The sequence below is a fragment of the Thamnophis elegans genome, chromosome Z (genome assembly GCF_009769535.1).
Source record: "Thamnophis elegans isolate rThaEle1 chromosome Z, rThaEle1.pri, whole genome shotgun sequence".
Lineage (NCBI taxonomy): Eukaryota > Metazoa > Chordata > Lepidosauria > Squamata > Colubridae > Thamnophis > Thamnophis elegans.
In genome coordinates this window covers 58,880,987-58,953,075 of record NC_045558.1, presented here as the reverse complement: position 1 = coordinate 58,953,075, position 72,089 = coordinate 58,880,987, and the positions used below count along the sequence as shown (strand labels likewise).

Below are 72,089 nucleotides of genomic sequence, written 5' to 3'. Positions count from 1 at the left end.
CAGCTGCTAATTCCTACACTATCTATATACTGCTAGGGCAGCATACTCCCCACCTGGAATTATAAATTCCACTAACTTTTAACTAATAATGCAAAAAATGAGGTAAACATAAAGTATGCAAAGCTTGAGGTTCAATCTTCTAGTTTTGTCTTCCTTAGCAGCAGTACCAGGTCAGTGATTAGTCAGGTGTAGAGCTTTTTGGCAAAAGTCTGCTGGTCGTGACATGACTCCAACGGTTTTGTGACCTGAACTTCCACCTGGCGAACTACTCCATCACTACTGAGTAAGACTTGGTGCACAAGTCCTATTGGCCACGAATTCCGAGGTATGTCCTTGTCTTTTAGCAAGACAAAGTTTCCTTCTTTGAGGTTAGGCTCTTTGTTCTGCCATTTGTGGCGATCTTGCAGGGTGGACAAGTATTCCTGCTTCCAGCACTTAAAGAATGTGTTGGCAAGCAATTAAACTTGTCTCCTTCGGAATGAAGTTCCCTGCTGGTGGTGGCCAGTCACCTGTCTTCTGGGTCAGCAAGGTGGCTGGGGTGAGGATAGTTGGGTTTTTAGGATCTGAAGAAACTGGACTCAAAGGTCGAGAGTTGATGATAGCTGCCACCTCTGCCATGAGGGTGGTGAGGATCTCATGTGTCAGTGTAGGTGTCTTTGTCAATATGGAATCGAAGATTTTGCAGGCTGTGGCTATCATTCGTTCCCACACTCCTCCCATATGGGATGCCTGTGGATGATTGAATGTCCATACACAGTTTTGGGCCTTCAGTTAGCCATCAATTGCTGGGTCTAGGTGAGCACTTTCACCTATCTTCAATTCTTTGCAAGCTCCTATGAAGTTTGTGCCATGGTCCAATCTAAGCACCTTGACCGGTCAACTGTGTGCCTGGAACCACCTGAAGTTGATGAAGCAGGAACTGTCCATGGATTTGATGACTTCGATGTGGACAGCTCGAATACTGAGACAAATGAAAAGTACAGCCCAGCATTTGCTGTTAGCTTGCCTACCTCTGGTCCGACAGGCAGACATGCACCAGGGGCCAAAAAACATCTAAACCTACATTGGTGAAAGGAGATTTGGGACTAAGATGTTTGGGTGGCAGGTCGGCCATCAGCTGGCATTGTGTTGCACCTCCTTGCTTGCAACACTACAGGCACTTGTGTAAGACAGTAGTGATGAGACTCTTGGTGCCTACAATCCAGAGTCTGGCAGCCCTCACAGCGCCTTCTGTGAAGTGCCTGCCTTGATGGTGGACATTTTTATGGTGGTACTAGACCAGCAGGTTTGTCGCATGTTAGCGGGCAGGAAGGATGATAGCATCCTTGAGATTTGAGATTATTTCAGCCCTATCTAAATGCCCTACTACCCAAAGTAAGCTGTGGCAGTCGAGAAATGGGCTCAGTTTTAGAAGTGAGCTGAATTTCGGGAAAGGCTTCTTACCCTTTAGGTTTACACTAACCCTTACCCTTTGAATATTGCAGGGTATGCATCTTGTTGCACACTCCACAGAATGGCTCTCTCTGCTTGGATATGATGGTCTGAGGAGCTCATCTTGTGATGCAGGAAACGGATGATCACTGCAACCCCTAATACAAGAGATCTCCATCTGGAGAAGTGTTCAAAGTGAGCTAGTTCAAGGGGGTGGTTAAGGAGCCGTTTTCCTATCTCCTTTACTGCTGTCGACAAATATGTGGACCAGACAGTCATCTTTTTGTCCTGTCTGAGAGATTTGTCTGGTACCTCAGGTCGTACATCAGTGTCACGATCTGGGTCTTGAAGCTCGTGTTCTGATCTCTGCAGCATCAGGGTGTCTGGGCAAGCCAGAAACTCTGGGCCCTTCAGTCAGGTCAATTCTGCCAACTGGGATGCAAGAATAGAGCACATGGTATGGTCTGCTGGGTTCTGATCTGTTGGTACATACCACCACTGCTCTGGTTTGAGGATTTTCTGATCCTGTCTATTTTATTCCTTATGTAGACATAGAAGTATCCGCTTTGATTGTGAATGTAGCTGAGCACCACCTTACTGTCTGTGTAGAAGATGGTGGTTTGCAGGTCAAAGTCCATCGCCTTTGTTATCAGGTCTGCAAGCTCCATGGCGAGTATGGCACCACAGAGTTCCAACCTTGGCATGGTGTGACCTTGTTGTGGTACTAGTTTCACCTTTTCCATGACAAAACTGATGTGAATGTCATTCTCCACACTATAGACCCTGATGTATCCTATGGCTGAAATTGTCTTTGTCTACGCATCTGAGAAGATATGCAATTCTTTATTCGTTGCGGTGGTGGGCAAGATGATGGGCAAGAGTACATGTGCTGCACATGAACACTTTGGAGACAACTCAGGGAGGCTTGCCATGTCTCCCATTCTTGCTTCTGCTCTGGTGGAAGCAACTGATCCCAGACTTTTGTGTTTTGGGAGAGTATGCGCAGAAGGAGCCCCCCGGGGATAGTTACAGATGCTGCAAAACCAAGGGGATTGAACAGGCTGTTCACCATTGACAGGACTCCTGTTCTTGTGAAAGCGGTCTTCTAGGCTGGGGCTTTGAAGGTGAAGATGTCCTTCTTCAAGTCCCAACAAATACCGAGACTGCATTGGATAAAGGGGGTATCTGTGCCAAAGTCAAGTACCTGCAATCCCTTAGCATAGTCTTCAGGATTGAAGGCTGCTAGTACTTTCTCACTGTTGGATGCAATTTTATGCAACTTAAGGTTGGATGTCCCTAGCATCTGGTGTGTCCTTTTTAAAAGGTCTATGGCCTCTGATGGGGTGGACACGGATTTTAGGCCATCATCCACATAGAAATCCCGTTCCACAAATCATTTGGCATCTGCACCATATTTGGCTTTGCCCACACGAGCAGTGTTTTGTAAGCCATAGTTGGCAATTGCCGGGGAAGACCAATTTCCAAAGATGTACACTTGCATTTTGTACTCCATCATCTGTTGGCCTTGCTGTTCATCACCAAACCACAGGAAACATAGGTAGTTCTGAGGATCTTCCCTGACAAGGAGTGAGTAGAATATCTGCTAGATGTTGGCCATGATGGCTGTGGCTTCCTTTCTGAAGTCGATGAGCACGCCGAGCAGACTGTTGGTGAGGTCAGATCCTGTGAGAAGGACTTTGTTCAGAAAGAGGCCTTAAAATTGCACACTGGCATCAAAGACTACTTGGATCTCACCTGGCTTCTTTGAATGATACACTCCAAAGAATGGCAGGTACTAGCATTCCTCACCATTTCTCAGAGGTGGAGCAAGTTCTGCATGTCCGTTTTGGACCATCTTGTCCATGAACTCCACTAAATGAGCTTTCATTGCAGGCTTCCTGTTCATAAGTCATCTCAGACTGAAGAGGCAAGGGAGAGTTTGCTCAGCGTTGTGTGGAAGCTGTTGCCTGGGTGTTGTGGCCCAGCAGGAGCCATTGGAGCTGCAAACAGACTCTGACAGCAAGGGACTTTATGAGTCAGTTCTGGAAGAGGTGGAGGACTCTGGACAGGGTTCTGACTCTGAGCAAGGTGCAGAGAGACTGGTTGGCCACCAGGAGGCGCCTGAGGCATGGAGCAGCGGTGAAAGCCGAAGAGAGTGTGCTCCTGACATCAGGCCTTGGAGAAGTGATGAGGAGACAAGGGAGGTGGTCCTGGATGCCCAGCAATGCCGGGCAGATTGACAGAGAGAACAGCTATGCAGATACAAAAGATAATTGGACCCAGGTGGTTGTAATTAGGCTCCTCTCAAGATAGTATTTAAGGAGAGGCTTTGTCAGGAGTCTGGTTACAGGATTCAACTTAATTCTCAATGCTGGAGAAGCTGTTATCTGTATCTGTCGAAGTCTGAGTTGCTGCCAAGGTTCTTATCTGTTCGTTGGTTTGGGCTTTCAGCTACCGAGATTTATGTTTCCTGCTAATAAAGAGTTGTGGCATTCCAGCTAAGCTTGTCTTGGCATTCGTTACTGGATGGAGGAGGGGGTCAGAACACCTGGATATGTGAAAAGATAGTGGAGCCACCCAACTATTGGTAGCATCCTGTTGAAGTTCCTTGTTCATAAACCTCAGAAGTTCTTTGTCCTCTAGCAACAAGGCCAAGTCATTGTCTTCTTTGCTGGTCTGGAACACTGTCGCTCCTAAAATTGGTTTGATTGATGAAGTCGTGAAGTGTTCTTGGCATGGTTTCAAGTGGGATGTTCTCCCGTTATTGAGAGTGGAAGTCATGAAGACATTCACCTGGATTGGGGCCTGCAGCCGATCAACACAAACCATTCCTGAGATGACCCATCTGAATTCTGTTTTGAGGGTGAGTGGAGAGCCTTTTGGGCCTCTGACCATTCCATGACAAGTGAAAGGGGCATCCACTCCCAACAAGAGCAGGATTTCGGCTTCAGGGTCTAGGGCATAAAAGTGATTAGCCATGTGCCTCAGGTGAGGTATGATGGCGCATGGTTAGGGTGCAGTACTGCAGGCCACTTCAGCTGACTGTTATCTGCAGTTCAGCGGTTCTAATCTCACCGACTCAAGGTTGACTCAGCCTTCCATCCTTCCGAGATGGGTGAAATGAGGACCCAGACTGTGGGGGTGATATGCTGACTCTGTAAACCGCTTAGAGAGGGCTGAAAGCTCTATGAAGTAGTATATAAGTCTAACTGCTATTGCTATTGCTATTGTTTGCTAACTCTGGTGTCACAATCTGATTGCAATCATCTGGTAGGTCGTCCCATTCTAGTAATGGCAGCAGTGGGAACTGTGCACTTCCACCTAACACTTCTATGCAGAATCCATTGACTTTCCTCCCCACCGTGCACTGGGACCCAGTGCACGTTGATATTGTGAATTCTGTCTCTTTGCTTTGGACGTCGAAGAAATCGAAGAATGCTGACCTTGCTAATGATTTATTGCTTTGTGTGTCTATGATTACATAAATCTTCACGGCTTCTTCTGGGCATGTAGCAGGGTAGATTTTGGATAGGCAGATCTGGTGGCATGTGCAAGGTATGGAGAACTACCACATACTGTGGTGCAGTAAGGGTCATCTGACGCTTACATTTGTGGTAGCTTCTGGGTGCACTTTGGCATCATGTGGAGACTTCTTGTTTGGAGGAGGGTCAGGAGTCAGACATTGCATTATCTCAGAATTTGGATGTAGGGCACTTGGGTATCTGTCATTCTTTCACAGGTGACATTGCACCTTAACAGATTTTGGCCATGTGTTCTGTAGATTCACCACATTTATAGCAGACTTTGTACTCCCTAATCAGAGCTTTCCTTTCCTCCATGGGCTTCTTTCCAAATTCTCTGCACTTGTTGAAAGTATATGAAGACTTGAGTGGACATAATGGGTCTTTATTCATTGTGATCAGAACTGTTACTGGGGTTTTAATTGAAATTATCCTTGATAGTTGTACATCTGAGTTGTTCCTGGTGGAGTTGTAGACTTGTGTTTTGTGTACAGGTTTATTCTCTTGCATTTTGCACTGGACTGTTAGTCGATCCATAGTTTTGAACATACTTTTTGGCAGCTGGGGACCTTTGTCCTCTAAGGCCTTAAATTTGAGGATCATTGCATGTTTTTGTTGGTTCAGCAACAAAATCTGCAAAGGCAGCAAAGGGAGGATCTTTCTCTTGATTGTTGCCCTGTAAACCACATATATTTTGATCCATTCTTCGACTAACTGTTCTGATAGCTTTTGAATGATATGCTGCTGCATTGTGTACTGGTTGAGGCATGTCAGTCCCTCTAGGTTGGGATCCTGTTGAGCTATCCATAGTTGCTTAAGGAGGATAGAGAATGACCATAATTGTTCAGGGTTGTGCAGACTGTTGTCAGGGAAATTGTTGACATGCTTCAAGAGTGCAGTCTCCATCAGCATTGATGTGCCATACTGTTGATCAAGTTCTTCCCAAACTTCTTTGCAGGCTGTGACTAGATCACTCAGATAAGTGTGGTAGATTTCTGATACTACTTGTGCAGACTTTGGGCCTACCTAAGCCTTCATATGTATGATCTCCAAACAGCATGTAAGAAGATATGCTTCCATATCTGATATTCTCGGCCTGGCTTGTCAGAGAACTCCTCTGTCCCTCTAGATGCGAAGTCCAACTTCCTCTGGCAAGGTTGCCATTCTGCCCCAGTGTTGTATGCTGGGGGAAATGGTAAGGTGTGCCCCACAGCTTTGGTGGGATCAGGATCAGTGCCCCCCCCACGTTGGTTCAGACCAGTATGGTCTGTAGGAGAAGGCATGGTTGCCGATGACCGCTGGTATTTTTCTACAGAAAAGTTCTATGCAATTTCATCTTGACATGGCGTGGACAAAGGTTACTTTCATTGCTGCTCTGCAGGATGATTGTGTTTATTACCCTGTTTGTTCGTGTCTGAGTTGTCTTGAAGTATTGGCATCCTTTGCCTCGATGTTGAGGTTATTACTTGTGGCTATTCGTGTTCCTGCTGGCTAAGGATTATTTGCAATCTCTGGTGGATTGCAGTGATTACCCTGTGTATCTGGGTTTCCAATTTCAAGGGAGGGAGTCTAGTGATCCAAATTCTATGACGTTAACTGTCTCATTAGCTTGTGGGTTTGGTGATTGTCTCTATTGTATAGCATGTTGGCCATCTACGTAGGTTTTGACACGTGTTTCCGGGTTCTCTTCTTCCAACTTTATAGGAGTGAAGTTGCCCTGTAGAACATTGGCCTGTATTGCTTTTTCCATCGCTTCCCGCTTGTGCTGAAGAAATTCAGGTTGAGCCCGAGCTTTGGCATTATGTAGGTTCGTAGCGGCCTCTGCAGCTGCCCTCTCTTTCTGAGTCTGTGTCGGTTTCAGCCATGGGGTTTGGCATGTCTGACCCTTCTGCCAGAGAAGATTCTATAACTAGGATTAGCACAGGAAATTTCCTGAATGTATTATGAATTCTTTGAGTTCAATCACTTTTGAATGCTATTAGAATGCATTACAAGACTGTAGATGCAGGCGTAGTCCACTTGTTGTCCACTAGGATATGTTGCAAGACTTTATAGATGCAGGTGCAGTCCACCTGTCAGCCACTAGGGTGTGGTTGCATGCATTGGCTTGATATACTGGATTGTAGTTGTAGAGGAGCCACCAGAGGACACTGTTTGTGACTAATGTTTGAAGTAAGTGGTAATGGTGTTTTTCCTTGCTGAGGTTTGTAAAGCTAACTGTCCAGTTTTGAGCTCCCTAAGGGTCTTTAACCTGACTTAGGACTCATGTTGGACTGGAAGCCTGGGAGAAGCTAGTTTTTACCTTAATCGCTGGGTCTCCAAGGGAATCTCTCTCTTGCTTGCACTGTTTCAAAGACCGCTGGGTTCCATTGAACTTCAACTGGAGTTTTCCTCCTGCTATCTCTTCCCCCTCCTCTTTTTCCTCACTTTCTTCCTCTCCCCTTCCTGGCACTCCAACAAACCTCACGCTTTGCAAGCTCTTCAGGTTTGCAAGCCAAACCAAGCGTGCTCCAACTTGGTTTGGAATGGGGGAAGTGGGAGGGGAGAAGCTACCTTTCCTCTCTTAAGCAAGTGCTGTGTCTCCAAGGGAATCCCTCTCCTTTGCACTTTTTCCAAGACCGCTGGGTTTCCATTTGTTTTGCTGGAAGGCTTAGAATTGTCTCTTCTCCCCCATCTTCCTTCCCACTTTTTTAGAAGCAGAAAGTCACAGGTGTAATCTGGAAGGCAAACACTGTGCTGAACCATTGAAAAGTGCAGGTAGTGGTCATTCACTGGGTCTTTGATTGGGGGATTTCTTCTGGAGCAGAAACAAAGAGCCTCTTCCACTGAAGATTTCTCTATGCAGAACAAAAAAGCCTTTTGCTGTGAAGGCTTTTCCATGTCCTTATTCTGATTTTCCCCTGGAACAAAAGAAAGCCCTTTCTAATGAAGTTTTCCCCGTTTGTTCATTCTGATTTTCCTCTGGAGTGGAGCAAAATTATCTGGTGGCAGGCCTTAAGTAACAATCCCACACTTATTTTACTCATTATGTGGCTCACACACTTTTTAATTTACCACTTCTATCTGTGCCTCTTTTCCAAACTGTACACTTGTCTCTGCCACAGTCTCCCTCCCTCCATGCCCCCCCCTCTCTCTCACGCACAGATGGGTTGATGGAAAAATTGTCTTCCAATTGTTAGAAGAAATGTCCATCTGGATTCAGTTCCAAGCAAGGAGAAAGACACTGGAAACATGGAAGCTATTTGGAAAGATGGTTTAATGGTGGACAGGATCACATGGTTTGAAGTCCTGGGCAAAATGAGTACATGGGAGAGGGGGGGAGGGAGGGAGACTCCCATGTGGCCATGCAGAGATAACTTTGTAGATTGCCTTGAGTCCCAGCCGGTTGAATCTTGCTAAGTGATGCAATCTCCCTAGGTGCCATATGGTGAGTTCAGTTGCTAGATGGGTAGAGGTCCTGAGGGTCATGTCTTAATCCCATCACCCTGGAGCTGAAAGGGGAGCAGGGAGCTGCAGGGAGCTGCTTTGTCTTTAAAACATGTTTCTTCTTTTCTCATCCAAGGAAATATAATATTCTGCCTTTTTAATATTTCCTAAAACATTTCATTCTTCTAGGAGAGAGGTGGGTACTAACTTTCTTCAATCCCCCTTTTGGGCAATAAAAGTGTGGGTTGAACATTTTTTCTAGACCAAGATTAGGAATTGATCTGATCAAAGAGACTTGATGCATGCTTTTAATTTTTCTGATGCAAAGGGTAAGGCATTGATAGAGGCAGCAGAAGAAGATTTCCTTCAGTGGCTCCCAAAAGGAGAGCTTTCAACCATGAAAGTCTAGCAGCCAGAGGAAAAGTTCTGAAAAGAAATTTACAGTATCCAATTTTCTTTTCCAAATATTTTCAGGTTAGATATCACTTTTTGTGAGCTTACAGTCAGGTTTCAAGCAAGCACAAGCCCCAAAATTCTTCACAGCTTTAGTTTTCCTTTAAATTACAGGCTGCCCATTTCCAAGGGATGGTTACTAAACCTGCCCTAGCTCTTAGTTTCGAGGGTTTGTGAGGCCAAATTGGGATTAGCCAGTGTGCAATCCAAGATTTTTAGTATTTTTAAAATTACATACTGTGAGCCTTGGGACTCCTACTCATGAGACCATCAGTGCAACATATCCTGATTTATTGGTCAACTGGACAGCATCATTTGTGAGTCACAGTCAAGGCTTGGGTTTTGGGGATCTCTTTTCTGCTATTTCTTCAAGTGAGGGAATTACCTAAAGTCTCCTCTGGAGAAAGTATCTGATTCAGCTTCCACAGGTTGCAGAGTCATCTGCGTAGAGCTGAAACAAATCATCTCCCCACTTTGTAGATAATTCTCCCAGAAAAGGCATGGTTGAAGGATAAGCAATGGAGAAGTAGAGTGGGGGGGGGGAGTACATAGCTTGCAAGCAGAGTTTGAGGGAGGGACATCAGTACTACAGTTCTTAAACAGGTAAAGCAATTCTAACAAAATTGAGACATCACAGATGAGGAAGGAAAAAAACTGGTTTCAGGAAACTGGATTCAGGAAAAGGATGTACAGATGAAATCATTTAAACACACAATAAATGCAAGGATGAAACTAAGCCCAGCCTGCCACTCACTGATTGGCTGGACTCCAGCCAATCAGTGAGTGGGCTGGAGGTGAAGCTGCAGGCTCGCGTGCACTACACGGCCGAAGCCGGGTGGGGGGTGGTAGTGGCGGTAGCGGCAGTAGTGGCAGTAGCGGCAGTAGCGGCGGTAGCGGCTGAAGGCAGGGGGCGGTCTCCAGGCCTTCTCTTGCAAAAGCTGCGGGCTCACATGCACTACACGGCTGAAGCTGGGGGGGGCGGTGGTAGCGGCTGAAGGCGGGGCAGCGGCAGCCTAGCCTTTTCTCCTTTTTTCATACAGGGAAATATAATATTCTGCATTTTTAATATTTCCTAAAATATTTCATTCTTCTAGGAGAGGGTCGGTGCTAACTTTCTTCACATGAAACCAGTCCCTGTTGCCAAAAATTTGGGGACCTCTGAATTAGACCATGCAGGGTCCCTACCAGAGAAACCTTTTAAGGATTATGTATTAGCAACTAACTTAGCTCTGTTCCTAAATGCTAAATATGTTGCATATAAAAAACAGAGGAGCTCTGATCAACTATCACAGCCTCCATTTTGACAGTTTTGCTATAGTGTTGTCTGTGGATGCCCCCATTAAATGCAAGCATGAGATAAACTGAGCCTGATTTGTTTTCAGTCTTTTAAGTGGCCACAAACTACTAGTAAAAGTGGCATTTGATCACAAGGCAAGGAGGCATCAAGAAATGTTTCCTTTTGCATTTCAGCATCCAAGAAGGGACAGGAAAGGAGAAAGGGGAAGAGAAAAGATAAAGAAAAAGAAGGAAAGAGGGAAAGAGAACAAGGAAGGAAAAAAGGAAAGAGGGCGAGGAAGAAAGAAAGGAGAAGGACGAGGGAAGGAAAAAGAAGAAAAGGGAGAAGGAAGGAAGGGAGGGAGGGTTTTCCCCAGCCCTGCCCAGACCACCACAGACATCCCCCAACATGAGTAATGTTGAACTGGCCACTCCCACAATGGCCTGCCCCACACAAGGTCTACACAACCCTGATGTGGTCTCAATGAAATTAAGTTTGACACCCTGACGTAGACCAAATAAACAAGTTCTCTGTTATGGGAACTATTTGCCTCTATTTGATACCTGTTAAGACATCCTTGAAAAGTTTCCAGTTTCCCACAAGCCTCAGTGCAGCTGTAGTAGTTTCGTTTCTGTAGTTAACCCATTCGTAACCAACACTCCTTCCACTTTCTCTAATGACAATTTGAAAAAAGGCACATAGTTGCCATTTCACTCGTCAGCAGTATTCCAAGTGTGATATTAAAAAGGCTTTGTAAAGCCGTACCAAACCTTCATCTGATCTTGATTCTATCCCTCTATTAATGCAACCTAGGAATACATTAATAGTGCTGTACACTGTTGGCTCATATTTAATTGATTGTCCATTAGGATTCTAAAATCCCTCTCACAATTACTGGTCATTAAGCCAATGTTCACGTAGTTTGTACTACCTATGCACTTGCTTTTCTTACCTAAGTGTAAAAATCTTACATTTATCTACATGGAATAAGCTGGTAGTTAGATAGGGTCCTGGGTTCAAGTTTTTCAAGGTCTTTTTGGATCTTGAGCTTGTCTTCTGTGGTTTTGGCTATGCCTGCCAATTTAGTGTTATCTGCAGATTTGATGATTTCTCCAAGTCCCTTATCTAGATCATTTATGAAGATATTGAAGAATATTGGGCCCAAAATGGAACTTTGGGGTACCCACCCCAAGGTAGCAACTTCTAGCATTTTTTATTTATGAAGGTGTCCATGCACTCAGTTTGCCTCTTACATTGTTCTTAGACAATAAACATGGATAGAAAAAATACCTGTGATTAGTAAAGCTAGAGGGGGTTCTGAGAAATTGATGATTTGGAACGAATTATGGTTGTCATTTGGTGCATGGCAGTGTCAGATGCCACCTCAACACTCTACTACTGTGCTTTGAGAACTTCTTTCAGGACTACTGTGCCTTGAACTCAGGGGGGCAGATGGGAGGGGGAATATACTTCGGGAGATATTCTTTTCCAAGTGCAGTCTCAAGCTCAGTTGCTTGGGAATGGAGCACAGCTGCATTCCTCAGGAGACAGTCTTTTAAATTTGATTGGAGATGAGGGGACCAACAATGGGAGGCACCTTCGGGAGGGAAAAGTTACACTTTGGATTTTGATTGCAGTTCTGGCTTTGCACTACTGTATTTCACTTGGTTTCTAGTAAACTGTACCTTTCTCAACCTGATGATGTTAAGGATTGTTCTTACTCAGTGACGTGCAGTCAGGGGAGGCAGGGGAGGCAGGGGAGGCAGAGCCTCACCACTGTCATCATGAAAAGAAAAAAAAAATGTAAAAAGAAAAAGGTTGAGCTAGTTGCTGCCAGAGTCACATTGGATGACTCTGCTTAGTGCTTAACTGTTTAAAAAAGCCTCTAAAAAAGTGCCCTCTACAGGAGGAGGCGGGAGAACCAAGTGCCTCATTTAGTCTGACTTTATGATCACTTAGAGCAGAGTTAAGCAAGGGTTAAAAGCCAAAAAATTCCTTATGTAGATAAGGCACGTGAGTCTCTTGCCTCCTCCAGTAGAGGGCGTTTTTTTAGAGGCTTTTTTAAACAGTTAAGCAGAGTCATCCATTGGGGATTCTGGCAGCAGCTAGCCCAGCCTGACCTCAGCAGCTCTTGCCTTTTTCCTTTTACATTTTTACATTTTCATGTTGGCAGGCAAGAGCAAAGTTGAAATCCTCTGTGATTGTGAAACAGCTGGAAAAGGTATGTGGGTTGGAGGGAGGGGGAGGAATTCAAAATTAATGTAATTTGTAAGTAATTGTAAGTAATTTGTGTGTGTGTGTGTGTTTGTGCATGTGTTTGTTTCTTCACTCAAACAAACTCTCTCTCAATTTGAGAGAGAGTTTGTTTGAGAGGGAAGAGAGGGAAGGGGGTAGGAGAGGCAGGGAGGGCAGCCCACCAGCTTTCTTTCTGTGTGTCCAGGGCAGCCTGCCAGCAGAGGCGGGTCTTTTACCCGTCTCTGCTGGCAGGCTGCTGCTTTCTTTCTTTTGCCCAGAGGTGGGCAGCTCAGGCGCGCTGCAGCCTCTGGGCAAAAGAAAGAAAGTGTCAGCTGGCCGCTGGTTTTCTTTTGCCCGCTGCTATGTCTGACATCTATGTGAGTTCTGACAGGCAGGCGAAAGAAAGCGCCATCCCGCCGCTGGCTTTCTTTTGCCCGCCGCTCTGTCGGACATAGTGGTGGGCAAAAGAAAGCCAGCGGTGGGCTGCTGCTTGCTTTCTTTTGCCCAGAGTTAGTTCATATCTCTGTGGAGATGATTTCAAGATTGCTATAAAATATAAATGATGACTAACTTTAGTTTGGAGAAACTATTATCATGGCACTGTTATGGGATGTACTAGATGTAAGTGGAGAAATGAAACCATTTAAAAAAGGATGATCATGTTAGTTGTGAGCATGTATTTGGAACTGAACTTATTGAAATGTATCTTCAAAGTGTATCACCCAAATCACTTGAATCACTGTCACACATTTTATTATGTTTCCCACTGTTTTTAGGGGTCCTGCATTTTAGGTTCAGGTAATTTATATAGTGAAATTTGGAACATCCCTGATATCCTGTGTTCCTTAACCTGCATGAAATGTTTTTTCAGGTCACTATATTGCAATTTTGCCAAGTTCTTAAAGATATGGGAGTACCAGCCATCTTATTTGTCTCTTGAGAAACCTATATGCGGGTTAAGAAGCAACAGTGAGAACTGGACATGGAAACACTGATTGGTTCAAAATTGGGAAAGGAGTTCAGCAAGGCTGTATACTGTCACCCTGCCTATTTAACTTTTAGATAGAGCCCATCATGAGAAAGGTGGGGCTAGATGAATCACAAGTTGGAATTAAGATTGCCGGGAGAAATATCAACAATCTTAGATATGCAGATGATACCACTCTAATGGCTGAAAGTGAAGAGGAACTAAAGAGCCTCTTGATGTGGGTGAAGGAGGAGAGTGCAAAAGTTGGCTTGAAACGCAACATTAAAAAAACTAAGATCATGGCATCTGGCCCTCTCAATTAGATGGCAAATAGATGAGGAAGAAATGGAGGTAATGACAGATTTTATTTTCCTGGGCTCCAAGTGTGGACTGCAGCCAAGAAATAAAAGATGCTTGCTCCTGGGGAGAAAAGCTATGGCAAATCTAGACAGCATACTAAGTAGCAGAGACATCACCCTGCCAACAAAAGTGTGTATGGTCAAGGCTGTGGTTTTCCTAGTTGCAATGTATGGCTATGAAAATTGAACCATAAGAGGGGCTGAGTGCCAAAGAATTGAGGTTTTTGAACTATAGTGCTGGAGAAGACTCCTGTGTGTCTCTTGGACTGCAAGGCGATCAAACCAGTCAGTCCTAGATATCAACCCTGACTGCTCTTAGAAGGCCAGATCCTGAGGATGAAACTCAAATACTTTGGCCACCTAATGAGAAGGAAGGACTCCCTGTAGAAGAGCCTAATGCTGGGTAAGATTGAGGGCAAAAGAAGGGGATGACAGAGAATGAGGCGAAGGGATAGAGTCACTGAAGCAGTTGGCGTGAGCTTAAATGGACTCCAGGGGATGGTAGACAGGAAGGCCTGGAGGAATGTTGTGAATGGGATCACGATGGATCAAACATGACTTCGCAACTAACAATATCATATAGCATTATCTTTATATCTTTAAATTCAACTTCAAATTGTTTGATGGACTGTTATGGGATTACTTAATCAAGTAATCAAAATGACATCTTTGGTCTTTTGTAAGACACTTTGGTCTTCTTGTAATAAAAGTTTTGTTGTGAATTATCTCTGACAACCTTCCCATGCTTCGGAACATTTTCAAATACCTAGGGTAACTCTAAACTCTTGGTAAAATTTCTTTCCAAAGACTATGTTTTGCCACAATACAAGCCACACATACATTTAAGGTTATGTCTGTTTCCTATGCCATTGTCATCCCACAAAGCTTTCCTGTCAAAGCTTTACCCTCCAAAATAGAAACTATAACTTCTTCTCAGTATAAGGTGACCAGATTTTCAGATTGGTAAAGAGGGACACCTTTGACCGGGAGGGGGGGGGGGACGGGGACTTGATTAAAAATTTTATACAGAGCAACAAACATTTTCATACAACGCAAAAATAGTATTGTAATATTTTTTTTATTTCAACATAACTTCAATTTACAAATATAAATTGTAACTGTTGCCAAACATCAAAATTTTGATCACGTGACCATGAGGATGCTGCAACGGTCACTAAGTGTGAAAATGGTCGCTAAGTGCGAAAAATGATCATCAGTCACTTTTTTCAATGCCATTGTAACTTTGGTCACTAAGCCCATTATACCACCTTTCTTGCCACAGTTCTTAAGTGGATAACTGCAGCTGATAAGTTAGTAACATAAGTGAATCTGGTTTCCCCATCTGACTTTGTCAAAAGGTGATTATATGACCCCAGGACACTGAAACCATCATAAATACGAATCTGTTGCCAAACATCAAAATTTTGATCACGTGACCATGAGGATGCTGCAATGGTCGCTAAATGTGAAAATGGTCACTAAGTGTGAAAAATGGTCATCAGTCACTTTTTTCAATGCCATTGTAACTTTGGTCACTAAATGAACTGTTTGAAAGCTAAGGCTAGCTTGCATTATAATGCCTTTTGCTAGCTTACATTTTCAAGAGAGAGAAGCTAAACTCCTTATTAGAATTGAAATAGAAATGAGTAGAGTAGAGTAGAGTAGAGTAGAGTAGAGTAGAGTAGAGTAGAGTAGAGTAGAGTAGAGTAGAGTAGAGTAGAGTAGAGTAGAGTAGAGTAGTTTATTAGCCAAATGTGATTGGACACACAAGGAATTTGTCTTTGGTGCATAGGCTCTCAGTGTACATAAAAGAAAAAAAAATACATTCATCAAGAATCATAAGCTACAACACTTAGTGATAGTCATAGGTTACTAATAAGCAATCAAATTATACTAGGAAACAAATTATTGGATTTTTAAATTATTGGATTTTTTTTTCAAAGAAACTCAGTATGTGCTTTCTGATTATTAAAAGTGCAAATTCAGTGTCAATGACTCCTGACTATTTAAAATATAGTCTAAGACAATTTAAAAAAAGAATCCACACAGAATAAAACTATTTTAAAAAATCCTATGCACAATAAATAAAATATTATTTTAAAATACATTAAAAAAGAAAAGAAAAAAACCTGGCTCACTTACCAGCGGGCAGGCACTTCAAGTCAATCCAGAATAATATAGATTTTAATATCTGCGGACCACCAAAATTTTCTCACAGACCATCAGTGGTCCACCACAGACCACTGGTTGGGGACCACTGCTCTAAAGCAGAATCTGCAGAGGGGAAGCAGGGGGACGGTTCCTAAATAGAACGCCCCCTTTAAAAAAAGTAAGGTTTTTTTTTAATGACTCAATGCAGCCAAGGTCATTATATGGCATCATGCAAGCCTTGTCACATCTTATTATGCCATCATCGCTAAATCTCTTTAGAAAGTCTACATGAATATAGTTTGTAAATCCCCCTATATTGCTCCTTTCCTATGATTCCTGATGCTGGCAGGTAGACTGCCCTTGCCCACAGAAGCTCAAGAGGAGAAAATTGGATAAAGCAACCTTAGTCATGCTGGATGAAAATTTAAATTTCTAACTTGCCTCTTTTTGGGAGGTGAGGGGGAGTGTCAAGGCTGCCCAGGAAGACCAGCAGAATAATAATTTTAAAAAAGAGATAGACTTAATACGATAAATAGAGAAATGTGTAGAGAAATGTAAAGAATGAAGAGGGATGGATGGATGAAAAGGGGGAAAGATGGATGAGTTTTTAAGAGTCTGGGGCTGCAAAACAGGGGTTATTAATCTGTATGTGTGTGTGTGTGTTTGTGTGTGTCCAGCCTTCATTCCTGCTCACTTCATACTGTATGCACAAAAAGAGAAGTCAAAATGTGTGTGTGTGTGTGTGTGTGTACGATTTTTACCATCAACAAAAGGGGAATTGCTAGCAGCTAGCAGGTTCTTTTATTTGCAGCTGTTAAGTGCTTGGTTACAGCAATTACGAGATCTCAGGAGGAATGGGGAACCTGGGGAGGGGACACGGGGAAGGGTGATCAGAGATCACAAGGTAGGAAAGGGATAGATTAAAAAATAAGAGGGGATCATACGCCCCCACCCACTCACTCCCAACCCCATCCGACAGGAGACGAGAGAAGAGCAGCGGAGAGAAGGAAATCTCCTCCATCATGAAACTAAGTAAAATTCTACTGTACTGAAAATTTGAATTAAATGGCAGCTGTGGTTACTATATGCACATCAGGCAACTTAAAGGCAGCTGTGGGTAAATTGACCTACAGTATAATATATGAATTTGCTACAGCAAAAGAGCTAGTATTTCTTATATAAAACCCAGGGTCAAATGGTTCTCTATAAGCAATAATTCTCAACAAATAAATGGCAAGATTAAGGAGATAATGAAGATAGCTACATCCAGAATGAGAGAAAATATAAAAATCCTTTTTATGTGATTAAAATGTCTGTATTTTTCAATAAATCTGCTTAAATAACTCTCCATGTTTTTTCCTTAACTTACAATAACCTTTCTCTCTCTCTCAGCATCAATGCTGATAAAGTTATTGCTTCCTTGGCTTCTGAAATCCTAAGGAAAATTTATAATTAGCAGCATGCATCTATATTTCCTTTGGACTTTTAAATAAAATTTATTTTCTTGTTTCATTTATTTCTCATGTACATTTAAAAAATAAGGTAGCAGTGCTAACTAGAATTATAAAATATAGCCCACATGCTGCCTTTCATATGTATGATTTAGATTTGTTATTCCAATTCCTTGGAAGGAACAAGAAACAAAAATGAAGTCAAGAAATTCCATAAACAGAGGGCTGAATTCATCCTAGTTTAATAGGAAATTGTTACAATGCAGCATGTGGACAACAGTCTTCATTTCTCTGCAATATTTACTGTTAGCTGAATGGCTTTTGCTTAGCACATGCAACCTGTAAAATACTAGAACCAATATTTAAACTTTGAAACATACATCATCACAATTTCAGTAACATTATGCTGAGCAGTTGGGCATAAGCTTTTTATATATTTAGGCTCAATATTACCTAGTCTTTTTTTCTTAAGAAAGGTCTTTTGATTTGAATTTGGTTTTACATTAAGCATTGGAGGTATACCTGAATAAAGATTTGACAATTTCCATTAAAATTGTAAAAATGACTTCCAAAGGATATAGCTTCTTTATCAGGAAATCTAAATCCTGCACCATTTCAATTTAGACCACTACATTTGCTCTGATTATAGCTTGGGAAATTTAGGTGGCAGAAAACCAGAAGCAGTTACTGAAACCTGATTAAGAGCTCTATGAGTCTACACATGGCAATCAAAGCAGCATCTTATTTCTCTGCACTTATGATGTTCAGCTTCCTGGCAACCCTCTACAGAGTAAAGATAACAGGACACAACCAATCCCTACATGCACACTAGATGAATTGGTAGGTTCCTAAACAGATCAAGTTACCTGTTTCATTCTGGGTTGTGTGTTTCACTGTAGTTAACTAGGCAATGACTTGTATTTGGATTCTTTTCTCCCAGTAGCATCTGAAATGTGTTATGGTCCTGTTGCTTGAATGCTGCCACTGTGAATGTTCAAAGCTAGCTGTGGGACGTAGTTAATGTATGTCAGAAACAATATGTAATACTTTTGTTTAAGGAGATAGTAATATACCATGAATCTGAATTCCCTCTAAAAAAGTTATTGTTGCCTTTCCAATTTCCACTTCCCTATAAAGCTAGGTGAGAAGATGGTTGCAAATCAACTACAGAAGCCCACAAATATAATGGACTAGCTGATAACCCAGCATTGCCCGGGTATTTACTTCTCCTAATCCTATATTAGACAGGAATGATGTCAAATGGCAAAGTAAGTTGCTGCAATTCCTGAAGTGGTGATGGCAAGAGCAACTTCTCTCTGAGCCCTGATTTCAGCGAGTTAAAATTACTATATTTTTCAGAGTATAAGACGCACCTTTTTATTCCAAAAAAGAGGATGAAAATCTTCACAAAAAAACAGGGCATGCAGATGGTTTGAGATGCCTGCAGTGTTCCTGGGAGCAGGGGGGAGCAAAAACTTAAAAAAAAAATTACTTCTCCAAAATCTTGGAGCGTCTTATACTCCAAAACATACAGTAGTTAAAAATGTTTTTGCTGTGCCTCCAGAAGCATCAAGAAAAATGATACCAGCTTGTTATTTTGCTAGCTAATACATGATCATTTGGTATGCTTTTTGCTGATCTTGAATGAGAAGTGGCTTCTTATGAACAAAGCCAGAGATGGTGAACCTTTTTTGGCTCGCGTGCCATAAGAGGGGAGTGCAGGGGGGTCATGCACGGGTATGCCACATCTATAATGCAATGCGCAACACCCCCCAGTGAGCATGCACGCATGAGAGGTGCTTCCCCCCCCCCCATTTTTTGCATGCTTTTTTCACCCTCCCCAGGCTCCAGAGGCTTTATAGGAGCCTGGGGAGGGCAAAAACAGCCCCCTTGCCCCCCCCCAGAGGTTTCAGGAATCTTCAAAAGGCTTCCCTGAAGCCTCTGGAGGACTAAAAATGACCCTACTCATAGGGTCAGTTTAAGCCCTCCGGAGGCTTCAGGGAACCTCCTGAAAGTCCCTAAAGCCTCCAGAGTGCTTAAATAACCTTACGAGCAAACCGGAAGTCTGTTCCCAAACTTCCGGTTTGCCCATAAGGCCAGTTTTTTTGTGCCCCGAAGGCTTCAGGGAAGGCCCTGAAGCCTCTGGAGAGCCTTGGGGAGAAGAGGCTCTTTTTGCCGTCCCCAGGCTCCTATAAAGCCTCTGGAGCCTGGGGAGGGCAAAAAATGGCTTTTAAAAAGGCTGAACTCAGCTGGCCAGCTAACAGGGCAATGCCTTGCGTGCCCTGACAAATGGCTCCGTGTGCCACCTGTGGCATGAGTGCCATAGGTTTGCCATCCCGGCACTAGGCTATTAGACGCTGTAGCTCTTTTCTCATATGTAATCTGAGTGAAGTATGTCATAGTGGTGCAGGCAGGCTGAGCTGCAGTAGTATTTTATTGATCATGGCCATACATTTGTCCTCAAGAATAATCAAGCTTTGTGGAAAATGTCCAGACCAAACATTTTTAATATTGGATTTTCCCCCTTCCAGAGGGAGCACCCTTGTGGAGTACTGTGAAGCTGCTACTATGGCACTGTGCTGTACAGTAGAAACCATTTTACAGCAGTAGTCATTTGAAGGCACAACAGGCTGTATCATAACAGAACACATACCTTGAGGTCTTACCACCATAGTATTTGTTTCCAGAGAGTAAGTCATCTGTGTACCAAGTTTGGTTAAAATGGCTTGAGGCATTCAAGAGTTATGCTGGAATATACACACGCACACAGCCATTTTTATACATATAGATTATCTCAACCTTTTTAGTCATGATTTAAAAGTTGGTTATGAAATGGAAATTGATCTTGCTAGTTCATAACCTCATTTGGAATGTTTCTTGAAAAAAGGAAGGAAAAAAAATCCTTCTTAATCAGCAGGTAAAAGTTATGATCAAGGAAGCCTTCGCCCATCTTCACTTAAGCAAGTTCACCCAAGCAAGATGCTCTAGCAATTCATACTTGAATCACAATTAGCCAGACTACTGGATACACTCTATATTGGGTTACTTGGACAGCTGATACAGATCTTTTCTTTATTTTTTCAACGAAGTTGCATGAACTCACATGGACTACAGTACTGGAGCCAATTTTATTAGGTCATCCCAATATCTACTGACAGCTGTCAATCTTGGAAAGGTTTAATCTGAATTTATTTTGGCCAATCCAGAACCTCATGAGCGTCAGGACTGCACAAAAGACTTTGCTAGCAGTTCCAGATTGGCCCAGAGTAGCAATGTACAATGCAGCAGCTAGATTTCTAACATAATTCCATTAGATTGAAGTAACACTGGTTTTGTTAATGCTATTGTTTACCACTAGGCTTCTGATTCCAGTTCAAAGTGCCAATTATTGTCTTTGAAATAGTTAACAGCACAGCATCTGTATCATTGTGACATGCAGTATAAAGTATTTTGTAGAACTCCAGAAAATAGTTACGTGAAACACTGGCCAAGCTATTAAAATTTAGTAATAATATAGTAAGCTACTTATTTGTATCTCGTACTATTATTACAAATAGGTCAGGGTGGTGAACGCATATGAAGTTTCTTCCTCTTTTCCCTATAACCACCATGTGAAGTGAATTGGGCTAAGAGACTTAGCCAGCTTTTATGACTAAGTAGAACTAGAACATACGATATCTTTGTCTCGTTCCCCCCTTTCCCTTGTCTTTTGTGAGCCGCCCGAAGTCCTCCGGGAGTGGGCGGCATACAAGACAAATAAATAAATAAATAAATAAATATCCCATTTCTAGCCTGGTGCCTTAACCACTCACTGGACCAAATTGGTCTGAAGATGCCTAAATATTGTTTCTAAGAAGTTATCATGATGGGACCCAAGTTTTTATACTATATTGGGATTGATGAGAGACAAGGGATACACTACAGAACAGTTTGGTACAAAAGAATCTTTGGCATTTGGAGCGATATGGAAGTTTATAGAGTTCTCAGGACAATTTTCAGACTTTACACATACAGGTGAAACTCGGAAAATTAAGAATATCGTGCAAAAGTTCATTTATTTCAGTAATGCAACTTAAAAGGTGAAGCTAATATATGAGATAGACTCATTACATGCAAAGCAAAATAGTTCAAGCCATGATTTGTCATAATTGTGATGATTATGGCTTACAGCTCATGAAAATCCCAAATCCACAATCTCAGAAAATTAGAATATTGTGAAAAGGCGCAATACTCTAGGCTCAAAGTGTCCCACTCTACTCAGCTAAATAAGCTATAACACCTGCAAAGGGTTCCTGAGACTTCAAATGGTCTCTCAATCTGGTTCAGTAGAAATCACAATCATGGGAAAGTCTGCTGACCTGACAGTTATGCAGAAAACCATCATTGACACCCTCCATAAGGAGGGAAAGCCTCAAAAGGTAATTGCAAAAGAAGTTGGATGTTCCCAAAGTGCTGTATCAAAGCACATTAATAGAAAGTTACATGGAAGGGAAAAGTGTGGAAGAAAAAGGCGCACAAGCAGCAGGGATGACTGCAGCCTGGAGAGGATTGTCAGGAAAAGGCCATTCAAAAGTGTTGGGGACTTTCACAAGGAGTGAACTGAGGCTGGAGTCAGTGCATCAAGAGCCACCACACAGACAGATCCTGGACATGGGCTTCAAATATCGTATTCCTCTTGTCACGCTGCTCCTGAACAACAAACATCAGAAGCATCTTACCTAGGCTAAAGAAAAACAGACCTGGTCTGTTGCTCAGTGGTCCAAAGTCCTCTTTTCTGATGAGAGCAACTTTTGCATCTCATTTGGAAACCAAGGACCCAGAGTATGGAGGAAGAATGGAGAGGCACACACTGCAAGATGCTTGAAGTCCAGTGTGAAGTTTCCAGTCTGTGTTGATTTGGGGAGCCATGTCATCTATTGGCAGGCTGTGCTTCATTAAGTCCATGGTCAACGCAGCCGTCTACCAGATTTTGGAGCACTTCATGCTTCCTTCCACAGACGAGCTTTATGGGGATGCTGACTTCATTTTCCAGCACCTGTCCACACTGCCAAAAGCACCAAAACCTGATTCAATGACCGTGGGATTACTGTGCTTGATTGTCCAGCAAACTCGCCTGACCTGAACCCCATAGAGAACCTATGGGGCATTGCCAAGAGAAAGATGAGACATGAAATCGAACAATGCAGAAGAGCTGAAGGCCACTATTGAAGAATCCTGGTCTTCCATAACACTTCAGCAGTGCCATAGGCTAATAGCTTCCATGCCACGCCGCATTGAGGCAGTAATTGCTGCAAAAGGGGCCCAAAACAAGTATTGAGTACATATGCATGGTTATACTTTTCAGAGGTCTGATATTGTTCTATGTACAATCCTTGTTTTATTGATTGTATGTAATATTCTATTTTTCTGAGATTGTGGATTTGGGGTTTTCATGAGCTGCAAGCCATAATCATCACAATTATGACAAATCACGGCTTGAACTGTCTTGCTTTGCATGCAATGAGTCTATCTCATATATTAGTTTCACCTTTTAAATTGCATTACTGAAATAAATGAACTTTTGCACGATATTCTAATTTTTCTGAGTTTCACCTGTACTTATTCGTAAGATATATTGCAGAACCCACTAAATTCTAATTTCAAGAACAACCCAAGTGGTAGTTCACTTGTAAACCACTTGTTAGCAAGTGGTTTACAGTAATGGCCAAAATTGTGGAAACCTTTTGGGTACAGTATTTTTGAGGCTTGATGGCTAATGCCACCACTTTTTTTTTTTTTTTTGTAGTAGTACCATAAAACTACATATCAATGGAAAGATAATTTAATCAAGAATGAATAGCAGCTTTTTTTCATGGAATTCTAGATTTTAGATTCCTGCAGTCTGCGTCAAACAGTCCTTGCACTCAACTTCACATTGCATTGTGCCATTCACTAAACATATTGGGAAAGCCACAATTAAGGCAGAATTCCTCCTCTCAAAGTTTACCTGTCAGTTTTTAGTTTCCTGGACTTACAGTTTCTGAATACAGTTGAAGTTAGCTAGTTCTTCTAACAATGAGAGATTAAAGCAGCCACACTGTGTGATGGTGAACCTATGGCACGTGTGCCACAGGTTGCACGTGGAGGCCTCTCTGAATGTGAGATGTCCCCCAGTTGAGGTCCACCACACGTGTGCGTGCCTCACACCAGCCAGCTGTTTTTCATGTCTCTGTGGCGTGTGTTGTTTAATAAAAATGCAGTTAAAACACTATATAAGCCATTGAGAATATAATTATATACATCCAACAGAAACAAGAAGTGCCTCACAGGAGCAGATAGAGGTAAATCCTAGAGATTTAAGGAAAAGCATCACTGAATAGAGATGAATGCTACAGAGGAATAAAGCTGCATATAAGGCAAACATCTGTAACAGCGTAAGCATGCACAGGGTGGGGGAAGTGATGCCCCCCCCCATTTTTTGTCCCAGGTGGCTTTAGGGAGGCCTGCTAGGCCCAAAATGGGGTGCAGGAAGGTGGGGGTGTGCATGAGCAGGGGGAGGGTATTGCACATGCATTGTATTATGGGTGTGGGCACAATGTTCACTGCATAAGACACAGACATTTCCACCCACTTTTTTTGAAATGGAAAAGTGTGTCTTATACTCTGCAAAATATAGTATCATGTTTGCTGTGAATCATATTTACTCAGCAATATTTTCAACTTCAAATAAATAGAAGACTTCACCCTCCACTTACGTAAATTAACTGATTTGATTCATAAAATTATAACAATGAATAACTGTTATAACATTAGGGCAAAAATATATGAATTTGTATTTCACCGGATCGCAGTGCACATGTCTGAAATAACTTTTTCACACGACAAAATGAATTAAAAGTTTACTTTAATTCTGAACCATCTGAATAACTGTTTTCGTGAAGTATCTCTATCACAGCAGGCTACAATATTGGATAAAAGGCAATTGGTAAATTGTCCAATACAAGGTTCCATACAATAGTTTTTATTGACCTCTATCCAGCATTTCCAGATAAAATTCTTGATTAGAAACAGGAAATAGATCCACTAGCTTATTTTAAGCATATTAAAAAGGAAACTAATTGGACCATTTCTATTTGTCTAACTGTTTTTATACAAAAGGGATACATAATGTTACACTTTTCTGAATACAATTAGAGTGATTATGAATTAGTGTTCTACACCATTACTCAATCCTTAAAAATCAGAAATTGCTATAGCATGTTCACTATAACTTAAACACAGAGACTTAAAAACCCTACAATTACTGCAAAAGATAAAACTACTTTGAAAGCAAGCAAGGTCAGTACCATTACAGTTATTTAAAAATTAAAAAAAAAGTTTTAAACAAGCAAGGCTAGAGTTTGATAAATTTCATCTTGTGATTCATTCTTGTGCATTCTTCTATTTCATGAGTTACTCCCCAAATCCATTTGTTACTCCTCGACCAAAAGGACCAGAACAAAAAGTTTACTTCAGTTGTTCCCATAGGAAACTCAGCTTGGTTAGTGTGTCAGGCACTTTCTGAGATACTCTCAGCAACTCTACAGGCCAATTACAATGCAAGATCAGAAAACACAGCTGGGTAAAAAAAAAAAAAAAACAGAAGTTAGATCAATTATGATGAATACTCATGTTAAGAATTGCATCAAACTTGCAGATAATAATTTATGTTAATCATGTTTACATCTCAAATTTGATACTTATTTCTGATTAATTTGAACCAACCCAAAGCAATTCCTCCCTGCCAGACAACTTCTCAGATTGTAGATATAGCTTCTTACCTAAAAGAATGATTTACAGATCAGTATCGAACCAGGCCAACTGATTACTGTCACCTGGGGGAAGCCCATCCATAAGGTCCTGGGCATGTCCTAGATCTGGTAGTCCATCAACCGGGTAGTCAGCACCAGGGTGATGGCCACCCATTTCATGTTCCATCATTGGGTCCATACCCAAGGTATCCTGACCATATCCTCCAGAGTGGAAAGTACGATAGGTAGGATCTAACAAAAGTTAAGGTTGCAGAGGGGAAAGGAGGGGAAAAGCTGTCAATATGTTACATGCAACAGAAATTCCAGGTATCAGTCTGTGACTTTCATAATTTAGCCACACTGGTCATTTTCTAGACCAGATTTATATGGATAAAACATCCTTTCCAGTACTATCAGAAGTATAAGCAAATTTCAGCCTAGCCATTGGTCTGTATATTGCTGTAAACCTAGTACATAAACCTTTAACACAGACAAATGTGTTCTTCACATTTGTACAACTGACATGTCTAATAATATGCTGCTGATACAAATAAATCTGTACCCTTCACATGTTAGAATACAAGCAGCTAATATTGTCTTGGTGAAGTAATCACTAAGGTTTCAATATACATTAAATAATTATCACTTAGCGGCCACTTGTTTAAAGACTGTTCAAAGATAAGACAGCAATGAAAAAGGAAACTTATGGCTAGCCCTTGCAGTTGCAATTGCCATACAATTATGGTCATAGTATCCTATGGTCAATGATTACCATCTGTACCATTACCAACTTCTGATAAGCAAAATTAATAGGGAAGCTAGCAGGATATTGCAAGTTGCAGTCATGTTGACAACCTGCTGGCCTATCCACTGACTGGAACTGGAACTGCCATCATAAGTTCGCATTTATTATTGTTACACCAAACAATACAAATAACTAAATTCATTATGTGGTCAGCCAGTTCAAATTTAATGTTTTGATTGAGTCAAGTCAGCTGCACAACTGATACGTACCATCTGGGCGATAGCCAAGAGGTTCTCCTTGTGCACCAATGTCAAGGCCCAAATCAGCACTCTGTAAAATATGAAAAATGACATCTGAACTAGGTACACAATTTCAAAAACAAGTTATTTCTATGTAGTCATAGAATGGACAATTCCAGTTACTTTTCTATATAGCTAGTCTTAGGGTTAAGCCAAATATCTCATTAAAAAAAGTTTTACATTACCTTTTCCATGCAAAATTGTTCCTGTCATATTTGCCATACACAGTTAAGGTCTAATATTGGATGCTTTGCTTTCTTATATAAAAATTTTATAGGCACATCATTTGGAAAAGTATTCCAGTGATATATTGTAACTTTGCACTGAAGATTAAGCCATACAGAACATAAAGAAATATCTGGCAAATTGGCCAAAGGCAGATGAAAATAAGCATTAGGAACTCAATCGAAACCCTGATTACTTTGTTTGCTGTTTACATGTAATATGTGATTTAAAAGTTTAATTTGAAACTTTTTATGGAATTCAAAGAGAATTATATGAACAGGAAGAAAGATAAATGGAGAAAATTTAGCACTCTAACCCACCTCATTCCAAGCCATTGGTTCAGTCCTAAAAAGAGAACTGGTCAGTTCTACTGACAGACGTTTCTTATAATCCTGTGGTTTATCTTCAGACATTCTGAACAATACCGCAGCTGCATATGTTGCTGTCCAAGGAAAAAAGAATGTTAGCAGAGGAATTTAAAATCAAAACAAAGTGAGTCCGTATCTATTTCACTTACCCACACCCTCGTTTCTAGAATGTAGTAGTTCTGTTAATGGTGCTGTAGCTCCCTCTGCTTCAATTGCCTCAGCTGCTTCTTTATCTTGAGCCAATTCACATAGTACACCTGCAGCTACTCTCTGGATGTTCTCAATCGGGGAATATAGCAACTAGCGGTAAGAAGAAAAATAATAAATTTAGGGTATTTTTAAAACTCAAATCATTAATAACTAGGATGATGTCTGGCTAATATCAGGAATCCAAGTTGTGGTAGGAACCTTCATACTGAAATTACAACTAGACTATAGTTGCAATGGAGCAAATAAATAATGAATCCCCTGCAGGTTGTCCTGACTTATAACTGGGAACCTTTAGATTTCAAGAGTATTTTCATTTTTTTTTCCAATTTTTGTATTGACTACCAATCTCTGAACTCAGATCAGGTTTTAAAAAGCATATGCAATGTATTTTCATTAGATCATTACTAGCTTTAGTAGCTGTCAAAAGACTTCACCTACCTGCACGAAGAGTGGAATGGTGTTTAGACCCCTTATTACAATCCGATTGTGGACGTCTCTAGCTAGGATATGAAGAGCTCCAGTGCAGCCCTCAACTATTTCCTCCATACGCACACCCTCCTGTACAAAAACATAATAGATTTAATATTCATAAGCCAAGAGTGGTTGATCACTATTAACATCACAATATTACCATTCTTCCCCATCAGATAAAAATTTTCATTTACTCAGCTGCTGTCATACAATTTAGTTATCATATAGATTTTCTGGTTAATCACACATTTTTGGCTTTCTGAGGGCTTCAAAGGACATACATAACACTGCAACAGCAACAGGCAGGGATAATAGTTCACAATTCCTATTTTTCATATTGGGAGGAGGACAATTAAGGGAGAAAAGTGAAGTCTCTGAGTTGAAAAGTTGAGGGGCTGATTTTTCTATTTAGAAATCTTAAGAGGAAAAATCAGCCAAATTCATTAATGGTTTTAATAATATTATTAAATTTGTAAGATCTAATAAATATTCTGTCTTTTAGCGCCTCATTCCCAGAAACAAATAAGACATCCAAATTTTTCATACCCTATTTAGAGGAAATTGGAGATGTGCACATGGATTTTGGTCTCACAGAAAGCCCATGGGTAAGAACTTCTACCTAATATAGTCTATTAAGCCAATAAACATTGATGCTCTTTTTCCCCACATTGCAATACAACTTGTGAATTCATTGGCAATGAACTTAAATCATGTGGACATACAATGCTCTGGGTACAAATCTTTGGAATACTTTCATCCTCATCATGACCATATACTTGGTTTACCCTTATTGAAATTTACTTCTAAAATGTTCTTGGTTGCCTAGAATTAAGATTAACAGTTACCAATACTTTTAACAAGTAAATATTAGTTTAACTCCTACAAGATCAAGTTCTGAAAAAGAAAACCAGATGAATTGGTTTTAATTTTTAATTTGCAATAATGATTCTAATATTCAGGAATATTACCATTTTTTTTTAAAACTGGAGATACTATCTGAACTGGGGATATCTGCTGCTATAGAGTTTACCTATGTAGGTGAAGAGTCAGAATTTGAACACTGAGATATCAAATCTCTAAGACTGTAGTTCAAGAATGAAAGAACAAAGCTTTGATAACAACCATGTTTTTAAAGGCTAGTATTTTTTGGCTGCAGTACATATCAAAATTATTCTGAGTGCACACAATTATTATAGCATGGAGATTATGAAGATCATGTCAGAACACATTCACACACTAACTCAGCATAAATCAATTGTGCAAAAGGTGTTTATGAATTTTGGTAGAATTATTGTGTAGTCTGAAAAACTATAAGACTACCCAATCACAACAAAATATTTTCTCTTTGCTGTCACCTGATGGTCAACTGGAGTTCTATAGCCTATGTACTTAAGAGCCCCCGTTTCATGTATTGTTTCCCCGAAAATAAGACAGGGTCTCATTTTCTTTTGATTCTCGAAATAAGGGATTGGCCTTATTTTCAGGGTGGTCTTATTATTTTTCAAGTGCAGGGGTCAACAAGCCCACCAGCCCCACCCTCTCCATCCCACCACCTGCTTGCCTTCAGTCCCAATAATCCAAGTTCTCCTTGCACCCTGGCCTTCATCTGCCCTGCTTGCTTGCCGCCGAACAGCTGACAATGCTGTTCTGGCCTCGCAGAGGGCTCTTCCTGGCAAAACACACACGCATACAGAGAGAGAGAGGTCCCTCACGCACACCCTTCCTCTCCAAAGCAGCCACATTCCTTCACTAACTTGTTTTCCAGCTCCATTCTCCGCTCCATGTGCAGGACAAGAAAAGTAGTCTGTGACTATGGTAAAAAAATACCAGAAGATACCTTCCAACTTCTCACAAAAAAAATAAAAAATAAATCTCACAAAGTTGGTAGTCGTCCCATAAACTACTTTTCTTGCCCTGTACGTGGCGGTGGAGAATGGAGCAGGAAAGCAGTGGAGGGATGTAGCTGCCTTGGGAGGGGTGGGGGTTAGGGCTCTCTCTCTCTCTCTCTCACACACACACACACACACACCATCCTTTCCTTGGGACCTCTGCACAGACGCAGAGAAGGCTTCGGATAGAGTATTTGGGGGATGTGCGTCTGCACTGAGATTCCAAGGAAAGAATGATTGCTAGGAAAGGGGGGAGGATTATTTCTCTTATCCTGTTCTGAGTCTGTGCTGAGCTTCAGAACAGGGTAAGAGGAAGGAAAATCTCCTCTCCCCATTTTCAAGCCATTTGCAAAAATGCCCCATTCTGAGTCTTCAATGCTGCAATCCTGGAATATGCTGAAGGCTTGGAAAGGAGCGTTTTTGCCAACCGCTTGAAAATGGGGAGGGGAGGGAGAAGCAGCCCTGCGGCCAAAGTGCAGGAACCCCCCCCCCCACCTGCAGATCGTCCTTTCAAAGAGAAGTTTCACCAGTGCAAAGAGGTGCCGTTTGTGTTTCCTTCATCCTGGTGAAACTCGTCTTTGAAAGAACGATCTGCAGGGAAGGGGGGGGGGGAGATTTCCTGCACATCAATAGCAGCATCTCCTTGCAGGGCTTCTTCCAATGTCCCAGGTGTATTGATTTCCATGACTTCCTTTCCTGTTCCGTGGATGGAATTGCCTGCTGTGACTATCACCGTAAGGTAAGGAGAGTATAAGGTATGTGGGTTGTGTTGTTTGGCCTCCAGCTTCTTTTGCAGCCACAATTGGCTGCAAAAGTGACCGCTGGAGGCAGAGGTCTGAGTGGCACCTGCAAATCAGCTGTTTTGTGAATGGAGTGGCTCAGCTGATCCGATTAAGGGACTAAGAAGCCCTGAGGTGACCGGGGAAGGGAAAGGCTGCCTCTTGTTCTGGCTAAACTCACCCCTTCACTAGGGCTTATTTTCGGGGGAGGGCTTATATTTTTGCCCACCCCAAAAATCTGGCATGGACACTTACATATAAACCCCATTCATTACTGAGATGTCAAATGTATTGAGGAGATTGTGATCTAAGGTTATCATGATCCAAATAATTTAAAAAATCTTACACAATATATGGGAATGAGTACTAAGCCTCAGGACCTTAGATATTACAGTATTTATAAAGTGCCACAATTTATTTATTTTTAATTTTATATAGCTACTCATTTCATAAAACAAGTCATTCTGACTTAGACCTCACTTAACAATAATGGGAGCCCGAATTTCTTTCATTGCAAGTGATGCAATTGCACAGAGCAATGTTACATTACCATACTGCTTAGCAATGGAAATTTCAGCATTTCCAGTTGCCAGTTAAGCAATCATAGCAGTACATTAAGCAAGGGTTTCAACTTTGCGACTTCCTGCCAGCTTCCTTATTGGTTTTGGTGGAAAGTCACAAAGAAGGGCACTAATGGCAATCAGATAATTGATTTAGCAGTTTTAAATGTAACATATATTTTTATTTATATACTAAATTTTATTTCATGAAATACTAATTTGTAACAAATAGATCAACAACTAAGGTTGAAAAAAATACTCGGCTGATTAAAGTAAATAGAACTTGAGTATCAGACCTGCAAGCCAACTTTTCTTTTGATTTGGATTTCAGCCCTGCCACACTTTCTACCGTGGGAAAATGGGAAGGGGTGGGTGGGATACGTAACCATAATAGCATTCTTCTTAGAAAGTCAGTCGCTTTTGTCTCCACACCTGGACGGATGTGGATGGGAAGAATCTTTCTTCGTGGCAGTGGAAAATTGGACCATGTGATGAACTTGTGTGTGTTGGGGCAAGATCTTGAACTTTCAACTAGGTGGGAAAATCTGGAAGCTTTCCCAGATGTGCCAACATGACATCTCTAATAAAGGGGAACTTTGAGGAAACACAAGCCTCGGAATTTTATTTTGTTTTTTGGGACTCTGACACAGATCTTTTCTACCACGAATCCCTGCAACACTAATTAATGAATCAACGCAACTAATTAATGACACTCTGCATCAAGAATCACATACCACAAACTGCTGCTGTGTACCACCCATTGAAGTTCGACGTTGTGTATCTTGATGTGCTCTAACTAGTAGTTGCACTAATCTTGGTATTGCCCCTTGTTCACGCAATGGAGCATGATTTGCTGGGCAGAGAGCAAGATTACGAATCAAGCCAACAGTTGCCTGCAAATATAAGGAAAACAATTAGAAAGAAATTGCATGTTGCACAGTATTGCAGAATTTAGCTCCACAACTCAAGTTTAATTCAAGCCCCACAAACTCAACTTTAAAATAATTTTAATTTATTGTGTTCTTGTAATATATATTTTAAAAGCCATGTAGATTTTGTGCATCCTTCCTGTTTCAAATCAAAGATAATACTGATATCCATTACCAAATCACCTTACCTTTATAAGAGGCCAGTGGGAAGGTGGATGTAAGAGTTTAACCACCACAGGTAGACCATAATGAAGGCGCACTGCATTTTGGGCCATTTCAGCTTCCTGATGTCGACTGGTGAGGTGGCGGAGGGCACAGATAGCTGGCTCAGTAATGTCTTCCCTATCACCAGCACGGAGAACTGTGCGCACAAGGGCTTCAATTCCACCAACTTGGCACACCATCATTTTATTCTTGTAGTTATTGCAAGTAAGATTAGAAAGAATGCCAGCAGCACAAGTCACAACATTGATATCATCTGATCCTAAAAGCTGCACAAGTGTTCCCAAAAGGCCTTCCATGCCTTCCTGTAAAAAGATTTAATATCAGCTTTTCTTTAAGATTGTATGCTATCATGTATGCAATTATAGATAGTCCACACAATTGAGTGTGGAATTTTGGTTCTAAGTTGTAGTGGTTGTTAAATGTATTATCACATGACTCAATTGTCATAAAGCCTTGTTGCTGTGCTTATTAAATGAATTATATGATTAATAAGTGAATCAGCATATCATTTCTTTCTACTTTCTGCTAGAAAATGGCAAAAAACATGGGAAATCACAATCATGTGTCCGCAGGATGATTCAACTGGTTGTAAATGTGAGCCAGTTGCCAAGCACCTGAAATACAATCACATACAATCACTGTGAGACTGGCAGTGGTAATGCTGTGAAGTAGCTTTTTTGAAATCTTGTCACAACAGTTGTTAATTAACTGGTAATATGGCAATACTACCTGCAGAGGTGGGTTCCTACCGGTTCGGACCAGTTCGGCCGAATAGGCAGTAACCTGGCGGCCTGGATCAGGTAGTGATTCAGGCCTGCCACATTGCCAAACTGGTTCTCCATAGGCGCCTCCATCTTGGATTTTGCTTCTGTGCATGTGCAGAGCAATTTTTATTGCACTGGCTGGCTACTCCCACCCGCTCTGACACTCGCCCTGCCTTGCCTTCGTCACGTGGATCCACAGAACTGCCTCCTCCTGCCTACACACAGTAAGCAGCATTTGTGCTAGCCTAGCCTCCCACTCCCCGCCGGCTGCAACCCAGGCCCTGCCTGGTCAGCCGGCCAGGAAAACAGCAAGTGAGTGGCTGAACTGGCCTGGCCTCCAATGCTCCTTTTGGCAGGGGTGGCAGTTGTGAGCGGTAAGGGAAGCAAGTCCCAGGCTGGCATCCCTTCTTCCTTCCTTTGAGAGCTGTGGACGCTGGGTCGCTCAGAAGCCTGTGCGCTGCTGCCATGTGATTGCTCTGGCCAGAGCAGGGGAGGCGAGAAGGGGAGGGGTCGCCTGGTGGGCGGGGGCAGTTTCTCTTTCAGCCTGCGAAACCGCGTTTACCTGGCTAAGCTGCCAGGGATGCTTTCCTGGCCGACTACCAATTTATAAACAGAAATTAACCATCTTCTTTTAAACTTTCATTTTCAATGAGAATTTAAAGTTTTAGAAAAATTCTTATTGAAATGGAAATTTTAAAAGAAGATGGTTATTTCTGTTTATAAAGGTCACGTCGTGGCGGCATGCAGGCTGCTGACCAACCCACCACTGCAGGGCTGTCCCATAGTGTTTCCCAGTCGGGAAGAGGCACAAGGAGAAATCAGGACCGCCAAAGGGGCAGCTGCTGCAGCCGGCAACAGAGCACGAAGAAGCAGCCGCCCAGTAGAGCCATGAGCGTCCCCAGGTTGGTGGGGAGATTGCACAGGGCTGGAGGGGGTGGGGATTGAGGACACCCTGGGCGCCTGCAACGGGATGCTCTTTTATGGGTCCACAGAGCCTCGACTGCAGCAGCCCAGCCCCTGCCTTCCCCCAAACCTGGACAGCGCAACTCCCCGGTGTCCGAACTGCAGCAAGCGAAATGCCACTTCAGCAGCAGTGGTCTCCAGATTGCAAAGCACGGGGAGCAGAGAGCAGCCACGCCCAAAGAAGCAGAAAGCAGCCGCAGCCACTGCCACTACTACCCCACTGTTGCCGCTGGTGGTGATAGTAATAGTAGACATGGACGTATCCTTGTTGTAGGTCCCGCCATAACCAGTCTCGTGGGAGGCACAATGGGAGGCAGCCCGCCGACAAAGGAAGGGCATATCGGTGGGAGAGGCTAGCAATGGGGGCTCGATTTCCTCCTTCCTCCAAGAGCCATAGGTGGCAGGAAAAGGGAGGCTTCTTTGCCAGCCTCCCAACTGGCAAAACAGAAATTTTCACGGTTCTGTCGGCATGGCTAGGTGGGGGGGCATATGATTGAATGCGCATGTGTGTGTGACATCAAGTTGGCCACGCCCATTCAGTAACATGCACTCCCCACCTACCCATGCCCACAGAACCTGTAGTAAAAAAAATTGAAACCCACCTACCTGACTATCTGTAATAACCCTGAAATATAATCTCTGCCACACTCCATATCTGCTTGACCCACTCTAGATTATTGGTTCTTTGGTAAAAATACCCTCACCTGTGGTTTCTATCAAGAAGATAGCTTTTTTGTATTGTTTTATCAGCAGTATTGCAATTAACAGTCCTTCAAGGAACAATAATTTCTCATAGGTGTATATCCTTGTTGTTTTCTAAATAAAGGCACTTAAGGGCATTGTTGTACTTTGAAGTTAGTATAAAGATAAGGAATTGTTGAGGAATAACTAAGAATTTACATTTGTCTTGCAATTTCAATCAAATCCATGAAATTATAATTTTGCTTTTTAATTAATTAATCTGGTTCAATATGAACACAGGAAATTATAGAAGACCTCTTAAGATTATGGTGAAAATCTTATTTAGCATTCTGTCTGAATTTATCATTAAGTTATTCCCTAGAACTATTCGTTATTTCAAACTATTTTTTTAAAAAGGTCATAATTTCAGTTTTGAGCAATACCACAATAACAGTATCAACTAAATGTAATAAAAATAATTTTCAAATATAATGGAACATTAGTAATCTTTTAAAGTGGCAAACCCTTACCTGTTTAGTTGCAGCATCTGAGAGATTTCTAAGAGTCCAGAGACAATTCTGAACAAGACGTTGGCTTGGATCTGTAAGATGGAGTCCTAAGGCTTGCATTCCACCTAAATATCAATTAGGATTTACTATCAATATTTCAACCTCTTGTTATGAAGGAAATATTGTTAATGTGGTTACTACAGTGCAAGGTCAGTTACTGTATTCATGTACCATGATGAAATTGAAGTATACCCACTATACAATGCTCAGGAAGCTGTGAAGCATGGCTGTCAAATTCACGGCCCAGATGAGTCACATGCTGGCCACACCCATACCCAGTTTAACGAAGGGGGGAAAGTCGTCATATGTCATGTGACACCCCTGGTGTAGAGCAATTCTTATCTCTGATCTAATTTTATTCACAATTCCATATGTATACTTGAAATAAGTTCTCAACATAAGACATATACTTCTGACTCTAATACATTACATGTTTGGCAAACCACTAAGCAATTAACTGGACCATGGTAAAAGTAGTTACAAAATAAAATGATGTATTATTGGCCTAATCTATCTAAAAGCCCAAATATTTGGACATATCAAGATTACTAAAAAGTGTTAAGAACAAAACTGCAATAGTAGCATCAAAAATGTACTAAATACATTTTAACAGCCATTAAAATTTCAAGAATTGGATTTTTGGAAAAATATCTGCTATATCAATAGTTTTTAGCTTACTTAGCTGATAACATTATTGATACATTCCACCCAGTTTAGAATATTTCCTATACAGTATAAGAGAGTAATTTTATTACCTACTCCCCGCAAAGGAAATTCTTAGTAATTTTTGCATAAGTCCAAAACAAAAAACAGTCCTGATTTAATGAAAACTAAAGCACTTACCAGCTTCCACAATTGCTGGTTTGTTACTAGAACAGACTGATAGCACTTTCAGGACTCTACTTGTGGTCCACAATAATTTCTCATAGGTGTAAGTCCTCATTATGTTTACTAGAGCCTGGGGTCCACCACTTGCCAAAATAATTAACTGCCAAAAAAAAGGATTTAATAAGAGTAATATAGGCTATCCAGGATAACCTTTTAAAGATAGAATTTCAATTTCTTCATGCTGTCCTGCTGTCAGCATATCTGTGCATACAGATATGGAGAAATGGCTTTTTCTCCTTGAATCTCAGAAGAGTGGGGAGTGTGCATATGTGAGAGAATGTATACGTACCTACCTACATATGGATGTATGTACATATATGTAATAAATAAGTACTTTATATTATAGACCATTGGCTAACTTGTGTTATATTATTGACATAAATTTAACTATTCTTGAAGTTCAAATCATACACACAAGAACAAAGTATGGGATTAGGTTAATAAATTGTGTGTCCCATAATTGCTTAACTTACTACTTATTCACTACATAATATAATTTCAAATATTACCTTGCTTTCTTGATTACCATATGCAAGAATCTGAAGACAATCTGTTGTAATTGCCAGAAATTTAACATTTGTCTTATTGAGCAAGGCAACCATTTTTTGTAAACCTCCAGCTAGGCGGACAGCCATTTTAGCACCTTCTTGATGCAAAAGAAGATTGTGCAGAGTAGTAATCGCATAGAAAAGCACAGAATCCACTGGAGACCTATAAAGAGAAAGTCAAATTAACAAATATCACACCCAAGATCAACATATAGTGCATAAATACATAAAATCAATTAATTTACATACCCAAGCATTTTAACCAGAGCAGGAATACCTCCTGATTTGAAGATTGCCAGTAAGCCTTCACGATGATGAGATAGGTTATGTAGTGTACCTGCAGTACAACGGGCTGTTTCTACATCATTTGTATTCTGCATAGTACGCACAATGGCAGAAACCATTTGAGGAGAACGCATGATAGCATGACGAGAAGCTTCTTTTTTGGACAACTGATGGACCATAACTGCTGCTTTGTTCACCACAACCTAATAAATGCATTGAAATTTAACGTTTTCAAAAGTTCACCAAGTGATGCCTCTAAGCAATCACAATAAATATAAGCTGAATCAATGTGCACATACCTGGTCCTCATCATTTAACAATTTGGTCAATTCTGGGATGGCACGAGTTGCTAGCTCTGCATCATCTTGGTAGTTTATCAAATTAACCACAGCATGTTTTAACATCTGGGAAGGTTCAGCAAGTCGTTGTACATTTGTTGGATGTGCAGCATCAAACTGTGTTGATGGGATTTGCATGCCTTCATCCAATGTTTCTGGGAACATGGCAGCACGTACTCTCTGTGCTCGGGTCATAGCATATTGTCCATCAATATCTGGAACAAGAGTAAGCTCTTTTTAATCTAGTGATATGCAGTTGATTAACATAATCACAGAATTCTACTTACCAGCTACCTGATCTTGAGTGAAAGACTGAGAGAATCCCTGTTCCCATTCATATAGAACTTGGGTGGTATCAACATCTTCCTCTTCAGGATTTCCCTTGCCACTCAAAGAGGGAGCTGTGGTTGTGGCACCAGAATGGATGCCAGAATCTAGGTATGACTGTTGCTGCCAATGACTGACAGCTGCTTTTCTGTCTGGCTCCATTGCCATATCCAACTCCATTAAATCAGCTGCTGGCAATAAATTGGTTAAAAACAAGTTGCTAAAGTAACAGAAAACATTTGGCAAAATTTTATTACAATTTTAATTTAGAAACACAAATTGCATGCTATATATAAATTTTCTTAAGATTGTGGAAAAATTATCTTGTAAAATTCTCTTTTAACAGTGAAATAATATATATTAAAGGTAAAGGTTCCCCCGCACGTGCATGCTAATTGTTTTCACTCTCGGGGCGGTGCTCAGCATCTCTGCAAAGGTGCAAAGCAGAACAAGTATTTGTTCTGTTCATCATTAAACATCAAATTATGGTAAGATAGCAGAATTTTATACGTACTTGCATATATAAATTCAATTTCTTGATATTTTTAAGAACTGAAAATTGGTGATTATACCCAAGTAATCACAATTTATTTAATTTTCATCTGGATTATACTAATCCATACCTTGAGTTGCCATTTTTTTAATATATTCCCAGAACTGTGGTCTGTTTCACTTCAGACCCTAAATCAGGAAGACAAAAATATAATTAAGTTAACAATGTTAAGTTTCTGATGATAAAATCAAGTAAATGTTTACTTAAAAAGCAGCATAATTTATTTAGAGAGTGTTCTTAATCGTTTTGAGCGAAAGAACCTTTAAGAATCTGGTGAAAGCTGATTCCTTAAGGGAAAAACATAAAAAATTTTGTTCTTTGGAAAAATTGCACCCAAATGAGTTATCAAAATATTTTAGATAGATAATTGAATATTATTTTTCAAATCTAGAGACAATAAATTGCTTATCGCCTATTATTGAATTAAATCCTAAATTCAGTTAGTTTAGTAAAAAAACCAAAATAGTAATTTCTTTTCCTATCCAGGTTGTCGACTATGGACCCCTTGTTAAAAAAACCCTCTGATTTAGAGGCTGTCATGTATACAAAGTTATTAGCTAGGACGGATGTCAGCAACCCGCAGTTCCAGAGCCGCATGTGGCTCTTTCCACCCTCTGCTGTGGCTCCCTGTCCCATCACTGGCTGGCCCCACCCCTTGCCTGAGAAGGTCAATGGTGGTGGATGGAGAAGCGTCTGGGGCTGATTCTCCGGTGCCTCACTCTTGTGGTGCTTCTTCCGGCCCTTGGTGCTGAGCGTGCCTTGGGAAGATGCAACCCAAGACACTGGCATGACCTGGTGCGGCCAATGTCAGCCTCGCTAAGAGAAGGGCTGGCGGGATGGGAATGGGATCTGGGAGGATGGGACTTCAGAAAGGGGGACGGGCCAGCAGTGCCCAGCCATGGCTTTAAGAGGTTAAGGACAGCAAAAAAGGGAGTTGGCCCCACTGAACCTCACACACCTACCCCTGTGTTCAGGCTAGGAGAAAGCCTTCCCCAAAGACGCTCGCCCATCAGCTGATCATCCCATTTCTCAATGTGTGGGTGTGTAACTCTCTTGTGCACTCTCTCTCTGCATCTCTTCTTTCTCTCTTTGGGAAAGTTGTGATTGGGTCAAGTTAGAAAGCTCTCCTTGGGGCGCTTTGCTACTCCTTTTATTTCTTCTTTTTGGAAATCTGGGCTGGTTGAGCAAAGGGACGTATGATGGCTGCTTGCTTGAGGGTCTCCCCGCATGTGTGAACCCTCCTGGCCCCGCCACAGCTGGCCAGGGTGTTGCAAGAGGAGGAGGGTCACTCAAAGGGAACTCTCTGCCACAGCTGGCAATCGTTCCTCAGCCAGCCCAGATTTCCCAAAAGAAGAGTGTCATGAGAGAAGGCCGGGGGGGGGGGGAGCCTTAATGCAGGAGAAGATGTGTCCTTTGAAGACCCTCCTTAAGCGAGCAGCCACTGCCCCGCCCATGCCTTTGCTGCGCTTTGGCACTCGCTTGAGGAGGGTCTCCCCATGCACTCTCCCAGCCCCGCCACAGCTGGCCAGGGCTTTCAGAGAGAGAGAGACAGAGAGACAGAGAGAGAGAGAGAGAGAGAGAGAGAGGTGAAGAGAAAGAGATATGGGGGAGAGGGAGGGAGAGAAATGAGAGAGGGACTGTCAAGGCAGCCTCCCTCAGCAACCAAGAAAGAAACCACTCAACTCCATTTTGCAGAATTAAGAGTACTTTTACTGGTCATGAGTAGATAGCAGCTAAGCAAAGCAAGGTCTGAAGCAAAAGCACGCGTAATCAAAAATATCAATATGTGACCCAACTCCCTCCCCCTGGTAACCCCATAGTCCAATCCCCACATCCCTCAGGTGTCATGTGGGTGTCATCTTCAAAAAGCATCATCAGGTTGGTATGCTGGACAGTTGGCCTTGGCGGCAAATCCACTATCTGCAGCATGCGCAGTAGTTGGTGAGAATAACTCCCTTTTTACAATCACTCCTGTACTGAAAACTTCCCCTCCCAAATACCATGCCTCCCCATCCCCGTTTCAATGGCAGCCAAAAGCAAGTAGCAAAGCAGAGGCTGACATCGACAGAGGGGGGTGGGAGAACATTATTGACATTGTAGTACCGTATATACTCGAGTATAGGCCGACCCGAATATAAGCCGAGGCACCTAATTTTACCACAAAAAACTGGAAAAGTTATTGACTCGAGTATAAGCCTAGGGTGGGAAATGCAGCAGCTACCGATAAATTTCAAAAATAAAAATAGATACCAATAATGCCATTGCCCATTGAATAACATATACAGCCTGCCTGTGCCCATTAAATATACAGTAGCCATTGTAAAAATTTGCTCTGCATAACAAATTATTATCACACAATACTGGTGTATTCAATGAAATACTTCACTCACCTCATGATGCTGATGTCCCGCTGTGATGATGATGTCCCGCCTCCTATGACACACGGCACAGTGATTCCTATCATTGGATCACTGTACCAGAGGAGGTGGGACATCGCTATGTGGCTGCTTGCCATAACAAGGAGGAGGTGGGACATCGTTGCAGAGCGGCAGGAGGGGGAGGAAGGGGAGTCGTAAGATAGCCCTGCATTACATTAGAACGTGAGGAGGGGGGATGGTGTGGTGCACGCTGCGTGGCAAACTGACACAGAGCGAGGGGAAACTCAGGGGCGCTGGGCCATTCACGAGCGTCACCCAGCGGCATGGCCCCGCCCCTTTTTCTCCTCCATTTCAGGCACATTTTTCACTGACTCGAGTATAAGCCGAGGCAGCTTTTTTCAGCTCAAAAAGTGGGCTGAAAAACTAGGCTTATACTTGAGTATATACAGTAACCCAAGCAACAACTTTAGAGTGAATAACTTTAGCATATCATGGACTTCTTAAATTGTTTTCTAATCCAGAACATGTAGTAGATTATGTATACTGGTCTACAAGATAAAATCAAGCAAGTTTAAAAATCAAGCAAGGTGACACTTAAACTCAATATACATTTAAGAGTAAAGCAACAGCAGAATAAAAACTTTATTTCTGGCAAAAAACTAGCACCAGCTGTACTCTTTACAAAATAGTATTAGGTATAGAAATACATTTTTAGGAGCTCCCTAAAATGTAATAACAAGTGGTACATAAATTTAATAAAATTTTATGGAAAAAGAAAGATTGATTTGTTAGAGATAATCCATGACTTATGACTCATTGTTTTACAACAATTTCAGAATGAAAGCATCTCCGGCCATTGTAATTGGTCATGCTGCCACCCTGGTTATGTGACCACATTTTGGGGTCTTGACAACAGGTTACCACCAGTTGCCAAGTTCTCTGCAAACATGTGAAAATCATTTGCAATTTCTCTGTTATCTGTCCCACAATCAAGGAGAAAGGAAAACACTAGTTTCCTGAAAGATTAAGAAAGATGGCAGCATTCAAAATATGGTGTGCTAGCATTTGGAAAGGGAAAAAGGCAGCAAACAACATTCTTCTGAGCTTTCCAGAACAATGGCGTTTGTTAGGGTTTTCATCAGGTAAATGCAATTTGGAGAAGAAGTCTCCAAAACCATTATGAGAATGGGCATGATGCAGGATGGAGCAGGCAAACCTGATAGTCAGCAGCTGAAGAACAATGCAAAAGTTAAGTGGACCCAGGCGTGGCAGGGTGGGGAGAAGGTGCAGAGATTCTAGAATAGCGAGAGGCCTGGGTCCTCTCCCTACCCCACCACACAAGAGGCCTTAGCTCTCTCCCCAGTACTCCACTAAACAACCTGCATGGTGAGTTAACAACCAAATTGAGAGAAATGGGGAAAGCTATTGAGCACAAACATTAAACAGCATTTCATTTAATGTCTACTGTGCAACAACTGAGATTGTGCGCCCAATTTGGCTCTTAACAGAGCATTATCTGTAATCAGTTTTTTGACTCCTGGCAACTGCTTAGAAAAGTTCCTGCAGTTTTCTTGGCAAGACTTTCAGAAGTCCTTTGTTACTGCCCCCTTCCAAAGTGGAGGGAGGGAGGGAAAGAAGGAAGGAGGCAGGTAGGAACTCAAGATCAGCCAGGTGGCTCTGTGCTGAAAGTAAGTCTTGAATTTATGATTTCCCAGTTTCTAAACTTCCTGGTTTCTAGAATAGTGCCTTAACCACTACATTAAACTGGGTCAATTTGATTTGTGGAATATTTTGACTACATTTTATGCTTCATTTGTCACTTCCAGTTATGTTTACAAGGTATTACTTTCTGATTTCTATCTCTCTCACATGCGCACGTGCACACACAGAGCTTTCAAATATTCAAACTTGAATCTTCTTCATCAGGGATGTCAAGCTCAAGACCCACGTGCTGAATAGTGCTCATGAGGTGCTTAAATCCATGGGGCCAGCCTGGAAATATCAAAGGACCGGCCTGCCCGCTAAAACGATTCACATGCAGCCTCACATGTCCCATTTGGCCAGTAAAGTGGTACAGGAGGCAGTTCAGGGCAAAAATGGGGCAGAGGAGGCCGCATGGGGGGGGGGGAGGCATGCCGTTTTGGCCAGCAAGGTGCTACAGGTGACGTCTGTCCTGTCTCCCATCCAACCATCCGGCCCATGGAGAACTACAATGCTAATCTGGCCCTCAAAGAAATCCAGTTTGACACTCCTGTTCTACATGGAGCACTCTAACAAGAAAATCCTGTGAGACAACTGAACTAAACCTGTTCACTATTTTGTTAACCAGTCAAGCTAGATTTTCAACCTAAGAACCTCAGCAGCCATATATTACTGTTGACCTATGCTAAATGAAGCTTCAATTTACAACTTTGAATATTATAAACTTACATTTATTTGGGGGGGGGGGTGTGTGAAAAAAAATTAGGAACCAGTTTGCCTAGTTTTTTCAACACAAGTGTGTTTAAAATACTCTCCTTTACTCAACAACTGTTCCTGGACTGTACATCTTACTGCTTTCTTTTCTTCAATATAAAATTATCAGCAGCACACTCTTAAAATAGTTAAACAATGTTATGTTTAATTTAACCAGTCAGGCAAAATCACCATGTCATGTTTTTAGGGGAAAAAACTGCTCAAGGCAAGAAAAAGTTTTTAAGATAAATGAACTATAATTGGGTAACTTTTCAACAACATATGCAATTTGTAAGTTTTTATTTTATACAAAGTTCTTACTGAAATGCTTGTACCTTATATCTTACATATTTCTTTTGTTTTTAGTAATATATGTATTACTGTAAGTTGCCCAATTTAAGATGGCAGCTATATAAATGCAAACATCATCATCATCATCAAATTTTACATTAAAGGGACGTTAGTCTTACCTGAGATGTCCTTTCTCATGGTGATCAACAGGAGAGTCCAGGATGGGTAGCTCTAGTCTCATAGCTCTATTGACTGAGTTGAAATTCTGAGGACATGCCTCTCTGACAACGGTCCCCAGTTGAACAATGAAGTTGAAGCGAATCTTGTACTCCGGCTCCAGTCCAAGCTTTTTCCTTCCAGGAAACTGAATCAGACAGTCAACAGGGTGGGACTGGACTCTCCTGTCGAGCACCACGAGATAGGTTGTCTCAGGTAAGACCAACACCCCTTCTCCATTGGATTCACTAGAGAGTCCACAAAATACCAAACCTTTGGCAATCCTATGGGCATGAACTGTTCTGATCCAAAGTCCTGATCTCCTCATGCACTCGCTACACAATAAGTCCTGCGCGGAAGAATACATGTCCAGTCTATAATGGCAGATGAATGACTATGGAGATGACAAATTTCTTCTACAGAAGCCTGTGTAGCCCAGGGCGCCGTTGTGGCCTCACTCCTAATGGAATGTGCAGTGATCCCTCGAGGCACCGGGAGAGCCTGGAGCTCATAGGCCCTGGCACTGCGTGCCTGTAGCTAACAACCAACCGTGGAAGGTGTCACTATGTGGCCCAGAGTTGACGGCTGAAAGGATACAAACAGGGACTCAGTCTTCTTAATGGAAGTGGCCCTTGAGATGTGAATACGGAGGGCCATCCTAACATCTAGCTTATGCCATTTCTGTTCCAAGGCATGCCAAGGACAGAAATCAGGCAATATCAACTCCTGTATTCTGTGAAACAAGGAGTTTGAAAGAAAGGCAGGATCCACCTGCAGGACCACCCTGTTTGGATAAAAAACACAGAGGTCCTTTCTCATCAATAATGCCACCAACTCTTATATCTGTCTGGCAGACATGATGGCCACTAGGAAAGCCACCTTACACGAAAAAAGAACCTCCCTTAAGGTTTCAAAGGGTACCATGGTAAGGGCCTGCAAGACCCTGGGCAAATCCCAGGTTGGGTAGTGGTGTACTGCTGGGGACTTCAAATTAGATGTGCCCCTGAGGAAGTTTGCACCCTTGGGTGGTGAGCGAGGGAACCTAAATCCCCAAACCTCAAAACTCTAGTCAGGGCTGCGACCTGTCACCATAAGGTGTTCAGAGATAGCCCCTTCTCCAGGCCTTCTTACAAAAATTCCAGCACATCCGCCATTGAGACCAAGAAGAGGTCTATATGGCCCTTAGTCACCAGTCACTGAAAATCTTCCAAGTTGTATTATAAGTGTAAGTGACAGAGGGCCATCTGGTCACCTGGATCGTCCCAATGACCCTATTTGAGAACAACTCCCATTTCAAAAGCCTCCCCTCAACTGCCAAATGGTCAACTGTAGCCACTGAGGGTCCGGATGGACGATGGAACTCTGGCTGAGGGAGACTCTACAGGAGAATCCTCCAAGGTCTGGAGATCGACAAACCACGGTCGTCTGGGCTAGTGGGGAGCTATCAACAGGACCTCAGCCCTCCCCAACACCTTCCTGATTAGGGGAAAAGGGAGCAAGGCAATATATACAATATAACGCATACACAGAAACACATTTAAGATGGTTTGAGCACATAATTTAATAAACTACACCCATTATGGTGTCCAAAACTACAGCCTTCCAAAGAACTAGGAAACAACTTTGCAATAATTGAAGTTAATATCTCATCTTGACTATCTATATACATGTTCAGTTTCTGATGCCGTGTTTCCCCAAAAATAGGGCATGTCCTGATATTAAGCCCAATCGGGCATTTCAAGACATGGGCTAAAATAAGCACCCCCAACTCGCAGGAAGGTTTTTTTACAAGTGTTTCCCTGGACACAAGGGTGAGGAATTTCATTTTCATTTTATTTGTATGCCGCCCTTTTCCCTGGGGGGACTCAGGGCGGCTCACAGTTCAAAAGGGGGGGGGAAGGACAAACAATTTACAACATGGAGACACTACATCATTTAAGAACACAACAGTCATACAATTCGAGTGGGGTTAGAATCGTTAACCCCAGGCCAGCCGGGACAGCCAGATTTTAAGGGCGGCGCGGAAGGACTGGAGGGTGGTGAGGGTCCGAATCTCCACGGGGAGTTCGTTCCAGAGGGTCGGAGCAGCCACCGAGAAGGCTCTCCTCCGGGTAGTTGCCAGTCTACACTGGCTGGCTGATGGAATTCGGAGGAGGCCTAATCTATGCGATCTTATCGGTCTAGTGGAGGTAATTGGCAGTAGGCGGTCTCTCAAGTACCCAGATCCAATACCATGGAGGGCTTTGTAGGTGACAAGTAGCACCTTGAATCGCACCCGGAGATCAACAGGTAGCCAGTGCAGCTCGCGGAGGATAGGTGTTACGTGGGTGAAACGAGGCGCACCCACGATCGCTCGCGCGGCCGCATTCTGGACTAGCTGAAGTTGCCGAATACTTTTCAAGGGCAGCCCCATGTAGAGCACATTGCAGTACTCCAGCCTAGAGGTCACAAGGGCACGAGTGACTGTTGTGAGGGCCTCCCGGTTCAGGTAGGGACGCAACTGGTGCACCAGGCGAACCTGGGCAAAGCCCCCCTGGTCACAGCTGACAAATGATGTTCGAAAGTCAGCTGTGGATCCAGGAGGACTCCCAAGTTGCGAACCCTATCTGAGGGGCGTACAATTTGACCCCTCCAGCCTGAGAGATGGAACACTTGGCCAATTCGTGGGAGGGAAGCACAGCAGCCACTCGGTCTTTTCTGGATTGAGCACAAGCTTGTTAACCCCCATCCAGTCTCTAACAGCCTCAAGACCCTGGCTCATCACATCCATTGCTTCGTTGAGTTGGCACGGGGCGGACAGATACAACTGTGTATCGTCCGCATACTGGTGGTATTTTATCCCATGCCGTCGGATGATCTCCCCCAGCGGTTTCATGTAGATATTGAAAAGAAGGGGGGACAGGACCGAACCCTGCGGCACCCCATACGTTAGGGGCCTAGGGGTCGATCTCTGCCCTCCGACTAACACCGACTGCGACCTGTCCGAGAGGTAAGAGGAGAACCACCGTAGGACAGTGCCTCCCACCCCCACCTCCCGCAGTCGTCGCAGAAGGATACCATGGTCGATGGTATCGAAAGCCGCCGAGAGGTCAAGGAGCACCAGGATGGAGGCATGGCCTCCATCCCTGGCTCTCCAGAGATCATCGGTCAACGCGACCAAAGCGGTTTCTGTGCTGTAGCCAGGTCTGAAGCCTGACTGGAATGGATCGAGATAACTGGCTTCCTCCAAGGACCGCTGGAGCTGAAAGACCACCACCTTCTCAACAACCTTCCCCACAAAGGGGAGGTTGGAGACTGGACGATAGTTGTTTAAAACGGCTGGATCCAAGGATGGTTTCTTCAGGAGGAGTCTCACCACCGCTGCCTTTAAAGCGGGGGGAAAGACCCCCTCCCGTAGGGAGGCGTTAACAACCGCCTGGATCCAGCCTCGTGTCACCTCTCTGCTGTTTACAACCAGCCAGGAGGGGCACGGGTCCAGCACGCATGTGGAGGCACCTACAGCTCTCATCGCCTTGTCCACATCCTCAGGGGTAACAGCTTGAAAATCAATCCAGCGATGGCTTACCAGATTATCCCTTAGTGCCTCGGCTGGTTCTGCAGAATTGGAGTCCAGGTCTGCCCAGAACCGAGCAACCTTGTCCGTGAGGAATTGGACGTAATCCTCAGCCCTGCCCTGCAGCGGATCGCCCGTATCCCTCCTGTTTAGGAGGGAACGGGTTATCCTAAACAGGGCGGCTGGGCGCGACTCAGCAGACGCAACCAGAGAGGCAATATGTGTTCTCTTAGACGTCCTGATTGCTCGAATGTACTCTCTGGTGCAGGTTGTTAAAAGTGCTCGGCTCGATTCGGATTTACTGGACCTCCATAAGTGCTCTAGGCGTCTCCTTCGGCGCTTCATCTCCCGGAGTTCCTCAGTAAACCAAGGAGCCCTCCGGGATCCACTGCCTCGGAGCGGCCGTAGAGGCGCAATCTGGTTAAGAGACTCCGTCACTGCCAAGTTCCAGGCAGCAACCAGGGTCTCCACCGGACTGCGGGCGAGAGTATCAGGAATGACCCCAAGCTCCGTCTGGAACCCCAAAGGGTCCATAAGTCGCCTGGGGCGGAATCACCTGGTCGGCTCCTCCTCCCTACAGTGGGGGTTTGGTCTCCGAAAGTCAAGCCTCATGTATGTGATGGGTACAATAGACCCCTGGGAAATGGGCTGTGTAGCACATCTACTACTTTTCCCCTTGGTACTGGGAACCTTGAAAAGAATCTGGGAAGGTGGGAGTTTGATGGAGAGGTGAAGAGATCTAGAATTGGGTGGATAAACTGTTCTGATAATTATGCGAACAGACCGGGATCCAGACACCATTCCGAATGTTTGACAGTGGCCCTGCTCCCACAATGTCCTCTGCCCTGATCGATACCAGGTGTGCCTCCGCCCACCGGCACAATGTCGCTGCTTCTTTCATGGACTTGGACTTTGACTGAGTCCCCCCCACCCCTTGCTGATTGACTTTGGCCTTTGCTGCCACATTGTTGACACGTCACGAAACCTCCTGCTGGAATGCCCTGAGGGCCTGGTGGGCTCCAGCCAGTTTATGATGTGTCCTATCTCCTGTGGTGTCCACTGCCCTTGGGCCACCTGTGATCCGAAGTGCCCCCCCCAACTGAAGAGCCTGACATCGGACATAATCGTCAGTCAGTCTGGTTCCTTGTAGAGACAGCCCCATTTGATGGCTCGCGACCCCCACCAGCGGAATAAATGAAGCACCCCCATTGGCACTTGTACTCTCGAGGTACTGCGACTTGCCCTCTGGTAGGGAAGTAGAAACCATTGGAGGGGCCTAACGTGGAACCGTGCCCAAGGCACTATGGCAATACACAATATCATTTTTCCCAGCAGTTGGGACAACACCACCAATGGTCCTACGCTCTCTGCACGAACCTTAGGCATAAAGCTGGCTCAATGACATTAGGCCAATAATCAGGTGACTGTGAGTTCTATTCCTGCCTTAGACATGAAGCTGGCTGGATGACATTGGAGCAATTACCAGGATACCTGGATTAGTAGATAGTAGATTAGTCTATATAGCACTGGATCTGAATGGGTAAGGATCTGCAGTATGCAGCCAGAGCTGCCATAATCTTGGTGAAAGTCCTTGTGGCTGATGCCAGGAGGGCGGGCTGCATACTGGAAACAGCACCCAGCATAACAAACCTCAGAAATCACCTATGGTTTGGACACATAGGGACATTGAGGTATGCCTTCGTCAGGTCTACAGAAGTCAAGAAGTCTCCTTCACAGTCTGAAAATTCCCTCCCCCTGAAGCTCCTCCTCTGACAGGGAAGATTAGCTTTCAGCAGAATGTCCTATGGAAGAAGGCCTTTGGTAAGATAACTCGAAGTCTCACCTGCTGGCTGCCCAAGCTCAGGTTGCATGGTCTGGCCGGCTACTGGTATGGGCAATTCCTGACTGTGATGTGTCTCAGCAATTTTCCTGTCTGATTGCCTGAGATATCCAAAATCTCAAAAAGGAAGGCATGTCCTGCTCCTCCCCACAGGCAGAGCCCCGCTGCTGTAGGGATAAATGTTTCCTCTGGAGTGTGCCTGTGCCCCCTAAAGGACTGTCTTCTTTTAGAAGCTGTCACAGGGAACTGTGATCTACAATGAGCAGCATTCAATTGTATGCCCTGACAAGCTGTCCTATACTAACTGCTCACTAAGGGCCCCTGGTGCTCTCCTTGTTGTACTGTCTGCAAGTCCCACTCATTGAACCTGCACAAGGCTGGGTTGTCGGCCGTTTTGGGATCAGAGAGTCTCTGCCGATCCAATCCGTTTCTGACCTGTTAAACTCCTTAGCTAAGGTCTTTTGCCTCTGTTTGGCTGCCTTTTCCTCTGCCCTGGAGGATTTATTATGCACACGAGCCTTAGCTTTGATTTTGGCTGCTGCTGCTAGACCAGCCAACCTGGGCTTGACTGGACCCTTACGATTCCTGTCTGTGTCATGCCGAAAAACTGTGTGGAGAATCTGGCCCAGCGCAAGGGAAAGGGCCACCGGATCGGAAAGGAAGCCAAAGTCACATTGTTTCTGCAGCGAAGGCTCGCGCTGATGATAAGGCACGTCTAGAGAAAAGTCTACCAGAGCGACGAGGGGGCTGGAGCTTCAGGGGCCGTTCGATGTCACAGGTCCCGTAAAGCACAAAGAATCCAGCTCACCACGGCTATTGAAAAGTCTCTGAACCCCTCCTGCCTTCTATCGAAGAACCAGGGAATTAAAAAAACAAAACAAAACAAATGTTTCCTCAGAAGCTCCGAGAGCTGAAAAGAGCATCTGACAGAGCTCAGACTGAGTTGAGAAACTGGGAACCGTTACCAGAGAGGCGTGTCCTCAGAATTTCAACTCAATCAATAGAGCTACAAGACTAGAGCTACCCATCTGGACTCTCCCGTTGATCCAATGGAGAATTTCAAATGTTTGAAGATTAAATTATCACTATTTAGAATGTACTGCTTAAGTTCTTCAATTACACTATGTCATAATATTTTTACTTTAGTTTGTCAGCTGAACCTGGATATCTGTAAATCATGATACATGCCTTTGTGAGATATATGAGCTGAAGTCTTGGAAATTGTTAAGTGTCATTTGAAATTTTTATTCAATAAACTTAAATTTTCTCAGAGTAATCATGTACTCTCCACATAAACCATAATTTTCTCCTGTGGCCCAAGCAGACATTGCAGTAACATTTTTAGCTTGTAACTGCAGACGTAACTATAAAAAACATTCACCACACATCGGGCTTCTGTGACACTCTAAGCACCATGGCAAACTGGTTGAGCAAGTGCCAGAGGAAACTAATGGATTACATCATCAAACTCTATTCTGTTTAATTCTCCACCCATGTAAACATTAGTAACTATGCCTTTTTTTACTCCCTTTCTTTACAAGCCATTTTCATTTAAGAAAAAATATTGTAGTTTTTCTATTTTAATTTACTTCAAATGGATTCACTAGCACTGTATTGTTTAAAGGAAGGTGAACATAACCAAAACATTTCATTGGCAGAAAAAAACTGTTCATCAGTTACAAGCATATCATTCAAAAGATATAAACAAATCTCCTACATTAGCTATAAATGTATTTTTAATTTATATACTACCTTTTATATAGGAGTTCCTCAATATAATTGTCTTAATGTTAGGCTAAAGAGTATGATAGGTCCACTTCCAGACTAGATACTGGCATAACAAACCATTTTGTCCCCAGCTCCCTCTCTTCTCTCAACTGAACAAGGGACCTTCAATTTAGGGAAGTGGACATACTGATGCTAATGAAGAAGTAGTCTTGATTAGTTCAGAGATCAGGAAACCCATATTAAGTTTTAAATGAAAATAGTTTGAATTTCAAAATAACTAACATGTCTAGATTATTGCAGTGTGCTCTACATGTAAACTCTAATTTTAAAAATTCTATATTATTTTAATCTGTTTTCTATCAGATACATTTTAGAATGGAGTTTTTAAAGTAAACATATATATATATATATATATATATATATATATATATATATGTATATGTATATGTATATGTATATGTATATGTATATGTATATGTATATGTATATGTATATGTATATGTATATGTATATGTATATGTATATGTAATGTATATGTATATAGTGGCCAATAATAAGTTAATAAAATATATTTTAATTTGGTAAGGTGGTCTTTAAAAATATGCATTTAAATAAATGGCTTGCTTAAACAAAGCATTGATTTTTTTTATGGACAAGCATGCAAAAATGTTCTGCTTTGTAGTTGTTAGAATCTGAAAAAGGCAGGCGATATAAAATTATTTATCTATACGTCCCAGAAAATTTTCTAGAACAAATATTAATATTTCCCATGACTTATGGTAAAAATGGCAACAGAAAAAATTCACCATCACCCACGTCATGACATTTACGTTTGAAATAGGACATTTTGACTTTATTTTACTTGTAAAACCAATGGAAAAACATCAAATTTTGAAAATGAAAAAGCTCAAGTGTGTGACAGAATTAAAACTTTTAATTTGCTTTTTAAACCACTTACTTCATCTTTCAGCATTCATAAATTGTACAACAGAGCATAATGTCCATGTAATGTTGATTAGATATCACCTGATTTTGGCCTGTATCTTTAAAAGTACATTAAAGAAGAGCAATAGACTAAAACAAACACAGCTTATCTTTCCACAGCTTATCTAAGACAGGTTTTATCATGAATTATTATAATAATTAATATAATCACAGAACATATTACCTATTAATATCAAGAGTAGCAGCCTAACAGGATTATTAGCCAACAGTTCCATAAACAAATCAGTATCTAAGTCCCCAGCTTTAAAGTAAAGGGAAGAATTACGGTAGATATATTAGCTTCACCCACAAAATGTCTTTTGGACTTATTCTATTAGGGATGCACTGTCACAGTAAGCAATGGACCTGCTATAAATATATGCCAAATAACTATCATGGATGACCCTATTTTTAAAATATTTAATAATATTTAACAAATACTGGAACAAAATGTTCATAATTGGCAGCAATATTTTTGAATGGCAAACAAGCTCTTTTGAGCAGGTAGTGCAGTTCATTTTGTCTGAACTTCTCACTTGATACTATCTGTAGCTACTAAAAAATACTAACATATTCCATCTCCCATCTGTTTTAAATGACACCATCTTTTTCTGGAGATTCTTTGCAAACTATCACTATCTTTTGGCAAAGATTCTTCTCACAATTATAATGAGCAACTATCTACAAGGATCTTTTAAAACCGGAACAAAACTGGAACAGTCTGACTTCATTATTAGCATATGGGACTAGCAATAGTTCTTAGATTTTATACAGCCTTCCCAAAGCAGTTTACAAAGTCAGCATATTTCCCCAAAAATCTGGGTTTTCATTTTATCAATCTCAGAAGAGTTGGAAGGCTGAGCCAACCTTGAGCTGGTGAGAATGGCAGTTGGTCTTACCTGAACTGCTATTTTAGGAGTTGGGATGGGACTCTCCAGTAGTGGTATTATCACGCCCAATTGGCAACGAGACTGCGATGAAGATGAAGCCACGCCTCTGTGCTCCACCCTTGACTTCGTTTCATTGAAGCGAGCTCTCCCAATAACTGCAAACAAGGCACAAAGGAGAAACCTCCCTGTCCAGCAAGCATAGGGTTGGAACTGGAGACTCTTATCCCAATTCCTAAAATAGCAGTTCAGGTAATACCAACTGCCATTTTCCGGAGTGAGGGACAGGAGTCTCTGTAGTGGGACCTACCCAAGTTATAGTCCCATGGGGTGGGAAACTAACAATCTGCTAGGACCTTCTGTAGGACCCAGCAACCGAATGCCACATCAGTCGATGAGAACGCATCCAGCCTGTAATACCGAATAAATGGCGACAGGGAGGCCCACATTGCTGCCCTGCAAATGCCATTTATAGGCACCTGGGAAGCCCAAACCGCCGAGGTAGCCGCACTCCTGGTAGAATGTGCTGTGATACCGACCGGCACAGGTAACTTCTGAGACTCGTATGCCAGGGCAATAGCCAAATGGATCCGACGGCTAATGGTGAAAGAAGTGACCCGTTTGCCCAGTGACGAAGGCTGAAAAGACAAAAATAACTCCTCCGATCTCCGGAAGGCAACCATCTGCTTCAAATATACACCATGGAAAGGTTCCATGTGGGGAACCTATGGGGTACAGGGGGAACGCAAATTTGAGACTTCCCTAAGGAATCTCCTAACCACTGGTAGCTGGTTGAGGGAAACTGAACCCTCACCAGGGATAACAATAGCAAGTTCAGCCAGCTGCCTCCGCACTATATACCATGGGACAGCCCTTTGTCCAACCCATCCTGAATGAAATCCAGGACCTGTGGGACTGAAGCCCTAGTAGGCATCACTTGTGCAGCTTGACATCAGGTTACAAAGGAGGCCCAGGTAGAGTCGTAGATCCTCATAGTGGACTGTCTACGCGAAGCCTCTATGGCCCTAATCACCAGGTGTTACAGATGCGCCTCCCTCAGGCGCTCCCACTCAATCTTCACGTGGCTAGTTGCAGGCCGTGTGGCTCTGGGTGCACCATCCTCCCCTGATGCAACTCTATCTCTCCCTCCGGGATCCGCCACAGGGACTGGACCGACAGGATCATGAGGTCCACAAACCAAGCTCTCCGCGGCCAGTGTGGAGCCACCAAAATGACTTCTGCCTGCTCCCTGACTAACTTCTGAATGACCCCGGAAATGAGTGGAAGGGGGGGAAGTGTACAAGAGTCCGTCTGGCCACCTTGTACGAAGGGCGTCAACCCCCTCCACTCCCCGAGCTGGGAACCGAGAGAAGAACCGGGGGAGCTGCATGTTGGATGGAGTGGCAAAGAGATCCACCACTGGTCACGCGAACCTCTGGCGGATGCTCCAGAACAGTTCTTGGGAGAGACTCCACTCCCTGTTATCCACCGTCTCTCAACTCCACCAGTCAGCCTGATGATTGTCAACGCCGGTGATGTGCTCCGCCCAGATGGACCTCAGATGCCTCTCCACCCAGTTTCCCAGTGACATTGCCTCTGTGTGCAGCGCCTTGGAGTGTGTGCCACCCTGCCAATTGATGTGGGCCTTCGCCGCCATGTTGTCGGTCAAGACCAGGATGTGACAACCCTCAAAGGAACCCTGGAAGTGCCAAAGGGCCAGATGGCTCTCCCGGAGCTCCAATCAATTGATGTTGTGAAAGAGGTCCCTCCATGACCACCGGCCCTGCGGCAACTGAGACCTCAGAGATGCCCCCTAGCCGAACAGACTGGCGTCCATACGACCAGACGCACCTGGTCTCTGAAGTCACACCCCTTGAACAAGGCTGGGGACAGCCACCACTTGAGGGAGACCAGTACCTGTGGGGTGGCCTGGACCTTGGCCGGAGAGCTGCTGGTGTTGGCCCTCTGGAATGGCAGGATTCACCACTGCAGAGTCCTGGCATGCAACTGCGCCCACGGCATTACCTCAATGCAGATGAGATTCCCCAACAAGCTGAGCCGAGGTGGCGCAGTGGTTAGAGTGCAGTACTGCAGCCACTTCAGCTGACTGCTAGTTGCAGTTCAGCGGTTCAAATCTCACCGGCTCAAGGTTGACTCAGCCTTCCATCCTTCCGAGGTGGGTAAAATGAGGACCCAGATTGTGGGGGTAATATGCTGACTCTGTAAACCACTTACAGAGGGCTGAAAGCCCTATGAAGCGGTATATAAGTCTAACTGCTAACTGCTAAGCTGGAGAGAAGGGCTATGGGAACGTAATGGTCCCTACAGACCTGCTTAACCATTTTAACTAAACTGGACCTATGGTCCAGGGAGAGGAAAACTTCCTGAACAGGAATCTGTAACAGCCACCAAATGAACGATCCTAATGGACAGGGAGAGGAAACTTCTCAAAATTAATAGAAAACTCTAAACATTGAAGGGTGTCTATGACCTGCAAAAGGTCCGCCCTTGTCTGACTGGCGACATCCCCTGGATGAGGATGTCATCCAAGTAGCAATGTAGCCTAATGGGAAAACCCTTCAAGTGTGCCACTACTACTGCAGCACCTTGGTGAAGGACCTGGGTGCTGATGACAAACCAAGCAGCAGGGCCCTGTATTGATAGTGGATTCCCATGTAAGAAAACCTGAGGAATCACCTGTGCTCTGGGAGGATGACGATATGGAGGTAAGCCTCCGTGAGATCTATAGAAGCCATGTAGTCACCCTCCTGTATGCCTGCCAATATGGACTTAAGGGAGGCCATCTTGAACTTGCGATAAACTAAATATTGGTTCAAAAGCTTCAAATCCAGAATAGCTCTCCAACCTCCCGAAGCCTTTGGCATGAGAAACAGATTTGAACAGAACTCCCGGCCCGCCGGGACCAGCTCCACCACAGCTATGTCAAGCAGGTGTTTAATAGCCTGACACATCAGCCTGCGTTTCTTTATACTTTGAGCCGGAGGAAACGTGCAGAAGAAATTCAGGGGGATAGAAAGGAATTCTAAACGAAGCCCAGATGTGACTGTGCTGAGCACCCAAACATCAGAGGAAATTTCTGCCCAGGCCTCAGAAAAGAGAGCCAGGCGACCACCAATGAGTGGGGTTGAAGATGACCTATTTCCCCCGGCAGTAAGGACAACCACCTCTCCCTTGAAAGGGGTGCTTACTCTGCTGTTGGAAGCGGGGCCTATCCCTGTTGTAACTCCTCTCGGGCTGCCTCTCCAACCTGGGGAAACGAATACCTGCTCTGCTGAGCCTCCTGCTCCTGAGGTCGATATGAGGGCTTGCTGTAGAATGACATAGACTTTTGTTCCGCCTTCTTTGTTGAAGTAGGCAGGACCTTCTTATTTTGTCCTCCACGAGGATCGGGTCAAGGGAGGCTCCAAAGAGAGCCCCCTGTGTGGTCGGCCGACGCCAATTGCCACTTCGACTTGTCCACCTGCCAACCCCGGAACCAAAGGCAGTGAGAGGTAACTGATGATGCCAGAGCCCTGGAAGCAAACTTTATTCCATTCAACATGGCATCAACCGAAAACTATGCCATCGCCACCAACTTGTTCAAGTTCTGGTGAAGGCGTACATCCTCCGGAGGGATGCACTCCTGGATCTACTCCGGTGAGTGGGCGGAGCTTCAGCAACATTCACTCTATAAGACGCACAGACATTTCCACCTACTTTGGGAGGGGGAGTGCATTTTATATACCGAAAAATATGATATTTGAGGTAACTGGGAACAATGGAAGTTCACATTTAGAAAATGTATACTGTATAAAAATGGAACAATCTTCCTTTTATAGGATCAGAGTTGGAAGTAGCCTCAGAAACTATCTAGTCCAACCCTGTTCTTGGTATAAAATTGTAAAGCATCTAATCAGAATCTGCAGGTTCAAATCATTGGTTCTGATTCTATTTTCCAGGGCAAAAGAGAACAAGCCACACCTTTCTGGATATGGCCTCGTTCAGTGCATCTCATCCTAAAATATGTCCTTTCACTAAGGTAGTGCAATAAAAGAAGCATTCTCCAAAGTTGATTTCTACAAGTCTGTGGTAATATCTCCTCTGCAAGGTTGAATTGAACTGTCTGCCCCTAGGAAAGATCTAAAAAATTATTCTGATAGGATGCTCTGTTCCAAAGATTCTAAGGTTTGGGGGATTTTTTTTTTTTTTTTGCTCCTGTCCCCTTTCTGAGTTCTTTGACCTGTTATCTGGGGAAAGGATACTTTATCACTGTTTATAATTATATTATATATTGTAAATTTTCAGTATTATTATTATTTATTCAATTTATAAGCCGCCCTATTCCCGATAGGTAACATCCTAGAAATATAGTATAGTCCTTTGATCCACTCTGAGATTGCTGTTTCACTGCCCTCCCAAACTGAGATTAGGAGCTACTAATAATGATTATTTCCAGGTTAAACATCTAACTGATAAGTTCAGACACAGTGGGTATTATATGACTCTCCATACTATATTTTGCAAGTCATATAAAAGATGTATGTGGCAGTTAGTCACCTCAAAAAATAATTCTAGCAATCAAGTCTATTTCAAAAGGAGAGTGGGAATAAATATGATGAAGATGAACAGACGAGTAATAAGAACTCCAGATGTTAAAATTCTTTGCATTAGTGAAATCTACAATGCATTAAGGTTGCAAAGATTGGATAGCCACCCTCCCCACACCGCTCATCCTCATCAAAAGCTGGCCAAAGAAATGCTTCAATTCACTTTGTACAAGATGGGACACTCTTAATCTATTTCTTTCCTTCATTATAGGGGGGGAAAGCTGACTGGCTGTTGCTCGGCTCTCCCATATGAGAAACATAGTTGCCCAACCTGTAACCACTCTCATTCATGCACTTTCCTGCACCTATCACTTTCCTTCCTTTCTCTTTCTTTGGTACATAAAAGACATTAAGCAAACACCCATTCCCCCAATCCCATCAAAAGCTCTCTGTACAGAACATTTCTACTAGATAGTACTCAACTTACAACAGTTTGTTTAGTGACTTTTTCAAGTTATGTCACTGAAAAAAGTAACTTATGACAGTTTTTCACTTACTACCATTGCAGTATCCCTCATGGTCACATGATCAAAATCCAGCCTCTGTCAACTGGGTCATATTAATAACAGTTGCAATGTCCCGGGGTCATATGATCAACTTTTGCAATCTCCTGACAAAGTCAACGGGGAAGCCAGATTCACCTGACAACCGTGTTACTAACTTAACAACTGCAATGATTCACTTAATAACTATGGCAAGAAAGGTCTTAAAATGGGGGGAAATTCACTTAACAAATGACTCACTTAGCAACAGAAATTTTGGAGTCAATTGTGGTCATAAGTCAAAGACTACCTATACTATAGTTATAAGGAAACATACTTAAAATGCTATCCAGACGCCATTTCTATTTTTGTTTAAGCTTGTTCAGATTTTCCCCTTTTGACCAGTTTCCTTTTTTCAGATTGCTCTAGGCAGGAGTGACAAGTGGCCCACAGGCCAGTGCATCACTCATAGGTCACGCCCAACTCAGCTCCACAAAGGGAAAAAAACATGAGAAGTCACGTGATGCCAATGTGAAACAAGGAGAATAATAATCTATACTTTTGCATTACCTCTCTTCTACACCATACAAAATGGAAATATTATAAAGATATTTATTATGGATAAAAAAGAACATGTTGCATACAAAACAATGAGGTACTATATAAGGTACGGCACATAAAGTATACAATTTTTGAATTACGTTACATTGGAAGCTTGAGTTAAAAAAATCAATTTAAATAGGACCCAGTTATTTAAAAAACTAAAAAAGAGGAGTTATTACTTCTATAGTCTTTCTTTAATTAGTAAAGTTCTGTCAACCATTTTAATTAACTGTGAACGAAATTTTCTAAATAAATAATTCCATCTTATTCCAATTAATAAGTTCTGATATGAAGGCTAATCTAATTAAGCCTTTTGCTGTTTGAATGCTGTGCTACTTTTAAAGTACATAATGCAGTCTCTAAATTTAGACACCTATAAAATAAATTCAGTTTTAACAACTTCAAATTTCCTCAAACCCTAATTGTTCCTCAGATATGGAAGTTAAATCTTCAAACTAATATCCTTTCAACCCAAATCTGTCATCAAAGTAAAAAACCAACTTGATTGTGGAGGTATTTTAAAGTTTTCTGCAAACATTTTATTTATATAAGAATTGCACTGCAAATAATTGTATTTACTGTAATCATAACATAACTGTACAGTGTACATTGAGAAGTCTCACATCTCGGATATAAATTTTTAAAGTATATTATTACCACCTGGAAGTCTGATTGGGCCTAGAAAGGCCTTGAAGCCTTCTTCAGTACATACACTGGAATCCATGTATTACTGTTTCTTTTTTAAGTCCTCCAAAAAAATACCATTCAAGTCAAATCTTGCATTATAATTCTATGCAGAGCATTTGCTGATCATTCTAAATATAACATGTGCTTGCCCAATCTATCAAAACAGTTTTAATAAAACATTTTAGCAGCCCTCATATTGGATCATTATACATAGTATCAATAAATATCTCTAACATCAATTTAAATGACTTTTTATTTAATGTTATATTTGATAAATGGTTTCTAATCAACCCTGTAAACTTATGTATAAAAACAATGTTTAAACGAAAAAAACCTGCAATTCTGAGTATCTATGGGGCATATATATGTTTCAAGTTACAAACAATAAAGAAAACATTAATTTGCAACTCCAGGACATTTAAGCCACAATTAAAGTTAACTCTGAGATTTTTGAAAATTATCCAATTACCCAACTTATATAACTTTTGTGTTTTGTTTTCTAAATGGAGTTTAGATTGTCTAATTCATCTAATCTAGAGTTTACAAACATTTAAATCTGTAAACATTAAAATGATAAAACAAATAATAATAATAATCATTTAAATAAAGAGGGAGAGGGGACCATGAAATGCCTAGGGAGAGGTGAGAGGATCTTCTCTTAATTGAATAGCTATCTTTAAAATGATATTCTCCTCTTTGGTCCCAGGCCTACTGACACAGCCAGATCTTTAGGCCCTTTTGGAAGCTCAGAAGGATGGAAGCGGATCCCACTTTGGGAGGAAGCAGGATGTTCCAAATATAAAAGGATCTTCTTGTGGACCCCACTAGCCAAAATTCCTTAGCTACTATGTCTGCAGCATGCCTTTTCAGCGAACCAATCTCAGTGGAACCATGCTACTAAATGACGATAATCACAATTTGAATTGTCCTTGAAAACAAACCAGCAGCCAATGCAGCTTATGGAATAGTAGTGTAGTATGGCCCAACCAAGAAGCCCCAAGAACTGTGCATGCACTACATTCTTCATCAGTTAACTTCCAAATACTCTCCAAGGGCCATGCAGAACACACCGCAACAGGGGATAAAAAATATATGTGCTCAAAACCAGCAAACCTATGTGCTGAAGCTGACCAGACTAAGGACATTAGCCAAATAAATACCTGGTAGGCAGAATTTTTCCCCCCATTTTTCTCCCCAAATCTACCGTGTTTCCCTGAAAATAATACAAGGTCTTATTTTTTTTGACCCTCCAAATTTTGCTTGGGCCTTATTATGGGGGGGGGGGGGGGGCGCTTATTGGTTTGGGGTTGCTGGGTGGCTGCTTTCTTGCAAGCAGGCACCCGAAGAGCCAGGCACAGCCTCCAGGGCAAACGGCTGTGTTGAACTGTCGCAACAGCGCAACAAAGCCACCATGAGGTGCCCACGCTCATGAACAGCCGCCCGGCAACACCCCTTTCCAGGCGGGCAGAGCGCAACTCACCGACCAAGTAATATCCCAAAGGGGCTAAATTGCATGGCGTTCTGCCTGGCTAAAGAGATGTTGCGCGAGCACTTGTTCTGCCTCCAGCTTGCGTGCCTCCCAGCCTCACCATGCCCAACTCACCCTGCAGGGCTGGGCCAGGGCGCCGCTGGTGCCGCCACGATACTCTGAGCATAACCGGCTTCCAAACTCTGGAGATCCGCTGCTGAGCCAGCCCACAACCATAGAGCGTAGTCCCAGAGCGGCCACTGCCGGAACTCTTCAGCGGATCTCCAGAGTTTCGAAGCCCGTTATGCTCGGAGCATGGCGGTGGTGGCAGCGGGGCGACGGTGGTGCCGTGGCCCAGCCCTGCAGGGAGAGTTAGGAATGGTGAGGCAGGGAGGCACACGAGCTGGAGGCAGAACAAATGCTCGCGCAACCTCTCCTTCCAGCCAGGTAGAGTGCCACGTGGCTTAGCGCTTTTGGAATATTAATGAGTTGGTGAGTGGCGCTCTGCTCGAGCAGCTGCCCGGCAAACCTCCCACTCCAGCGGGGCACAGCACCACCCACCAACCTAACAGTATCCCAAAGGCGTCAAGCAATGTTGAGTGCATTCCCCCCCCCCCCAGCTTCTGCAGCTTTGCCCCTTCGGGATATCACTAGATTTGTGAGTGGCGATCTGCCTGGCTGGAGGGGGAGGCTTATTATTGAGAGAGGGCGTATATTTTTGCCCACAGGAAAAATATGGCATGGTCTTATTATCAGGACATCTCGTAATTTCGGGCAAACATGGTAAGATGTGTCTTATACTCTGAAAAATATGGTAAATTGCACATTTAAAATATAGATGTTCTCTCCCTTATCTATTACTATATACCGTGTTTTTCAGAATATAAGATGCACCTTTTCCCCTCAATAAAGGAGGTGAAAATCTGGATGCATCTTATACACTGAATACAACACTTTTGGCCCACCGAAACTCCACCCTCTTTGCAAAAATGGACCTGCAGCGGGTTTGGGAAGCTTGCAAAGTGCTCCTGAGGGCTGGGGAGGGCAAAAATGAGCAAAAAACTGGGCCATTTTTGCCCCCCCCCCAGGAGCACTCGACAAGCCTCCCAAAGCTCTGCATGCCCTCCCTTTTTTTGCAAAAAATAAGGCATGCAGAGGGTTTGGGAAGCCTGCAGAGTGCAAAAACTTTTTTTTTTAAAAATTACCTCTTCAAAATCATGTCTTTTCCTCTGGTTCGTCTTATAGTCCGTAAAATACAGTAATAGCAATATGATTGTAAAAATTCTAAGAACAGCACAGATTACAAATTATAGAGCCACTAAGTAACTTAGTAAATAAGTGAAGCCATTTGACAAAATCTAACATTTGTTCTTCTAAATGCAAAAAATATCAATGTGGAATCATACTGATTTATTTATATCCATATTATTACTTCATAGAAATAACTGCAATGGTAACTACTTCGTTTACTCCATGGAATATAAAGTTGGGAAATCCTTTCATTGTCTACAGATATCTAAAAGCTAGGACTGGATAAGTTTGAGATGCCCAAATGTGGAGTCTTTAGAAGTTCAAATAACTTAGCCTAGGAGTTTTCTCTCAACAACTTAAAAAGGAGAGAACTTATTAACACCCATTTCTTTCTGCACTACATTCATGCTATGACTCATCACTGATGCGGATTGTACATGTTGGAAACTCTGCATTACACCTCTGATGGGCTTCAAGTGTCTCAGTCCCAATTACAAAAATGTAATACAGCTAACAATGGAACAATTCAGTCAAATGTTGAGAGGGGTGGAAACTTTTCTATTCTCAAAACACACATACATATTGACATATACACACATACATATATACACACTCATATTATAAGGGCAGGTGACTTGCTTTACATGTAAATAAATTGCATCCTTTATGTTTAATTTAGAGTTTAAGATCTTGTTTGGAGAAGGATAATTTTCCATATAAAATTAATAGCTGTTTTTTTCAGGATCTCATAAGCAATACAATTCACAACATCAAAAATATAAACCAAAAACCCTTTTCAGCTGAATAGATGTGTGCTATCCAAATATATTACTGTAGGTTCTCTTTTTTAAGAATAACTGCTTACAAACAAAGCAGCATTTAAATTCTATCTTGAATGGAATTGAAAATAGGGAAACACAATTCATTTTGAACAAAGTTGGTATGGCACTCATATGTCAATTTGTGGAACAAACTAAAATACTGTATTACATTGGAATCCTCATCATAGCATTGTTTTCCTGTACACAATATTCTAGATTTATTTTCTTCATCCAGAAACCAGTTTTCTGAAGCTGCACAAAATAAGATATATAGATGAAAAGTAAGCTAATATGTACAACTAGCTAGAACATGCTCTTAAACATTCTATAATAAATTTTGAGGATTATATTATAAATTTCTTGTTGAAAACTGTACCTAATTTTCAACACAAGAAAATGCTGCAATCCCTTTCTGGAGTCAGATTGCCTTATATTCTCCTAGGTAGGTTATAAAGGTACTATTTCTGATTCAAATTAGGAGCTACTTAGAATAAAAAATTGATTTTAGTTAAACAGAAAATACTATTAAATTATTAAGTTCATAAACTTTTAAATGGCATCCACTGAAAGAAAAATCATGTTCTGTTCAATGACATTTTTCTATAGAATTTTACATAAACTCTATTAAGGACCAAGTTAAACACTTTTTGATTTTATTCTAAATGCTTATGATTCCATTACCAACTAGTCATTTTAAGGGGAAAATTTTCTAGAGTCCATGGTTGTTCAATACATTAGCAATAATCAAGGGCAATCATCCAAATTTGTAGACAATATTGTTGCACTTACATTCTTCTTCTATAAACCTTCATTTTTTTTAAAAAAAAAAGTAACATTGAAAGATAACCAAGCAACACTTAGTAATGTTTCAATGTATTTTATTAAAAGAACAAATTGCAAACTTCTGAATAATAATAAACAGCACAAACTGAAGTTTCTTATTGAGAAATCTTAACTGTGCGGGATCTATTAACATCGAGGCCCTCGACTTGCACACCTATCAGCAAAACACCTTTCCTTCAATGTTGGATACCTCCATTCTTCTCCCCCATCTTCGCCGCAGTTACCCATCTAACTCTTTAAAATGTCTCGGTTACACCCGGATTCAGAACAGCGGAAATTTGAGACGCCCTATTTTGCTAAGTCGAGAGCTCGTCTCCTGCAAAATATGCACATTTATATTATAGTCGGTAGTACAAGAGATATCCAAGTTTCTAAATGCAACCATGCCGTGCGGACTATTTAAACAAACGAGACTTACCCCATCTTTTTAGTCTTTGCAGACTAAAGCCACGAGTAAAACGAACGCCTTCAGTCTCAGCAGTTCCTACAATTACCGCCCCGCCCAACCTACCGCAGTTCAAGTCGATACTGCATAGAAAACCCCCGCCCCAAATTCAGGCTCAAGCCTGGGGGGCTCTGCTAATTTCGGTCCCCCGGCAACAATTCCACCCCACTTGGACTTACCGAGCCTCGTTTTGCCAGTACATCAAAGTACAGGATACCGGCTACCTCCACTTCAGTTCAGCGTCCTCGCCTTTCTCAAGCTTCTCCACCCAAAAGCCTTCCAAGACCCACGTTTACTTTTGCAAGGCCGCCTCAAAGGCCTTACGAAGGAGGATAGCAGAAGTATAAAAATATAGTGGAAAGGGACTCCTGACTACAGGCCCCCGTCCCGCACATGAAACTCACCCCCGCCCAGTCTCCAAAAGACACATAGGGCCCGGAGTGTATCCCCACCACTTTTCAGGGAAACCTTGCTTCCCGCTCTTGCACTCTCTTGATTTTAAGCATTTGAATCTATTCTTTCAGTTTTCATCATTAAAAAAGAAATCACAGGAGTTATTTACCCCACCCAGTCACTTCCTGTGTGGGATCAACATACTCCATCTTTCTCCTCCGCCCCCGCTGACGGCCCCGCGACCGAAATGATCCCGGGACAGAAAGAATCACCCTGAGACCCACACAAGTTTCCGTGAGAAAAGTAAAAAGGAGCCTCGAAGAAGAACAAATACCGGCGGGAAGGCGAAGCGCAAGGTCGTGCCTTCAGCTATGACTGCCTTTGTTGCTCTTGTTATTTTTCTGGGCAAACACGGGCCACTCAAGGAGTTTCCACCTTTCCCCTTTCTACGGAACTCGTACCGGTTCTCGCCGTCCGCCGTGGCCGCTATCGCTGAACCGTCTGAGAGGGTATAAGAGAGAGACTTAAAATGGCGCTGTTCACAAGGAGCTCCTTATAGCGGCCGCAGCAACTCGATTGTATCCTGCCGCCACCTCGCCAGGCCTTACGCGCAGCAATCCACGGGCTACCCACCCAGTAGCGCGGAGGACGCACACACGCATACATACAAAAGGTGGAGAAATAGTGCGCTTCTACCCTTCCTCTTTCGTTTGCGCGCGCGCGCACATAAAAACATGAACATAACCAGGAGGAGGGAGATAAACGGGGGGGAGCTCTTATGAGACACTCGTAAAGGAGTTTCGGAAAGACGAGGAATTGTGGGTATGGGCGGGGGAAGAAAACAATCTGTAGAACTAACCACAAAGGGTGGAGGGATTCAGCCGTGAATGGAGGCGTGATGAGGCTACATAGGGACGGCGGGGGGGGGGGTTGATCACTCGCTGAGAGAAAGACTTTCCAGGGACTGGCGAGGAGAATGATACTCGTACCCTGAAGGCGGGAGAAAGTTGTAGTAGCTGGCTGCAGAGTAAGCCCTCTTTAAAGGTGCAGGGAACCTCCCGCGATCAAGTCTACTGTACAATTGGTGTGCTTTTTCATGCGAGACTCATTGTAAGAGAGACAATGTTTCCCTCCTCATTTGGAGTCGCGAAAACGAGTTTGTTGACGAAATGTTCTGTTTTTCTTCTCTGAGTTTCCGACGGTACTGCTGCTAACTTGTTGCATTCTAGTTGGAGACAAATAAAATAAAACCGAAGTGAAATCTTCGGGATTGTATCGATTTGCTTAGTGCTTTTATTCCGTCTGACTGGACGAATACCTACCTCCGAATAGTATCCCATCCCCATCATCTCTAACCGTTTCCGCCCTCTCCCAATAAGCAGCCCTTTAAATTTAAGTTCTGGACGGATTTCGGGAAAGGAGGTGGCGGCGACTTCTCACGTTAGTGGGAAGCGCTTTTTGCAACTCTCTTCCCTCAATACTCAGCACGGAGCGGTTACTAAAGCACATAATCTACGTACTTTTCCATTACAATACAGCTACCCTGACGGGTGGGTGAATGAGTGGTCAGTGGAGGTGTAGATATTATAGTAACTGCAGTATTTCGATGGATTGTTTTGCAAATGCGCCTAGCATAGGTTAAGTATGCGATTTATATATATATAATGTCAGTTCTACATTCGAAGAGCCTATATTTACGTACGAATATCTACAGCCCTGAGAACATTTTCAGGCGTAAACCAATTGACGCGAATTACATGTAATTTCTAATAAACACGTTCTCGATTCAAGGCTTTTTAAAAAAAAAACAATTTTATATATGCTGTAACTTTTTAAAAATGCTGCTTCAAGCTGGAATTTTACGTTATCGTAGTTTTAACATTTAATAAGATTTGACATTTTGGTCGACTGATTAATTTGAAAATCTGGGACTACACTCCTATCAAAACTCTTGAATGTTTGCTAATTTCTTCCTGTGGATTTCCTTCAAGACCATGTTCATTAATTTAAACTATAAACTACACGGAAATTACCCTTGCATGTGGAAACTCCACATGAACGTTTCGTTTATGTATCAGTTTATATTGCTGATGTGAACCGGTAATGATCTCCTTCCTGGCCATAACCTACATTTATTTGTCAGTCTCACTGAATTAAGAGATTGATGAATCTATAATCATACCAAACTTAAAAACTGACCAACTCGCTGCCTCATTCGGTCTACAGCACATATTTACAAAAAAGGTGCGCTTGGCAAGGAAACCTGGCCAGCTTCCGGGCTCCTATGCGACTTCGACGCTTCCTAGGCGAGACAAAGAACTACACTGGGGCAATCAGGATTGGGACCCACCGGGCCAAGGGCGCTGTTTATTCTTTTTCCTTGGCTCCGCCTTTGCTCCGAAGCGAGGAGGAGTTCGAGGCCGGAACTGAGAGATTAGGGACTCGGGAAGCCACGTGGGGAAACGGAATTTGCTACAGTATTATCTGCCTTCATCCGCTCCTGCATTTGCACCTTTGCACGGTCTGATCGTGTACTGATATTCTATGGGGGTGGACGCCACTGGGTTGCTGATCTCATTGAATTCAAGGGGACTTGCAACCGAGTAAACATACATAAGATTAGCTTGCAGAATTAAGCAATGTGTGCATTATCTGTTAGTTATTTTACAGTCGGTTGTTTCTACAAATCTGTGTGTGTCGGCATACAGCTGTTATGCCACAACACAAACTTTAGAGTTATAGATTGTGTGCTATTGGCACATTCTTGGAGGGGGGGAGAAATTGTGCTTTGATTAGTTCGAGATAATACGTACTATCCTTGCACATCTTGCAATAGATTTATTCGAACTATTTCTTCCTTGAAGCTGTTTTCCAATAACTGTTCAATCTTTAATGCATGTATGTATTAAAAGAGAATTTAATATTTGCATAGACAACTCGGGGATGGAGTGCAATTGGTGCAGGGATCCCAAATACATACATTTGGGAGACCCATTGACTTACAATAATATTTTGTAAACTAAAAAGCTGCTGTGGCTGGATTGTTTAAGACTTTTAAAAATGGGAAATAGATTGTGGTGATTTGTAATATGAATATGCTTCTACTTGGGTTAGGGAATCATTGTCCATCAACATAATTGGTCGGAAAAGAGCACATTTCCAAGTGTTGTGTTAAAACTCACAAACATGTAGTACAAAAACAATTACAGCAGTGCCTCCAGCAAAGTGCATCAAAGCCTGCTTAAGAGGGTTTATTATTTCTTTTGAACGTGAAGGAACATATTCCAAAATGGGGACAGCCATTGACCAGTTTGCCTTTCTGGTCCATTCTTTGCTCACTTTCTACAAAGTCAGATCTTCAGCAGTGCCCTCATGAAACACAAAATCATATAGGGTAGAACATAAACATGACACACTGCTTTAAAAATAACAAGGAAGTAACTAAATGCATTTTACTAGTCATTTATCTTGGATTTTAATAGCTGTATGAATATGTCATATTTTTCTAATACTTCCAAATAACCATTTGAGTAACTTAGGTTGGGGAAAAAGTTGGAATGAGAGCCTCCTTTGGGAAAGTTTGTGGGGAACTACCACCAATATTTTGCAATGCACAGGATGAAACATGGTTAACTCAAAATGTCTAGATCAGCTTTCCCCAGATGCTGTCTACTTCCAGCCCTGAATTCTTGGAAGTGTTCCACTACTGAAAGGTTCCCAGATTGTGAAAGCAAAGCAACCCAATTAGTTAACCCAGGAGTTAAGATTGCCAGCCTTGATCTGCTGAAGCTCAGTTCTTTCACTTTATCTCTTATTTTGAGATGGAGAAGAAGAAATAGAACAAAATTTGCTAGGGCTAAAAGCTCCCTGGAAAATCACTCTCCCACTTACCATCTAACTCTCTCTTTGAGGAGTACAATCTGCTTTTTAAATTCTGTTGAATCAATACATTTGTTTTGGGGATGAGATGCTATATCTTGCTCATAGAAAGTGATAGAAAGCATAAGTGAATATTGCAAAACATTGTCTCATGATAGCCAGGAGTGATAAATACCTATTCATTTCACTGCCATTCAAATTTACTCTTTATTAAAGTAGAGAGAAAAAAAGTCCCTAATTCAACACACTGAACTAGAATAATTTAATATAAAATATGAAAATTTTCAGTGGCGTTTTATATTAAAAATTCTTTAATATTGCCATGAATATTGGAAAATATATGTGTGCATGTGAAGGATGAAAAAAAAAGGTTTACCCTTTCCCAAAAGTGAAAGTTTTTTTATTTTATAATCCTTAGTTATTCCAACCATCCTTTAAAATAAGAAGCACGGGGCAGTGTTAATAAGCACAGATTGTCTTGTAATAACTGATAATTTTTTATATTACTTTTAGTAGTCTCCTCTGGTGCAATGATGGTAAAAGTAAGCAAGCAAAAACATTGCCTTCTAACCTTAATGGCTGTTGATGGTTTATTAAAAGCATCAATATATCCTTAGCTGCTTTAAGATTGTGCACTGAATGAGCAAAAGATTTAGCTTTGCAATCTTAGGTCCATTTTTCATCTTCATTAAAAATAGGTGCTGAGAGATCCATTTTTGGGACCTTTGGACAAAGATATGAGATATTCAGTTATTGCTTCCATTAGAGATCACTATCATGTTGTCAGTAAGTAATTCCACTTAGTACGTGATCACAACAGGAAAATCAGTCTACTGCCTTTGAACATTTCATGGTCCTTGATACCTTTCAGAAACTCTTTGTATATCATCCCACCCTCTGAGGTCTGAAGAGCTGGGGCTATTGAACTCTCGATGTTGCTGGAGTAGGAGGGATACTGTGGTACCTCATTCTCCAGACTCACTGAAGAAGGCTATGTGAATTGCCTACTAGACAAGTAGGTTTCTCAGCTTTTATTTTAAATTCATTTTGAGAGGCCTTTGTTTCCCCCTTTCCTTTTATATTTTTATCATTGCTTCTGCATCTGTAGTATAGTCTTTAGGACACTTTCCCATGTAAACAATGTACATGTTATGAAATTGGGGTTTCTTTTGTTTTATATATTACTTTTAAGTTTTGGATTAGGGTTTTTATTGTTTGTTTTATAGAGATCAAGTTGGTAAATTTGGGGGATGAAAATATTGGAAGTAACCCTGCTAATAATGAACTTGTACTGCTGTTTACAATTGAAATAATAATCCCTCACTCATAATATAATTTATACATAAATTAAGATCATTTATTGTGTTTTCTTTTTGCTAATTAGGCTTAAATCCCCATGTATCTAAAAACGAGTAACTCTGACTTTCCAAATGTATTCATAAGAATGCTGTTTGAAGTTTCCTAAGGGATTGGAGTGTGATAGGTTTGTAGTGTTGAGTAGATTTACTTTCCCTCCAGCTTTGCTCCGTTAAAGTGTCAAGGCTCTTTTTGATACTGTTATAATCTAGCTCTATAAGAAGAAATATACCTTTTAAGGAACTGACCTTTTTATTCTTTTGAGGAAAAAGACATAAGTGTTTTTCTTAAGACGTTGATCTGTTTTTATTTATTGAAATTAGTTTTCTTTAAATTCAAGAAGCCAATGGATAAAATACAGAAAATAATGATTAAGATAAACAGAATTTGTTTTGATATAGACTGAAAATATTAAATTATAGTTATGTATATCTCAGGAGGACACTGAATTGGTGATCCTAAATAAGAAAACAGATTCCAAATACAGAAGTACCTGGCAACGAACTTTTTAAAATATGTATAATTAAATTCCAATGTTACATATTTGAGAAAAAATACTGTAAATAGAACAATAATGCAGCTTTATTTTGGATCCAGTGTCAAACAGTTGCCTCTTCCAGATTCAAAACTGTTCCACGTCTATAAAAACAACATTCTAAGAGGTGGCATGAGGTTGCTTTCTTTGATGGTATATGAAAAATAGAAATAAACTCAGCAACAAAAGAATTTTTTAGAACTTAAACATTTTGCTTGCCCCATCCAAATAATCAAAGTAGCTTTCTTTTTAATTTGGAAATATATTTGAACATAAGGCAGAAGCTTGCTGTACAAGTAAATGGATAGATGGATGGACGGACGACAGGTAGGTAGGTAGATAGATGTGAGATTTGGTTACTAGGAGTTCTTTTCCTTTAGATAATAAATTGCATGATCAGTATTGAGCTTTTTTGAAAAAAATCACTCTTGAAATGAATACATAAGCCATTATATTTGAAATGTTCAAAACGTAAACATGCATGCATCTGAAATATACCCAGATGATTGGTAATCTGAAATGAATATTAAAAATGCTAGATAATTTCTCTGTATGTCTGGAAACCTAGAGAAAAGGAAGAAAGCATATATTTATTTTTGAACAATTCAAAATTATCCTTAGGATGTCAGTATTCATCACTGAAAATAATTTTCTCCAATCATGTTGCAGTGAATACAATCAAATAGCCTAATGTGAAGAATAATGGTTCTTTATAATAATTGTTAACAAGAACTAGAATATGCTTTTGGAATATTGTAGGTTGGAAATGCGTGTGTGTATGTGTGTGTGTTCATCAATTTTTAAAATAAAAACATAAGATCTTTAAAAATTTTATATGGGTATTTTAGAAGTTATGTATTTTAATTTTGGAGTGATAATCGTAATGCAAGATGATTTAATAGTATAAAATAAACAGAAAAATGTAATGTTTTCAGATAAATATAAATACTGGTTAAACATTTAAAATGCTTATTGTATATTAACTGGGGGGGATTTTTGTAACTTTTATGATGATGGATTGATGGCATTATGATTCTTGTACGCTTACATCCTAGTTATGAAGTGATGCTGTTAGAACTCTTCCTTCAAGCATTTCAAAATCTCATAATGAAAAATATTTTTGCATTGTATATGTCCTTTTTATTTAAATCATTTTGGAATTCCTGTAGTTAGACAGCCTTGCAGAGAAAATAACATGACTTCAATCAAATAAAAAGCAGCAACATTTTATTTCGCTAATTCAATCTACTTCATTCTATTCTGTTCTAAATTAGATTGTTCTTTAAACATCAAGACATGGTATAGATAAATAAGTTCAGCAAAGAAGAATAATGAACAACAGTTTGAAAATAATGTTTCAATTTCTTCTGTTCCTTCAGTTCTTTCTTGGTTAACAGTTACAGATTTCCTCCATCAGCTGCATCCCTCATAACAAAATGTTATTTTTTAAATTTTGATTTCATTAACATACAACCAGGAAATTCTGAGCTTCATATATGAAGTCTTCATGTAATTTATTGACCAACTTAATTTTTCATAATTATTGTAATTTCATGACAAAAGGCTAAACTACTATAAATTCAATTTGAATGCCACCCAATGTCAGAACAATTGCTTATTCTCATTGCTAGATACTGCCCTAAAATCAACTATAAAAGAATAAAATGTGACAGTGTGACAGTAAGGGGGAGGAAGTGTCTGAATTTCATCTATATTGTTAGTACAAACAGCAATTTTAGTCAAATTAAGAGCAAATCTCAGGTCTGTGAAATTTATCTCTGAGCAAATGTGCAAGATTATGCATATTTCTGCAATTCAGTGGTGTTAACACATAAATATCAGATGTTAGCTTTTAATTTAGTCATATGCAAGATGGTGATGATTATTGATGCTAGATGTATTTTGGGGTGGCATCCATTGATAGAAGATCAGTAATGAAGTTAGCAATAAGAAAAACAAAAGAGAATATCTATAGCATATTTTCATTCTAGTTTTTATTTCAATGTAGAATCAGTATCATTGACTCTTAGAATTCACTAGTCTTCCCCGCCTTCTTAAATTTCAAAATGGTTGTATATTTTTATATTATTATTCATGAAAAGTTAAAAGTGTTTACCTTTTTCAAGGAGGATTGTCTTCCAGAGGATTTTGGGACTGCAGATGTACACTGCGGCAAAATCCTGAATTTATCTGTCACAAAATCAAAATCTTTTCTAGACCCCAACTGCAAATTTTAAAATAGTTTTTCTAACCTGGGCACACTATGCCATGAAACTGATTTTAGGCTATTGCAATGATTGCCAGCAATGGATAGCTTCACATCAGCTCAAAATTATTATATTAATTTTGAGCCTTTCCCTAAAAAGGACATGTAGGATACAAAAAAAATATGATACAGATGTTTTAAAAATTAAGAAAATATTAAGTGGAGGTGTTCCATATAAGTGTGTGTGTATATGTGTGTGTGTCTGTGTATTAAAGGAAACAAGATGGTTTCCTGGATTTCAAACAAAATTATGCTAAAAGAATAGCTGGTATGATTATAATCACATCATGCAAGGTCCATGGTTTCCATTTAGTGAAATTTCGCAGAGGGCAACTTCTTAAGAAAATCCCTGCTGTGCAGAGTGAAAGGCATGAACAAACCAAAGACAGAATTCATCTGTGTTTATATTTTACAGACAATGAAAAACCTACTCTTTATGTGCCTCTCCATCTTATTTCATGAAAACT

The 72,089-nt window shown here is 41.8% G+C and overlaps 1 protein-coding gene across 4 annotated transcripts; it reads right to left on the bottom strand.

The window, feature by feature from the left end:
* Window positions 1-24,249: 24,249 nt before the first annotated feature.
* On the bottom strand, window positions 24,250-64,247 carry CTNNB1 (catenin beta 1). Of its 4 annotated transcripts, none has more exons than XM_032237144.1 (16): window positions 64,048-64,247; window positions 37,726-37,783; window positions 37,063-37,290; window positions 36,737-36,990; window positions 36,402-36,640; window positions 36,114-36,315; window positions 35,560-35,704; window positions 34,678-34,781; window positions 31,703-32,041; window positions 31,320-31,478; window positions 27,325-27,444; window positions 26,826-26,976; window positions 26,629-26,750; window positions 26,054-26,114; window positions 25,070-25,291; window positions 24,250-24,866 (listed from the first exon to the last, which is right to left on the bottom strand). In XM_032237144.1, the coding sequence occupies exons 2-15, from the start codon at window positions 37,736-37,738 to the stop codon at window positions 25,083-25,085; spliced, it is 2,346 nt and encodes a 781-aa protein (XP_032093035.1). In that variant the 5' UTR covers window positions 37,739-37,783; window positions 64,048-64,247; the 3' UTR covers window positions 24,250-24,866; window positions 25,070-25,082. The 4 variants fall into 4 exon arrangements, with proteins under 4 accessions (XP_032093035.1, XP_032093030.1, XP_032093034.1 ...); XM_032237139.1 differs by having other exon boundaries at window positions 37,063-37,293; window positions 63,921-64,228; XM_032237143.1 differs by having other exon boundaries at window positions 63,921-64,228.
* Window positions 64,248-72,089: the final 7,842 nt, after the last annotated feature.

Bases quoted from the DNA above. Each gene is read 5' to 3' on its own strand.
- CTNNB1 (XM_032237139.1), bottom strand. The intron at 27,445-31,319 runs GTATGTGATTCT...GTTTTTGTACAG, and splicing joins GTACACAGCAGCAGTTTGTG to GAGGGTGTGCGTATGGAGGA. The intron at 26,751-26,825 runs GTAAGTGAAATA...TTCCTTGGACAG, and splicing joins TTCTAGAAACGAGGGTGTGG to CAACATATGCAGCTGCGGTA.